Source organism: Setaria italica, chromosome VIII, assembly GCF_000263155.2.
Source record: "Setaria italica strain Yugu1 chromosome VIII, Setaria_italica_v2.0, whole genome shotgun sequence".
Lineage (NCBI taxonomy): Eukaryota > Viridiplantae > Streptophyta > Magnoliopsida > Poales > Poaceae > Setaria > Setaria italica.
The window spans coordinates 24,591,846-24,660,211 of record NC_028457.1 but is presented as its reverse complement, the minus strand read 5'-3'; the positions used below and the strand labels follow the sequence as shown (position 1 = coordinate 24,660,211).

General features: G+C 46.6%; 3 protein-coding genes across 7 annotated transcripts; 1 reads left to right on the top strand and 2 right to left on the bottom strand.

Annotated features, from left to right (window-relative positions):
• The first annotated feature begins 7,994 nt into the window (after nucleotides 1-7,994).
• Nucleotides 7,995-9,498, top strand: LOC101764828 (cilia- and flagella-associated protein 91). Its single transcript, XM_004979270.2, has one exon. The coding sequence runs from the start codon at nucleotides 8,173-8,175 to the stop codon at nucleotides 9,346-9,348; it is 1,176 nt and encodes a 391-aa protein (XP_004979327.1). The 5' UTR covers nucleotides 7,995-8,172; the 3' UTR covers nucleotides 9,349-9,498.
• Nucleotides 9,499-20,139: 10,641 nt separating this feature from the next.
• Nucleotides 20,140-20,826, bottom strand: LOC101786687 (LRR receptor-like serine/threonine-protein kinase EFR). The gene has a single exon (XM_012848200.1). The coding sequence runs from the start codon at nucleotides 20,824-20,826 to the stop codon at nucleotides 20,140-20,142; it is 687 nt and encodes a 228-aa protein (XP_012703654.1).
• Nucleotides 20,827-21,247: 421 nt separating this feature from the next.
• On the bottom strand, nucleotides 21,248-33,891 carry LOC101764428 (putative disease resistance protein RGA1). Of its 5 annotated transcripts, none has more exons than XR_002678829.1 (3): nucleotides 30,584-33,891; nucleotides 22,452-22,916; nucleotides 21,248-21,834 (listed from the first exon to the last, which is right to left on the bottom strand). XR_002678829.1 is itself a non-coding variant. In XM_022829133.1 (2 exons), exon 1 carries the CDS (start codon nucleotides 33,827-33,829, stop codon nucleotides 30,584-30,586), a length of 3,246 nt encoding a protein of 1,081 aa, XP_022684868.1. In that variant the 5' UTR covers nucleotides 33,830-33,891; the 3' UTR covers nucleotides 22,368-22,916. The 5 variants fall into 5 exon arrangements, 3 of the variants coding, with proteins under 3 accessions (XP_022684868.1, XP_022684869.1, XP_004979326.1); XR_002678828.1 differs by lacking the exon at nucleotides 21,248-21,834 and adding an exon at nucleotides 22,060-22,249; XM_022829133.1 differs by lacking the exon at nucleotides 21,248-21,834 and having other exon boundaries at nucleotides 22,368-22,916.
• Between the last annotated feature and the right edge of the window lie 34,475 nt (nucleotides 33,892-68,366).

Below are 68,366 nucleotides of genomic sequence, written 5' to 3'. Positions count from 1 at the left end.
CTAACCTCATACTTATTATGGGATGAGGAAGCCTAGTACCGGATTGAACCTAGACGTGAGCGGTCGCCCCATTGTCCTTGGAACGGAGTTTCCCCTGCTGTCGCAGGTGGTGGCAAGCGTGGTCACAGAACGGAGAGGCCGGGTCTGTGGAACCTTGCACCAAAGGAAATGGGCCCGACACGGGTTAGGGGACTAATGGGGAAGGCCGACACAGGAAGCGACCCTTGGTGGTGCGCGGATGTTGTGAGGTTAGGTTCACCATGCATGGTTAAAAAACTCGAATCGATTCGTCTGCCTCTCACAGTTTGAGACTGCTTGATCGCTATGCTACACTGAGTAATAAAGGAATCTGATGATGACATGGTCTTGATGATGATATATACCCTTTGGTTGGTTCTATGTTTGCTTAGAGTAAGTTGCTAACTTAGACCGGATAATGAACTTAGAACCTGAGCTAAAACTTTGAAAGTAGGGATCTACATAGTGCTTTTGGCAAACAAACCCATCAGCCAAAGAGCCTTGCATGTCTAGAAGTGGTGGAGTAAGTAGTACTCCCGGTCGGTTAAGTCTTGTTGAGCTTACTAGCTCAGCCTTGTTGTGGCTTTCTTTTTTAGGTGAAGTTGCTGCTCCCGAGCCTTCTTCTGTTGGCACTTGGCCGCCCCAACTCCCTCCGGGTTGGACGGTTGAGTGGGATCCCTCCTCGGACGGCGAGGAGAGGGATCACTGACGTCTTGGCAGGCCTCACCAAGGACGCCCGACCCCTACGTTTAGCTTTCGCCTGTTTTACCTTTTGTCGTTTCCTTTGAACCTTGTAAAACTCTGATGTTTGTTTTAATGTTGAACAAAAATAGTAAGATTGTTTAACTCAGTGGACTTGTTGTATTCTCTAGAACCGCTCACCTTCGTGTGAGTTTGCTAATTCGGTCCTGTTCAAGTGGTTAAATCAGATGAAATCCGACGGCACTTCGTGTTAACTTGGCTAAGGCATGAGTGTCGCATATTAGGGACTTAATCCTATTTAATCAAGCTAATCCGAAGTGGATCCGCCACAGGTATGCAATTAGCCATTTTTAGAATAAGTACGTTATGTGGGAAATATTGAATTTTTTAATAATATAGTTATCTGTAAATTAAATATAAGCTAAATATTTTGTGGTACATGGAGATGGCTTCTGATGCTGGATGTAGTGGCGATGGTGGGGGAGATCGTCGTTCCTCTCGCGGCAAGGGAAAAACCATAGTTGGCCCTCACGATAAGCTGAAGAAAATGAGTGCGTGGGAGAATGCAATGCTTCGTTATTTGCAAAGATGTCTTGAAGATGCTGTTGCGGCGGGTCAGGAACCTCCTTTTGGTGGTCGTTATGCTCCACTGCCAATCCCGGGTGTTTTAGGTCCACTTATAAGTACTACCATTGCAAGAGGTACAAATAAACCACATGATGAGGTTGCGTCAGCGAAACCTTCGTCTTCGCTTCCCAAGGATGCTTGAAGTCCTTCTAGATATTACTTAGTGGATGGTTTGTCATAGTGTATCATGTTGTTGTTGCTCTCAAGTTTAAATTTGTGTATTTCTATGTAAACTTTCAGCAATATTTGAGTTTGTCATAGTGTATCATGTTGTTTGCTTCTGAAATTGTAATTTGTGTATTTCTATCTAAAATTTTAGCAATGTGATGGATAGTTTTATTTTAATTTTTGCTTCATGAAATCCAGCGAAACCCAGCGAGATCTGATGCCTACAAGTTCCAACCGGCGAGAATAAATTTCCAAATAGAAGCAAAAAGAAATAGTATAGAATTTATGACTAGTTAAAACTTATTGTAAACAAACTTGCTAATTTAATATATTTTTGCATGTTTGAAATATGTAAATTTCTTATTTTTCGCTTCTTGAAATCCAGTGAAAACATAAATGGAATAAATTTCCAAATAGAAGCAAAAAGAAATAGTATAGAATTTATGACTAGTTAAAACTTATTGTAAACAAACTTGCTAATTTAATATATTTTTGCATGTTTGAAATATGTAAATTTCTTACTTTTTGCTTCCTGAAATCCAGTGAAAACATAAATCGAATAAATTTCCAAATAGAAGAAAAAGAAATAGTATAGAATTTATGACTAGTTAAAACTTATTGCAAACAAACTTGCTAATTTAATATATTTTTGCATGTCTGAAATATGTAAATATCTTATTTTTTGCATCCTGAAATCCAGTGAAAACATAAATCGAATAAATTTCCAAAAACTAGATGAAAAATAGGAGAAGGCTCCCATTTATCCCAGTTGATCATAAATCGAGATAAAAGGGGGGACCTTCTATCGCGGGTGATCATAAACCGAGATAAAAGGCCCCCTTTTATCTCGGTTTGTATTAGGAACCGGGGTTAAATATCCTTTAATCCCGGTTGTAGTTACAACACTTAGCAAAAGGGGGGTCCTATATAAAAGTTATAGCGTCTTCTACACTCCCCCCATCCAACACTTAGCAAAATTCTCATGTCATCGTCCTCGTCCCGCGCGTCACCTGCCTCCGCCGTTGCCGCTCCCCGTCACCGCCGGCGGCCCATCCTATTCGCCGGCCTCCTCTATCTCCATCGTCGCCGCCATTATCTTCGCTCGCAATCATCGCCAGCCTCCTTCTCCGTCCCCGTCGCCGCCGCCGGCGCGTCCATCCCCGTCGCCATGACCTCTGCGCGTGCCCCTCATCGCGCACCGGCGCCACCTCCTCCCGTCGTCGTAGCAATCCTCGTCGCCGTGACCGCCATCCCCGTCACCAGCCGGCCGGCCACCTCCCCTATCGTCGCCGTGCGTCCTCATCGCCGACGCGCCCACCTCCAAGTCCGGCCGTCCCCCCGGCCCAAATTAATTTTAGAAATTTGGTTACTTCTAATTGTTTGTGGAATATAGTTGTATACTGCTAATTAATGCTTAGAAATTAATTGAACTTTGGTACACATGTTTACAAATTTTTGTTGAAATGCTTAAAAATTAGTTGAAATTTAGTACAATTTGTATATTACATTGTTTATATTACATTTTTTATATTTTATTTTGCATAGTACATTTTATATATTACATTTTGTATGTTACATTTTATATAGTACATTTTGTATGTTACATTTTGCATAGTACATTTTGTATATTACATTTTGTATATTAAATTTTGAATATTACATTTTTTATATTTCAAAAAAATTTGTTGAAATGAATTTTTTTCATGGTTGTTCTATATATGATTTCATGTACAAAGTAGTTGAGATCGATGGCAAACGACGAGGTCAGAAGGTATCTAATGGAGCGAATTATTGCTAATGATAGTAGTTCCAACCTTCCCATAGCGTACACCGATGAAGAGGGTAGTCAAGTACACATGTTTCTCAACCTGTCTGCCGAAGGTATTGAAGAGCCCGAGCCCTAGCAAAACGTTACCGTGGCAGAAGCTTCCAATGAGGTATAGATCATATTTTAACCCTCTGTATATATAATATATGATGTTATTCATTATTACTATGTACTAATTAATTAATGAATCTTGAACCGTTAGCCCTCTGGATCGACGAACCATCGTCCGAAGCCTCAAGGTCCTTCCAAGGTGAAGACTGGAACAAAAAAGGCTATCATCACGGAAGTTACAGAAGAGGGCAGGCCGGTTGCTCCTCAAAAAGTGGCAACACAGTACGTGAGTCAGATCGGGGCAATCGTAAGGGAGAACGTGCCCATCAGCATAAGGGAATGGAAGTTCAAAACGACTAATCCATACGCGCTCCAGGAACCAGAAAAGAATATGCTGTGGGAAGAAGTTAAGAAAACATTTCATATTTCCCGACGGATATATTGAAAATGATGTGAAAACATGGACACTGAAGAAGATGGTCACACAATTCCAAACATTCAAGAAGATGTTGGATACCACCTACATTAAGAAGGGCCGAACTCCATATTTTACTGTGTATCCATAGTGTAAGGACCACGGGGAGGCATTTGTACAATACAAGAGCACCGAAGATAGTAAGAACAAGGTCACCCAGAACACAGGCAATGCTGGGGGGAAGGAGTACCATCATAAGCTAGGGCGAGGTGGTTACGCCAAAGCAATTCCCAAATGGAATTAGATGGAAAAAGACCTGATTGAGCGGGGTATCATACCAGGAACAATTGATTGGCCCGAACGATCGAAAAATTGGTATTACGCTCATGGAGGTGAGATAAACCCAGATGATGGGACGCTGGTCTTCGATGACCTGTTACGTGAAGCGGCCACAAAGCTTGACAAGATTATTAAAGATGTTAAGGATGGGACGTTGACGATGTGCCGAGAGAATGATGAGCTCACAATGGCCCTCGGGAATCCCGAACACCCAGTACGTACCCGAGGGTTCGGGCTTGTTCTGTGGAAGTTCGCATTCCAAGGCGACTTGGGCAAGTACACAAGGCAGAACCGAAGAAAGGAGCAAGAGGATGACATGTGGCATCGCACGATAGAATCCAAACTGCAATCTGTAGAAGTAAGAATGCAAGAGGGAGGCAGTAGACGAATAGCCGACGCAGTTGGCAGCCCTTCTTAACACCTCGGGAGCAGCTGTGCATTCACATACGCCAGGATTACCTATGTGAGAGCAACTATTCCCTGTGGATGCCATCACGCAACGCACCACATGTGAGCTGCATGTACCTATCAGCAACCTCAGCATTAAGGTACGTATATATACATAATATTTATGCAGCAGAGCCTCGGGAGTGCTTTGGCAATTTGAAGTTTAAGAACTTCATTTCTTCTAAAATATCCAGGTGGCGTACGGGAGTGCATTGTCAATCCTGCCAAATTATACATGCCATGGCATGGAGCTTCCACCTGGCTATGCCAGTGTTGGCGTAGAGAGAATCCCTGATAGCCAATTTAAAGGTCTAGAGCTCGACTTCCCAGCAGGCGATAGGTCAACAAGACTAGGAGAAGTGGTTCACGGGGTCATTTATGGCGCAAACGATACATCATCATCTCCGGCGTGGAGGCACCTCCTCAGAGCTCAAGACCACTCTCCGCAAATCCACAGCAGCGACCATCTCCTCAAACATCCAGACCATCATCTTCACCACAACCTGCTCCACAATCAAGGTCTCCATCTCCACCACATCCTTGTGGTTGTAGCGACGATGACGACAACAACACCCCTCCATGATCACCTTCGCTGGGACTAAGAGCACCATTTAAGAAGTCGCGACTACCGCCTCCCAAGACAAGAAAGCGTAAGAAGAAAACAAAGGAGCCTGAGGTGACTCCTGAAGAACACTGGGAGGCAATGACTCATGAGGAACACTAGACCGAAATCCAAGTGCAAGCTAGTGAGTGGTTGAGGGAATAAAGGGAATTAAGAAAAGTAAGGGAGATGGAGCCACCGCTAGTAAATCGAAGAGAATTATATAAATTCATCAAGAGCAAGAACAAGCCAAGAAGAGTCAACCACTAGTATTGAACTATGAACGAGCATTATTAAAGGTTGATGAGAAGTAAAGGTTGATGAGAAGAACAAGCCTATGGTTAGCCCTGATTCGCTAAAGAAGCTATCAACAAAGATGTATGAATTCCATCAATGGTACATGAAGTTGTTTGCCGACAAGAGGGGCATGTTGGGTCTTAAGATAAAACTAATAGATTTTCACAGCGAAGGCGAGGTAGTCCTGTGGCTACGATTCAAGGATATATACGAAGTGTACCATCATGGTGCCCTAGACGTCTCTCTGATGAGCGCCTGGACTCTATAAGTTTCCGTTTATATGTACATGTAAATGTTGGCTCATATCATTTTTTTTGCATGCGTCGCCGTACTAATTAACTTCGTCTTCCATTTTATATAGGATGCTAATTCAGACGTGCCAACCTGAAGCGTACCTCCATATTGGCTTCATGGATCTATCCATAGTGAACCAAGCCCAGATACGAGATTATCCAGACAAAACGTTGCTGGCAGTATACAATTCTTTAGATAGACAAAAATTAAAGGATTACATACTACTTCCATACAACTTCAAGTAAGTGTGTGCATACCGTCTATATTCATTTTCTTTTTCCTTACCTGATTAATGTTAGTTACCTCTAATATATATGAACATTTATGTACGCAGCTCTCACTGGATCCTCATTATTATTAACATTGATCGAAGTCACGTCACTGTCTTCGATTCGTTGAGGAGAGATCCGAAGGAGTACCAAGACGTTCAACAGACGCTAGACATGTAATAATTCTGGACCTCTATCTCTATACAAAATTTTGTTTCCTAAATTTTCACCTAACACTATATCATTCATTATTTTAATCCACATAGCATGGAGAGAATTCATTAGGGTAGACAAATCAGGTCAATTCAAAGAAAAGTTACATGGAGAACAGACTTCTCGGTACGTATGAAGTATACACATTTTGTACATTCTATAGCATGAATATTTAATAACTTAAATGTTTTTCCCCACAACAGTGCTTAAGACAGGAACCTGGGAATGATAATCTATGTGGCTACTATATCTGTGAGCACATGCACAATTTATTAGGACCCAAGACCAACAAGGCCACGAAGCACGAATTTAAAGTATGTAAAATAAAACTATTAATAGTTATTTATTTTCTACAATTGTTCGTGTAAAATTCACATATATGTATCCAAATTACAGATGTGGAATATTCAATTGGGACTCTTGAAGAAGGAAAGAGTAGCGACAATATGTGAAAGTCTCATTGGATTCCTGGTGAACGAGGTGGTAAATCCAAAAGGAGACGCTCCCAGCACCTCGATAGGAAGATCATCATATATATACTAGTTTGATTGATTTCACTATAAAAAAGTTCTCAACTACTAAAGGTTAACTAAAAGGGTATGTGAGATATGCATGAAATTATAGGCGCCATGCAGGTGCCTGCATGATGCTGTACGCACGCACTTTAGTCCCGGTTTGTAAAACAAACCGTGACTAAAGAGGAGACCTTTAGTTTCGGTTTGTAACACCAACCGGGACTAAATGGGTCTGTCCACCGCCTGGCGTGGCAGCCCCGTTAGTCCCGATTGGTTTTACAAACTGGGACTAAAGGAGGGTTTTATATCCTGGTTGAGGGACCCGTGATAAAAGACCACCCCCTTTATCTTGACGGATTAATCCTGGATGCATTTTTGGGAGATATGCAGTCTACGAACCGGTACTAATACCGAGTTCTCTAGTAGTGATCGATCAGGAATTCGATTCGATTATATTACCTAGTCGATCGATCAAGCGATTAATCATCGATTAGTCACGACTAATCAAGCATGTCTAGTCAAGTGACTAGTCCTGGAGCGTATAATTTGAGCTCCAGCTCAGTACCAAGTCTACCTTGTGTGAAGATTGGTTATTTTCATAGCCTGATTTGCAGCTGCCACCATTCGCTAAACATGAGTGAGAGAGAGAAAATTTCTTGTTTATCTAGCTTTTTGTTGTGGTTGATTGTTTGTATTTCCCAAGTTTCACCTACAGATATAGATTCTCTGTCTTAAAGTGGCGAGAAAATTTCTTGTTTATCTAGCTTTTTGTTGTGGTTGATTGTTTGTATTTCCCAAGTTTCACCTACAGATATAGATTCTCTGTCTTAAAGTGGCAACTAACTAAGCTATAGACTGTATAGACTGCCATGTCCCATTGTTTGACTTGCAGATGCAACTATTCTGCCTAAAAGTGGCAACCCATCGGGCTATAAACTGCCTGGACCGAGTGGTCGACTAGCTTAGAACTAATTACGATTAATCAATGTCTATCTAGTCACGATTAATCATCTAATCGGTTGCCCACGACTAGGCTCGATTTAACGATTTGAAAACAATACCCGTGACAACCAAAACAAATTCGGGACCCACACTCAGAGCTGACCGCTCCCCTCCGGCCTCCGCTCCTTCCCCACCCTTCCAGAACCTTCTCGACCCCCACAACGACCCCTCGGCCTTCGTCCCAGTTCTCCAAGCAATTCGAAACTCCCGAACATACCAAACACAACCAGACACCTTCGCGAACTTTCTCTTTCGTCCTCCATACATGCGCACCGCCACAACACCCCCTTCTCATCGCAGAGCAATTCGAAAAGCAACTCCGAGCGAGAAAACAAATCTCAGTTCCAACTTCCAAGAAAAGCTCAAGGTCCGCCGCAGCAGCAGCAATGGCGTCTCGCCGATTCTTCGCGTACGACCCCTACGACTACTACTACGCCTCACCGTACCACTACACCTACCCGTACTACCAAAACCAGCAGCCGGCCCCACCCTGCGGCGCCGGTGGCTTCTTCCCGGACGCCGCGCCGGAGGCGGTGAGCGTGGCTCCGCGGCCCAGGGTCCAGTCGTCGAGGCCGGTCTCCATCCCCGTCCGCTTCGTCGGGTCGGACCTGGAGCCTGAGAGCGGGACGGTTAGGATGCCGCCGCCGGCGGCGACGGCGGTGCCGAGGAAGCGGGCGCCGTCGGCAGAGGAGGCCGCGTTGAGGGTGCAGGCGGCGACGCGCGGGTTCCTGGCGAGGAGGTCGGTGCGGGCGGTGCGCGACGTGGAGAGGGAGGCGGAGGAGGTTAGGGGCAAGATCGCGCGCGAGGTGGAGGCGCTGCGCGTCGACGCGATGGCGCGGGTTGCCGTCGGGGAGGCGCTCATGAGGATGCTGCTCCGGCTCGACGCGGTGCGCGGCGCGCGGGAGTACCGGAGGAAGGTCACCAAGCGGGTGCTCGCGCTGCAGGACGCCGTGGACGCCCTCGAGGCGACGCCGGCGCTGGTGGCCGCTTCGGATCAGGAGATCGAGTCCGCGGTGACGGCTGACGAGAGCGCGGTTGCTTCGGAGGTTACTGATGTGGTGGAGCGTAGCGGCGAGATCGAAGAGGAGGCGGTTGAGGCCGCTGCCGAGATGGAGGTGGACGCGGACGGAGCCGACGGCGAGCAGGGAGAGGCGGAGGAAAGGAAACAGGCGCTCGATGCGGAGAACCTTGCCGGCGACAAGCCGGAAGGTTCGGACGCGGAGGGCGAGTGGGAGATGGTGACGGAGGAACCTGAGCCCGCGGCGGAGCCGACGACGTGCCACGAGGCGCCGCAGCACCAGGAATCGGCGGGAACAGAGATCAGAACGGCGGCGGAGGCCGGCGGCGCCGGCCTGGACACTGCGAAGGTGATGGAGATGGTGGCAGCGCTGTGCGAGCGGAACGCGCAGCAGTGCGCGGTGATCGGGGCGCTGGCGGAGCGCGTGGACGCGCTGGAGCGCGCCGTGCGACGAGTGGAGGACGCCGAGCGCCGGCGGCGGCGGGCCAAGAAGCTCAGGAAGGAGGGGAAGTGGAGCAACAACGGCAAATGCTACAGCGACTGAGGGAGATCCGAGCACTAATAATAGCTCTGCTTCTGAACTTTTTTCTTCTTCTGTAGTTTGGTAGAAATCCGAGCTCTTCTTGTAAATTTGTTTCAATTGGTTTGTACGATTCAGTTTTCTCAATGTGATTTGCAATGCCCTATCTTGGATCTATAGTTCGTGGCATCGATCTTAAAAACTTTCTATGTTTTCGTGTCAAGAGGTAATATCTGAGGAACATTATGGAGTGCCATCCGGCGTCTTCATGTCCTGAAGAAGTAATTGCATATTCAAAATCAGAACGATGTCGTGCAGGGATTGCTGGTACTCGTGGGTTCTTGCATCATCAAACTTCATTAGGTTCATACCGAGCAGTTCAAAACACATCAATCAACTGCTAAGTAAACTTTAGCATTATTTTCTTCTGAATTTGCCTAAACTTTTGTGTGCCAGTTTCTGTAAAAATTTTCTTTAGTAGTTTTCACGAAGGGAGATGCTATTAAATAACCAGTTATTTTTTAGTCATTATTTCAGTTAGATTTTTAACCAATAGCGTTGTGACATGTCAGTGTTTGCCTTTGCGTAGAAAACAACACCAATTAAAAACTGGCTGAGAAGTAAGAACCAACTGAGAAATCAGTTAGAAACAACTCAGGAAAAGAAGGAACAAAAAGTGACTGAAAAAAATATACAGCGAACAGTTGAAATGAGACTCAGGCGCACCGCAGGACGCCAACCGCGCGCCACCGGCCGCGCGGGGAAACGCGAGAAGTAGCGGTTGAGCAGCGCACGGTAAAGGAGAGAGAGAGTTAGGAAGGTAGAGAAAGGGTGAGGGAGGGGAATAAAATATAGAATAGTGGGTATAGACTATGGAACAGAGATAACATGGGTGCGGAAGAAATGAGCAGAAATAACTCAAAAAAGAAGAAAGAATAAGTTTTGAAAAAATGAGACTGGTAATTGGAAAACTGACTTGAAAAAGAGCGGGTAATTGGAATCTGTTACTTTGCTGAAATTCTATAGATTGCATCAATGGCGTCACCATCTGTTGGTAGCTAGTGTTAGAGATAAAGATAATGTAATCATATATTGAGTATATGCGTCAGGACTTTATAGGTTGATGTATATCTCTTGTAATCAGTTTGAAACTGTTCTAACTACAATATCTAGAAGAGTCCTGGTCAAGTAACTCGGGATATAAATATGTAATCCCTGCGCCTTGAGTATTGCGCCAATTAACACGAAACCACCGTCAGCCTGAGTTTGAGCGTCGGTGTTCTGATCCACAAATCCGCTCCTCTGATTTTGCATGGTAATTAGAGCCAAACCTTCCTAGTTCTTCGTCCATCATGTCTAGCTCGTCAGCTTCGTTTCCCTCCAATCCATTGGTGGCGCATGCCGTCACCAAAAAGCTAACCAGGGCAAACCATGCCATCTGGAAAGCTCAAGTTCGCTCTGCTATGCGCGGCGCACGGTTGGAAGGTCATCTTACAGGAGCGATGAAGCAGCCTGCGGCAGAGATCATCGACAAGGAAGGAAACTGGGTAGCCAACCCGGCGTTTGAAGAGTGGGAGGCTCGAGATCAACAGATCCTCAGCTTCCTCTTCGCCTCTCTTTCCAGGGAGATTATGACATCCGTCGCCCAGTCCAAGACGACGGTAGATGCATGGAGGTCCATAGAGGCGATGTTTGCCTCACAAACTTGTGCTCATGCAGTCAATCTGCGCATTGCACTCTCCAACACAAAGAAGGGAAATTCATCCGTTCCTGACTACTTCGCCAAGATGAAGGGCTATAGCGACGAGATGGCAGCAGCAGGCTGCCCCATCAGCGATGACAAGCTCGTCCAATACATCCTCACTGGCTTGAGCCCTGAGTTCGAGTCGTTGGTCTCTGCCCTTGTTACGAGGGTGGAGCCTGTCACGGTGGATGAGCTGTACTCACAGCTTCTCACTTTTGAGACTAGATTGGATCTGGTCCATGGAAGAGATCAAAGCTCGGTCAACATGATTGGGCGGGGAGGAGGCCACGGCACCAGCCGTTGTCGTGGCGCTATGCGTGGCCGTGGTTGTGGGCCCCCTACTGGTGGTCGCGGTCGCAGCAATGGCGGCAACAATACTGCACGCCAAGGAGGTGGCGGCTATGGCTACAACAAGAGTGACAGTCGTCCTGCTTGTCAAGTGTGCTTCAAGAAAGGCCACACTGCTACTGAATGTTGGCACCGATTTGATGAAGATTACGTTCCAGAAGAGAGACATGCAGCGACAGCAACCAGTTCATATGGAGTCGACACAAATTGGTACACTAATACTGGTGCCACTGATCACATCACCAGCGAGTTGGAGAAGCTATCAACTCGTGAGAAGTACAATGGCGGAGATCATATCCACACTGCAAGTGGCGCAGGTGTGGCAATTAGTCATGTTGTTCATTCTACTATTGTTACCCCTAGCTGTAATCTTCATCTAAATAACATACTGCATGTTCCCAAAGCTAAGAAAAATCTTGTTTCTATTCCTCGCTTCACATCCGATAATTCTACCTTCATGAAATTTCACCCCAACTTCTGTTTGGTTAAGGATTAGGAAACCAAGAAAACTCTTCTTAGGGGTTGCTGTCAACGTGGGTTGTACCCTCTTCCGTCGCCACCCTCTGTCAAGCACGCCTTCAGCATCAGCAAGCCGTCCCTGTCCGGGTGGCATGAATGCTTGGGGCATCCTTCTTCTACCATAGTTCGTCAGGTCGTTAGCAATAATGGTCTCCCATGTACCCTTGAGTCTAATCATGAGTATGTGTGCAATGCGTGTCAGCAAGCCAAGGTGCATCTATCCTAAATCCATAATTTAATCTAGTGCTCCTTTAGATCTTGTGTTTTTAGATATTTGGGGTCCTGCTCTTGAGTCCGTTGGCAGAAAACAATACTATGTTAGTTTCATTGATGATTACAATAAATTTACTTGGATCTATCTCATTAAGTATAAATTAGAAGTTTTTCAGAAATTTCATGATTTTCAAAACCTAGTAGAGAGATTGTTTGATCGGAAAATTAAAGCTGTGCAAACAGATTGGGGCGGCGAATATCAAAAATTAAATTCCTTTTTCACCAAAATTGGTGTTTCTCATCTCGTTTCCTACCCTCATGCGCACCACCAGAATGGTGCTGTCGAGGAAAAGTATCGACACATTGTCAAAGTTAGCCTAGCCCTCCTTTCTCGCGCCGCGATGCCGCTAAAATTTTGGGACGAAGCATTCCTACCAACCACATATCTCATTAATCAACTCCCTAGTAAAGTCATTAATCATGCCACACCTCTAGAGCGCTTATTTCATCAAAAGCCTGACTATTCTGCCTTACGCACTTTTGACTGTGCCTGTTGGCCTAATCTCCGTCCCTATAATTCCCATAAACTTCAGTTCAGATCTAAACAATGTGTTTTCCTTGGTTATAGCACGCTTCATAAAGGTTTCAAGTGTTTGGATGTATCGTCTGGACACGTTTACATCTCTAGGGATGTTACATTCGATGAAAATGCCTTTCCCTTTTCTGCCTTACATCCCAATGCAGGAGCTCGCTTGAGCTCTGAAATTTTACTTCTTTCACCTGATCCTACGGCTAGTACTGGGGGCAGTAGTTCAGAAGATCAACTAACTAATTTACCATCTAGCACTCCTAGAATTTTTGGTTGCAATTTACTAGGTGAACAGGGCTTTATTGCATCTGATATAGGCACTAGAGCCGGACTCGACACGCCTGCACCAGACGGAACAGCCATTTCACACGCGACGCATGGGACGCGCCCGCAGACACAAGACGGAGACGCGCCATCTGCAGCGCCAGGCGGGCCCGGCAACTCGCGCAAAAACGCGCTGGAGCTGGCGTCAGCCTTACGCGAAGCGCAGGACGGAGGCGACGCGCTCGAGCCAGGCGGGCCTAGCGTGTCAGCGCGGGACAGAGGAGGGCCAGGCGCATCTGCTCCGGAATTTTCTTTGCCGCATGCTGAAAATATAAGACCGGTTACCAGATTGCAACGAGGCATCCGCAAAAATAAAACGTACACAGATGGTACGATCAGGTACGGCTTGTTGACCTCTACTGGTGAACCTCAAGATCTTGATGAAGCTTTGCATGATAAACACTGGAAAGATGCTATGAATTCTGAGTATGAAGCTTTGATGAGAAATAAGACATGGCATTTGGTTCCACCTCAAAAAGGGAGGAATATTATAGGGTGCAAATGGGTGTATAAAATTAAAAGGAAATCGGATGGCAGCTTGATCAGTACAAGGCTCGGCTTGTAGCAAAAGGGTTCAAACAAAGGTACGGTATTGACTATGAAGATATTTTCAGTCCAGTTATCAAAGCTGCAACTATACGTATTGTGCTATCTCTTGCTATTTCGTGTGGCTGGTCATTTCGGCAACTTGATATGCAAAATGCTTTCTTGCATGGGCTATTACAAGAAGTTTATATGCAGCAACCTCCTGGTTTTGAAGATCCAGAAAGGCCAGAATGTGTGCAAGCTTGACAAGGCGTTGTATGGACTTAAACAAGCACCACGAGCCTGGTACTCTCGACTGAGTGAAAAATTGATTAAACTTGGGTTTCAGGCGTCAAAGGCTGATACATCATTGTTCTATTTTAGAAAGGGAGGCATCACTATGTTTGTGCTAGTCTATGTGGATGATATAATTGTTGCAAGCTCAATAGAGAAGGGCACGTCAGCCTTGCTCAGTGATCTGAAGGAAGCGTTTGCTCTCAAAGATCTTGGTAATTTGCACTACTTTCTTGGTATTAGGTAAACAAGGTGTGTGATGGAATTGTGCTCACTCAAGATAAGTATGCTTCGGATTTATTAAAGAAAGTTGGGATGGCAGATTGCAAACTAGTCAGTACTCCTCTATCTACTAGTGAAAAATTATCTATGTATGAAGGAACGTTGTTAGGTGCTAGTGATGCTATAAGATATAGAAGTATTGTTGGAGCCTTGCAATATTTAACTCTCACAAGATCGGACATTGCTTTCTCTATCAATAAGGTATGTCAATTCCTTTATGCGCCTACTACAGTTCATTGGGAAGCTGTCAAAAGAATTCTGAGATATATCAAGCAGTGTACGAAACTTGGTCTGAAAATACACAAGTCATCGTCCATGTTGGTGAGTGCCTTTTTGAGATGCAGACTGGGCCGGCAGTATAGATGATCGAAAGTCTACAGGAGGTTTTGCAGTATTTTTGAGCTCTAATCTGGTCTCATGGAGTGCGCGCAAGCAGTCTACTGTGTCTCGATCTAGCACAGAAGCTGAGTATAAGGCCATTGCTAATGCTACAGCTGAGGTTATTTGGGTACAAACTTTGTTAGAGGAAATTGGAGTTAATAGTCCTCAAGCTGCAAAGTTGTGGTGTGATAATATGGGAGCAAAATCCCTGTTGAGTAATCCGGTGTTTCATGCTGGAACGAAACATATTGAAGTTGATTATCATTTTGTGAGGGATCGAGGAAAGCAGAAATTGCTAGATATTGATTTTGTGTCTTCCAAGGATCAAGTAGCAGATGGCTTCACCAAAGCTCTTTCTGTGCGGCTGTTGGAAAACTTTAAAGTCAATCTCAACTTATCTAAGTTGTGATTGAGGGAGGTTGTTAGAGATAAAGATAATGTAATCATATCTTGAGTATATGCGTCAGGACTCTATAGGTTGATGTATATCTCTTGTAACCAGTTTGAATATGTTGTAACTACAATATCTAGAAGAGTCCTGGCCAAGTAACTCGGGATATAAATATGTAATCCCTGTGCCTTGAGTATTGCGCCAATTAACACGAAACCACCGTCAGCCTGAGTTTGGGCGTCGGTGTTCTGATCACAAATCCGCTCCTCTGATTTTACAGCTGGCACTAAAAGAGAACAATATTTTAACAGCAATCAAGAAAATATGATTTAGGTATGTACGGAGTATCTACATATACCATATTTATCTCAGAATCAAACGATAAATGAATTGTAGATATAAAATGAAAATGGTACCTCTCATTGTAGAACAGACAACAACTTCATTAGTGATAACAGAGTGAAAATCTTCACATCATCAAAGTTGGTAAAAATCATAAGAAACGGTGGCTTGCTATAGTTCGCAGCTCATGCGGTACTCGAACAGGACATTGACTGAAGGAGACGAAGTTGGGATGGATGTCTAGCAGTGGCAGTGGCAGGCATATTGGGCCATCAAGTCATCAAATCATCATCAAACTTGGACCGGCCCATGCGTACTGCTTGGCTTCTTGCATCGACGTACGCATCGTCTTCGTCCTCACAGCGAAGCTGCAGAACGGAGAACACCGACGCTAGGCGCCGTTTGCCTCCAAGAAATGTTTCAGTTCCTCACCAGAATCACTAGACACTACTAGAGAACTGACTTTAGATCCCACCTCCTTTAGTCTCGGTTTAATTTCAGCCGGGAGAAAAGGGGTGCGCTAGAATTTACTCCCGGTTGGTATTTGTAATCGTGACTAAAGGGGACCTTTTAGTCCCGGTTCAAAAATCAGTCACCCATGGAGATCCTTTAGTCCCGGTTGAAAAATTCAGGCACACGTAGGGGACCCTTTAATCCCGGTTGGTAAGATCAACTGGGACTAAAAGGTCACCGGGACTAAAGCAACCGGGATAAAAGGGGGTCCTTTAGTCCCGGTTGGAAACTCCAACCCGGATAAAAGGGTCCCTCACGGGTGGCTGAAAAAAGAATAAAACCCTCGGACCCTTTTTATCCCGGTTGGTGTTTCCAACCGGGATAAAAAGGGTCCCCCATGTGTGGCTAGGAAAGGATTAAATCCCTCGAACCTTTTTATCCCGGTTGGTGTTACCAATCCGGATTAAAGGGTCCTCCATGAGTTAATACAAAAGGATAGCATCCCCTATAAAGATAGATATGGTGTGTAGATGGGATGGCAAGAAAGTTACGCGTGAGGCTTGAGGTCATGGGTTCAAATCTCACAGACCGCGCACGCGCATATTTCGCGTGAAAAATTGCGTGACTTGTGACTTGCAGCGTGTGTGGGGCCTCCCAGGGACCCTCGATGTTTTTTATTTTTGCAATTTTTTTGCAAAACCATTTGAGGCTCTTATATACCGGTTGAGGGACCCGTGATAAAAGAACCCCCCTTTTATCTCGACGGATCAATCCCGGGTGCATTTTCGGGAGATATGCACCTTACGAACCGGTACTAATACCGAGTTCTCTAGTAGTGAGAATCCCTAACAAATGGTGTTTTTTAAGCATTTCGAATCAGAAATGAGAGAATCATTTCACCTTTTTACACTACAAGGGAGAAACAGGCAAAAGAGTGTTTTACCCGTTTCTGATTCACTTCCTTCTCATGTCAATTATCATCCTTTATCAGAATCAGAATCTATCAGTGAGACAAATGCAGTGATTCACCGAAAAAACGTTTCAAGGTAGAAATTGAATCCGAAACGTTTCTAGATGAATCCGAAACCGTACCAAACAAGGCTCTAGAGAAAAACAAGGGGGTGAGGGGTCGTGGGTCCTAGGGTTATGTTGGGCAGCTGCCCTACCTCGCACTCTTGCTGGGTCCACCACTTGTTGGTGCTCTAAGGTAAGCAAACATGTGGTTCTTGCATCGTCAAGATTCGTGTCCTGTTTGGATCCAACGGTTAAATTTTAGTCGGCTAAAAATTAACCTCTAATGATCCAAATAGTGTGATTAAAGGTGAGTTAAAAATTAAACAACCCTTCAACTAAACTTTAGTTCATTAGCCCTCCAAACTAGCTAATGGGGACTAATTTTAGACATGAATGGTAATGATAAAAATACCCTTCCACTAAAATCTTACCATTTTTTCTCCTACATTTATAAAGCCAGTCTCAGTTGGAGTTTCATTCTTCATAAATGACATACCACATAAGCAAATATGGTGACATGGCATCGAAGTTACGAAGAGAAAGAAACGAGTTTCATCCCTATAAAACTATGTTTATATGGTTACCAACACAATGAAACTCTTCTACATATCCATTGAGAGCTATAATTTCATTTCATCCTATCTCTTGTCCAATCAAACACTTCCACGTCATCCATGAATTAAATGCTATCAATAGCCTTAGCAACAGTGAATGCATTGTAAAAGTTATTTCATTCATGATTTCATCATGCTATACATGATGCGGCAGTCTTGGAAAAAGTGAAATAAAATTAGCATTGAGAATAGCCTAAGGATAGAATTAACTTTTACTAATAAATGAGATAAAAGTTAACCTGGCTCCAAAGAAAGACAAGGTCGGGCCGACTAAAGTTTAGAACATTAACTTTAGTCCATTCGGGCTCTAAGCTCATACAAAAGCTTTGTACACAATTCGAACACATCAACTTCTACCTTACCTTTCTTCTTTTGGATTTCGTAATAGAGTATCCCTTTAGTTATGTTCTAAGTCAAACCATCTTATGTTTGACCAAATTTATATAAAAATATATAAATGCTTCTTATGTCTAGCAAGTTTCAATGAATTCGTTATAAAATATATTTTCATAGCATACCTATTTAGTGTTATAACTATTGATATTCTTAATTGTAAACTTAGTAAAATTTAAAATATTTTAACTTTGACAAACCTAAAAGACGTTCTTTGCGACGGAGGGAGTATATACCAGACGAACAAAAAAATTGTTCAGGCCGAACCCCTGTTTATTGTCGCTTGGGCTGGGCCAAATTTGCCACAACCTTCGCATTCGGCCGTTTAATGTTTTGAGCTCCTTGCAGCGACGAGTCCGAACGTGGGCGTCCCGTTTCCGATCCCAACGAGACGAGTCCCGAACGTGAGGCGCAACCTCGATCGCCTGCGCCGACACGGGAGGAGAGATGGCCAGTTCTGCCGGCGACCTCGTGAAGAACGGTACCGTGGTGCCATCGGAGGAGAAGGGAACAACGGAGATGCTTGATCCCGAAATGGCGGCGGAGCAAGAGGAGGAGGAGGTTGACGCCGAGGGCGACGAGCCGCAGGCGGCGGCACCGCCGGCCGAGGGGAAGAAAATGTGGAGGGTGCCGCCGCACCAGGTGGACTTCATCCTGTCGTGGGACGTCGCTGCGGATGTCGTCCCCAACCTAGACAGGATCGACCGGCTGCCCTTCTCCGAGGAGGAGAAGGAGGCATCCCGGGCCGCCGAGCTGGAGGGCGTGGCCGCGAGGAATAAGCTCCGGCGGATCATGCGGGACACGCAGCAGTGGGTTAGGGAGCTGCTCGAGAAGCACGGCGAAGTCGTCGTCGATGAGAAGCACACGCTGGATGCTTATCTTGCTCGATCCAAAAGCAAAAGCTCGGGTTAATTACTAATTAATGTAAGGTCCTGATCGTGTTGGGAGGCCAAATCAAGTAACAACATAACACCAACAACAATGTATAGTTCTTCTTTCTACATGCACCTCTGTTTCTTCTGTTCAGGATTGGATGACGTCATGACGGGTTTCTAGAGGGTCACGACTTTATGACTGTCCGCGCTTCCTTTACGCTATACGCGACTTGAAAATTACAGAGGTGGGAAGATTCTAAAAACATTTGGTGCAGCAATTATGACTCAGTTTGTGATTTTAGTTATTTAGTGGCAGTATAGTCACTGGTACTAGTGTGTTTGTTAACTGTATGGCATTCTGACAAATTCATGTAGTTTGCTGAAGTTCAACAGGCCACTTCCAGAGCTTCGTCTACATAGGACTTCCTGATTACCTGCAGCTTCATGGCCACTTCTCTCTGAGAGGATGAGCATGAGAGAGATTCTCTCATGCTCATCCTCTCATTCGGGGATTGGCATGTGCAGCAGGACAGCCCAACCCTTATCGTGGAGCGCACCCAGTCCTAGCTGTCAGCCTGTCACCGTGCTCTCCTTCATGACTTCAAAGTCGTCGACTTCTTCCAGCAGTTGGTCATCGATAATCTCTGTCATATGGTCAGTTAAACTTACCTCCACAAAGAAATAAATAACGCTCAACACTGATGTGAAATCATTAGTCATGAATCTCCGAACTCCACGGCATCATTTTTAGAACTTGCAAAAGGTTCTATTGGAAATTTGGATCGCTTTCTGTTGCCATTGTAGATGGGTGTCAGTCAAAGCCACGGTGAATCTAAGGGACTAGACCAAAAAGTTACCTCCTGCGTCTGGTGGCGCATATTTTTTCAGTGAAAATAAAATAACAAAAGATCCCAAACTTGAACATGCATTCAGGAACACACCTTTTTTTGGGAATTCATAAGGTTTACTTGGCACCAGACGCTCCGAGTTCCCTTCAAGCACGGTTTCAGATGCATTCAGGAACACACCTTTTTTTGGTACCTCACCTACAAGATGATTGTATGAAATATCTATTTGGTTGAGCAACTTCAAACCACCAAGAGATGTGGGGATGGTTCCTAACAAATTATTGTGAGAAAGATTCAATCTTTTCAAGCTCGCCAAGTTCCGTAAGGATACTGGAACATTTCCAACAAGGGAGTCATGTGCCAGTTCTATGATTTCTAAGCCCCGGCAGTTACCCAGAGTAGTTGGTATTTCTCCAGATAGCTTGTTTGACGACAATTCCAGCTCCATGAGTTGTTTAGCATTGCCAACCTCAGGCGGCAACATGCCATCAAGCTTGTTAAAAGATAGTTGCAACTTATCAGTGAGGGCAGACTGAAAATCTCAGCTGGAACATTCCCCTGGAGGCTGTTGTTAGTGATGTTCAATCTTTGGAGGTTCTTCATCTTTCCAATGCTGGGAGGAAGGATCCCTTCTATCTTATTATCTTGAATATAGAGATGTAACAACTAAGAAAGATAACTGATGGAAAGCGGGATTGGTCCGGTGAAGCTGTTTGCTTCAAGGTACAATACCTGCAAATTCCCTAGCTTTCCAACCCACTCGGGAATCGCGCCCACATACTGATTATATTCAAGTGATAAAGCAATTAAGTTCTGGAGGTTTGCAATGCCGGAGGGGAACTGGCCAGATAACTTGTTTGTGCCAAGGTACAATATTTGGAGTTGAGAGGAGAGGTTAGCAATAGAGCTTGGCACACCCCCTCCTAAGTTATTCATAGAAAGTGCAATTGTTTGAAGTTTGCTGTAGTTGGCCCATGAGTCCATGAACTCCCAGCTCTCCATGTCAGATGCTTCAAGGCTGTTGGATTCAAGATTCAGGAAGGTGAGATCATGTAAACTGCCAAGAGAGCTTGGCACTCTACCACTGAAAAAGTTGCTGGAGAGCCCAATATCGACGAGGCTTGAAGCATTAGCTAGAGAAGCTGGGATAGGCCCCTCAAAATTGTTAGAGTCTAACCCAAGGTGCTGCAGTTTGGGGAGATGGCTGCCAAAATCAGAAGGTAACACTGCCTTGTCAAAATGATTCAGCTCCAGTCCAAGGTAAATCACAGAAGAAAGGTTGAGCAACGTTGGTGGCACCCTTCCTGACAGAAAGTTGGCTCCAAGACCCAAGTACGACACGTCAATGACCATTCCAAGTTCTTCAGGGATGCTTCCCTGAGGTCCCGTTTGGATCATTGGAATTGAATTCCATCCTAATAATCATAATTTAGACACAAATTAATTAAGCTAATATAATTGTATGTGGAATATAGTTGTATATTATAGTTGGTGATATGGGAGAGATACTTGTATGCTGCACTTCTACTATAGAGAAGCGAGTCTAGGAGCGTGCTATAAGAATTGAATTCCATCTAATAACCATAATCTCTAGAATCAATTTCCATCTCCCACCCCATGAATTTAAGATAGGCTTATATCTAAACTTTGGAAAGTTGTGGAATGCCACATTCCAACATAAATTAGCCTACTCCATTAAATAGATTCCAATTCCTTGGACCCAAACGGGGCCTGAACGTAATTCTCTGAAAGAGAAAGTACATTCAGAGCTGTCATGTTACCAATAGAACGTGGAATGGACCCAGTAAGTTTATTCGCTGAAAGATTCAGAATCACAAACTTCAACAGAGAGCCAATAGTGTGAGGAATCCTCCCTTTTAGATGATTGGAGCGCAAGGATAAGATCTGGAGGTTAGAACAATCGGAGAGCTCATCAGGAATCCATCCTTGGAGTGAGTTATTGCTCAACGAAATCACCTCCAGCCGGCTTAGATGACCAAGTGAAGCAGGGATCTCACCACTGAAGCTGTTATTTGACAGGCGCAGAGCTCAGAGATGTGTAAGGTTTTCGAGGGACGGAGTAGCCCGTCAAGCGTTGATCAGTGAGGTCAAGCTGAGTGACACGCTGCGGATGCTTCCGGCTGCATGAGATGCCTTTCCACAAGCAGAAGTTACTGCTCACATTCCAGGAGGACAAAGATCCATGGGGATCGCTACAAGAGAGCTTGAAATCAAGTAGCGCAATGCGATCAGTTTGGTTCCCTTGCAACCACGAGCAGGTTGCATGAGGTAGCAGTAGCAGCAGCAGCAGAACAGGGAACACTGATGCATAGTTAGGGAACATTTGTGCTCAGTAGTTATCTGAAAAGAAGTGGCAATAAGAATTATATTCAGCAGTTTTTTGTGCAGTGAAAATGCCAGAATCTTAGTGTTGTTATGTGTAGAAACATGTGCAGAGCATCACCGCTCCACTGATGAAAGTTGCCCAACTAATGAAAGAGACTGCCAAAATTTGAGCAAATAAAATGCCCAGTGAGCAAAGCAAGTGCAAGGGGAAACATGAAACATGTCTGATCAGGAATATATATTTACAAAAAAATTATGGAACTTGTTGGATTCAAAGTGAACATTACAGAGAATATAATCGTATTAACATGGATGATCTGGGAGCAGGTATGCAAGTATGTTATGGTGCAAACATACTTTAATTGGTATTTTTACTTACTTTACAGATTAAATTGATATGAATAAATTGTCAGCTCAGGAAAATTTGCCTCTGCATTGAAAAAAAGAAGGGAAAACCATGGATCATGCTTGTTTCAGATCTGACGGATAACATGCATGGTGTAGGAAAGAAACAGAACGCATAATTCAGAAGTCGATATAAAGAAACAGGACAAACATAATTCAGAAGTCAATATAAAATAAGAATTTAATTTATACAAAGTAAGGCATCTGATATGAAGGAAGCTAAGTACCTCCCAGTTCAGCAATCACCAGACGCATATACTGCATTGGGTGTGCAAACTGGAAGCAGAGGACAGAAATGTCACCGCCGCAACCCCAATCCAACTTTCTATAGGCGCTCCGAAGCTCACTGCTTGCCGGTCCACGCAAATGTCCTCCACGTCTCCTCGTCCGCGATCTTCCACATCATGACATCCTCATCCTCTCCTCCTACTGCCGGCAGAAGTCAAGGTCTACGGCAAGTCTGAAATGTTGGGAAAAGAAACAAACGAGCAGCATCCTTCCTAGGAGTCACGGGAGCGAAAGCAGCCCACAACATGACGAAAACCCGGACCAAAGAAAGCTCTGGAAAACGCCAATTGAGTTCACTCCTTACCTGCAATTATTCTGACCATTGCAACCCGCGGATGATGACTTTGACTGTATACGCTTTTCTGGAACTCGCTTATCTAGCAAGCGGACTTACAAGATAGATTCTACAAAGACACAATAACCCATTCCAGGTTCAAAAAACTATACCGAATTCTTAAAACACTGCCCGCAGCACATGAAAGAACACTCCAAGGAAGCCATCCTCCCAACTCAAATGTCTAGAATCATCGCACGGTCACGAATTCACCAAACACAACAATTACATATCTAGAATAAAAAGGAGCAATCTATGCAAATGGATATGGTATCAAATGAAGATGGAATTGGCATATCCACGGTGCATGATCTACTTGCTAGCGATCCTGACAAGTGCGGCAGAAGACGGTACCCTGGGAGAGCTCACAGCTCGCACGCACGCTCGCCGTTGTGTGCCCAGTGAGCCTGGCCACGACCACCGGTGGAAGGAGCTGGTGGACTGACACTAGGAGGGCAGGGAGGACGCGAGGCAGCCAGGGAGGACGCGGGGAGGGAGGACGGAGCTAGCGGCGGCGGCGGGTGGGATCTGGCCAAGGAGTCGGTGGAGGGCGGGATTCGGTGCAGGGAGCCGGTGGAGGGCGGCGGCCGGAGCTGGTGGCGGGCGCAGGATCGATGGCGCGGGGGTGGACGACAGGTGTCGGTGGGGTGGGGGTATCCGGGGAAAAATCGTTCGCTTGCGGGAGAAGCACCCCCGAGGCCGCGTACACGAAAATCGGTCCGCTAGTTCTATCATGGATTGTGGGCTAAGTGGTTTGGGTGGTAACCGGGAAATAAGCTAGATGTTTGGATGGGCTTATGGCTTATTTCTACCGATAAGCGGGAAATAAGCGGATACAAACAGATCCTTTGTGTATGAAGATGCGGCCACTAGCTGCTAAGTAGTTGAAAACAAGAGGGGCGTGCTGCAGCAGTGCAATGAGATGTGTAGACACAGGTGACGCTGGTGCACAACTGTTTCTTGGCACTCCATGTTTGACTCCCAGTCAAAATATATCATTCTTTAGGTTGCATGAAAGGAACTGAACCTATTGAAAGCAAAGTAAAAAAAAAAGTGGACGCACACATGTGTACAACTAACATAAGGATGATTAGGCTGTAAAAGACATCAATCAAGACATAGAAAACGACCAAAAACACGGCAGAACGAATGACCAGAAGTGCAGCTGCGGGCATTAGAGGGCAAAGTAACAATATCTATTGAGATGCAACCAGCCTCAATATTTATTTGTTGCCCGCCTGGCAAATGCGTGCGCCAATTATTTCTTCCTTGACTAGCTGCACATCGAATGTCATCTAAGCCAAAGCTGCTTTGAAAAAGTTGTGCAACCAGTACGAAGAGTAGGGGACCGGGACCTCAAATCTTCATGGACCCCTATCTGTTTATCTGGAATGCTATTTTTTTTAACGAATGACCCACCTACATGTTTCATTGATATAGCAGAAAAATACAAGACTACAACCCTGGAAGGCTATAGGCAGGAAAAGAAAAAGAAAAGAAAAAACAACGAAAAAACTCACCCGGTTGGATTAGGACATCAACGCGGGTCACCACTCAACTCAAAAGCGGCCTCCCCACTCCCACTCTCCCTAGCGGTACCCACCAACAAAAACCCTCAAGTAGTCGCCGAAACTTCCTTGAGTGGCCCTACGTCGATAGGGAACCTGGCAGAAGCAGACTGCACCCCATCGAGGAGGCCGCCGCCATGCGGGACCCTCACCGAAGTTCCGCTACAGACACCACACTCCACCTGATAGAGTGATATGACCGGATCCGGACCTCTCGCAGGCTGCCTCGCAGCCGCCACCACGGTACACAATGCGCGGGGGCCTCGCCACATCCGTCGGACTCCATCTCGCTCTCGCGCAGGGGCCCCACCACGCCCGCCCCGGAACTCCACGTCACGGATCCGTTTCTTTTGTCGCTGTCGGTGTGGTAAGCAATGTTGCCCCGCTTCCTCAGATCTCCATCGAACAGCCGGGCCGCCACCGTAGGTCGACCTCTCCTCGCTGCTTTACTCACGCGCATAGCCTTCACCGCCACTTCAGCAAGCCCAGCGTGTCACTTGCACCATCTTCCGATGATGTATCGCACTGGGTGGCCCAGCTGAGCTGAGAAACCCACCACGGTCCGCTACAAGCCAAGTCGTCCCATGATGCTGTTGCTGCAAGCGCCGTCCTCGGATGCAGTCCCACGCCGCACTGACCATTGCCAAGCAACGCCAGCCACCGTGATCCGCTGGAAGCAACCAACCGACAACCGCACAACAACCTCTGGCCGCCACTATGACTATGATTGCCACCATGTGAGCTCGACAGCCCCCTTGGAGCTTGCCACACAACGGGATTGCCATCACCAACTGTTGCCGCCTATGACCAGTGGATCCGCGATGCCATGCCGAGTTGGGTCTCTAGAGACAATGCCTCCAAGGAGGGCACGATGCCAGTGGTGCCACCGTCGCTCATCCAAGGTCTAGATAGGGTTTTCACCTGGAGGAACCCCGTGAAGGAGGGTTGTAGCTCTATCATGATGCCCCAACAAGGAAAACGACACCCTAGAATGCCGCCATCATCTGCACAAGCACGAAGGCCAGCGAGGGCTTTCGCCCAAAGCATCCCAATCCGTCGCTGCACGCTCTCAGCTTGGCACTCACAGACCACAACCACGACCGCTAAGCTAGGGCGGCGCCGCGCCTCTCCCCGTCTCATCCTGCGGCGCCTCCTCCACAACTCCTTGTTTGGTGGCTCCATCGCCTACACCTTCCTACCAACACTGGGTGTCCGCTGGCTGTGCTCCTCCTGACCACCGTGCTCTCTCCCGACCGCACTCCTCCCTGCCCGCACACTCCCCCCGGTGGCGCACCTCCTAGCGTCCCACGCCCTGCCACCGGGCATCGCTTGCAGCACCTACTCGATCACCCATCACCTCTGCGACGTCTATGCCAGAATGGTGGCCCAGTACATCACGCATCACCACCATGGTGCCACGAACGTACAAGCACCCTCCGGCCCCACCACCACGGCGGCGCCGCGCCGCCTGTCACATTGCCGGAGAGGGGGCTGGCCACCGCCGCGCACCGGCTCATTGCCTAGGGCTGCCGCCATATCTTCGACCGCGCCTGCCTCTGACCGCTGGATTGCGCACGGCCACCGTACCTGCCTGCTCGCTCCTACCGCCGCTGCAGTTGTGAGCGTGTGCCCTCCTCCGCGCTCCTGGGCTGCTGGTGCCGCCACCCGCCACTGTGCTTCGATGCCATGGCGCTCGGCCCTCCTAGCAGATCTCCAATGTGCGCTCCTACTCCACCGCTGAGGTCTACACCTGCGCGCGTCCAGGGGCTTGCCAGCGGCCGCCGCGGCTGTGCCTGTGCTCGCTGTCGGGACGCTCCGTCCCGCCTGTCACAGCCCCGCAGGCTGCGGCCTCGGGTGCACCAGTCGCCTTGCGCCCCTGCCTCGTGTTGGAGGTATGCCCTAGAGGCAATCATAGAGATGATGATATTCCATTTGTATCCATAGGGTCACACACTTAAGGGGATGGAAGCCTAATTCGGATGTGATCCGAGTTGGATTAGGTTTAGAAGTACTAATGGGCCTCGGACCCAGAGGCCCATTAGGAACCTCTATAAATAGAGGGGTGGGGCACCCTAGGGTTTACACCTTTTTGGCGAAACACATCTGCCGCGCCTCCCACGCCCTCGCCTGTTACAACTCACGGACCTAGCAGTCTGGCTTGCGACGCTTCCTCCCTGCACGTGTGGATACCTTGGAGGTGTTGCGCTTGCAGCACTTGGACGAGCCGCCGACGAGCCACGACGAGCCACCGACGAACCACGACGAGCCAACGACGAGCCGCGGCACGAGGGCGATCTTGCTGCACGTGGACGAGTTGCTGAGGAGCTGCTGGACGTCGACGTGATCGACTACATGTTCGACTACGCTGATCGACTTCGTTGCATTGACGCGAATCTACATCTTCCGCATCAGTGCGTCGAGTGGTAATCCCGTCATCCTTATACGGTAGTTTTCCTGGTTTACGTGGTAGAAAATTTTTATTTTGCGCTAGTGTAGCTTACCTCGTATCCCTACACCTCGGGCATCACCGGCCATGCCAGAACCTCCGTGGGCGAGCTAGCCGCCGCGTGCACAGCCCCTTGCAGCTCCGGCTTGGCCTCAAATTGCCGCCACCGTCTCCTCTCCTTCCGCCGCTGCCTCCTCACGCCGCAAGCCACTCCTCGCGGATCCACCATTGGGGGCGCCGGATCCGGTCCCCTGGACACTGGATCTGCCAGCCGGGGTCGTCGCTGCCGCCACCATGGCCGGTGCCATCGTTGACCCGGGCGTCCATGGCCGGCTAGAGATGGCCCCACTGCCACCTTCCTCGCAAGCACACGGGCTTCCGGTGCCCTACTCCGGCGGTGGCAAGGTGGGGAGAAGGCTGGGAGGGTGGCGGCGGCGGCGGACGTCGGGGCGCTGTCTGAGTCGCCCCAGAGGAGGCGACGCGAGGGCCGTCCACTCTGCTTCCTAAGCACTTGGAATGCTATTTTGTTTCTCAGTGGATGGACCTTGACCCAAGAACAATATTTCGTGCAATGATGTATGGGCAAAAGGAAACAATATCGCTATTTATAAGTTATAGTAATTAAAATCAAGAAAAGGTAAGCAGTTGTCTCATGGACCACAATAATCTAAATTCCCATCGTGAATACACTACTGGAAATCTCAACATTAGTCCCGGGAAACCAATTAATAGTCTAATACGTCATAAAATTATTAGTTCGTTATCAATAATAAGTCACCCTTCACTAACAATGTAAAAGTTTACGAGTTTATCACATATTATAGTCGGGTTTAATCAGAGGAAAACATCTCATGGGGAGGGTTCAATTACAGCTGAAAACAGTTCCTTAACGAGCAAAAGAGCAACAAGGCATCGGCCAAGAGCATAACTGAAGAACCGCCTAGCCCTCTTTTCTCTACCATGTCTTGGACGGTTGTGACAGAAAGTCGATGTTCTTGTTGTGACACAGTCAAAAGATTGACGAGCCTGATGAACCGGATGTTGGTGCTCATGGGGGCTTCTATCTGGCTTCCAAAGCCAGATGTAGTTAACTGAGCTAGGCCCATCAACAACAAACCAATCGGCATTCTTCTTCCTTGAAGTGCCGACGTCTTCTTCCACCTCCAACGCCTCCCACCTCCACCTGCTCGTCCACCACCGCGGCAAGTGGCGGCTAGTCCACCGCCTGCCCACCATCCACCATTCCGACCAGCCCACATTCGGTCTTCCTCACCCCCTCCCTACGCCGTGGTTTCCTTCTTCTCCGCACCCTCCTCCGCTGCCTTGGCTAGTGGAAGTGCGCCGTCCACCCACCATCCACCACTGCCCTTCCTACTCTGATTGTCCTCATCACCCCCGCCGCTGGCTCTTCCCATCGAATGTCTAGCCCTGGCGGCGTGGAGGCCATTGGAACCCTCCGGAAATAACGAACCCTAACCTAACCTCCGCCACCCACCGCCGGCCTTTACCATGACGCACGGCTGGTGGCAACCTCACCACCAAGCCACTCCCACCCAGCTTCCATCCCGACCTCAGACATTGGGACAGAACGCAACAGCGCGCGAGAGAGTAGTGGAGATAGAGAGAATGAGATCGTGTGGTCCACTAGGGCTACACGAGATCTCAAACAACGAAAGCTATATAGCTTTCTCCGGATGCTAATTGGCAGGACTAGCAGTCTCAGCTGGTTCCTCTCAATTTAGAGGGAGGAATGTCCCATGTCAAATGTCAGCCCAAGGGGGGCGACAAGACCCAACTCCACGTATGCTAATTGGCAGGACTTGCAGTCTCAGCCGGTTCCTCTTAATTAGGAGGGAGGAATGTCCCATGTCAAATGTGGGCCCAAAGGGGGTGACGAGGCCCAACTCCACGAACACGTACTATGGCTGGAGGGCCGCCGGCTTTCAACGGAACAACCCTTTCCTGGCCATTGGGCTTCATTTCTTCCTCTTCTCGTCATGCGATGTGCTGGACTGTGAATAGTGACCTGAAATCAAACACTGACATGAAACAGAGGATTGGGTAACCTGGAACAACTTCACTATTGCTTGTTTCTGCTCCCCTACTTCATCAAAAGGAAACTTAACCGAAGAAAACATCTCTAAAATAGGGCAAAAAATGTAGCGTTCCGAAAACAGCTGAAAAAAGTTTCTAAATAGGCAGCGAACTATTTTAGAGCCTTTTGGTGGAACGTGTTCACCCGAGTTCAATTCCTCAACTAGGCATGGGTGCTCCATTTTCCTAGATTTATTAAGGATTTAATGGGTGCTATTTTTTCATTGTCAACAGTGATGCTCCAGTCTCTTGGAGGTGCTCATAGAGATAGAGTTACATGCATGTGTTCAAGGGTAGGTGTACATGCGTATATAGTCAGTACTGTGTTTTGCAAAAAAATAAATCCCAAGTGGGCAAAATGATTATTTGCAGTCTTCTAGCATCAGCAGCAACATACCCGCAAAGAGCAGAACTGAATTATTAACTATCCCCTTTCTTATGAACATTGAGGCGAGGTGTCTAAGTTTTCTATATCCACTCTCGACCATTGAAGAATTTATCCGCGTGTGCAACCTAAATAACTTCGAAGATGATTTCTTTGCCATTGGTAACAATAGGGTCTCCTGGCAGAACTGCTATTTTCACCCTTCAACTATTACAAAAGTCTAATTTCCAACCCACAACTAAAAACCGAACAATTAGGGTCATCTGACTAAAAAACCGGGCAAATTTAGAATTTTAGTGGTTTTGAGGGTGTTTTTCATTTTCTAGAAATTTTAAAAGTTTTGGTTTAATAAAAAAATCAAAACTAATTCATTTCAAATCCAAAAAAATATGAATTTGGTACATAAAGTTTTCTAAAAATGTAGGCTATTTGTCTATACTCTTTTTGGAGTTGTTACATGTTATTTGTTACTATTCCTAGTGTTTTATTGCTCGTAATAAAATACAAGGAACATGACCAAATAAGATTTAAATAATGCCAAAAAGGACACTGGTAGATAGGTTACATTTTCAGTATTTTTTTGCACAAATTTGATATTTTTTATTTGAAATGAATTAGTTATGTATTTTTTAATTAAACCTAACCTTTTTAAATTTCTAGAAAATGCAAAACCACACAAAGGGTCAAATTTGCCCGGTTTTGATGGTTGGATGTCCCTTTCTATCCGATTTTCTAGTTGCATGTTGAAGTTCAGACTTCCGCGATATTTGGAGGGTGAAAATAGGATTTTTTCCAAAATTTAAGATGTCAAATTGTATTGACAAATACAAAAATAGCATGTTCATAGAAAATAAGAGGTTTTTAGAGATTTGGAACTCAAACAAGGCCCCAGTGTCACTGCATATATACATTAAGAGATTTTTCACAGTCCTCGTAAGGTACTAAAATTATAATTAGTAGTAACTCTTGGTACCTCTCCAATCATGGCAAAAACAGAGCTCAAAAATAAATTTCATGCCATTTTGTTGGAGGTTCTTTGATTAGGATGAGTAGATAACTAGATATTGATTTTACTGAAAAATAAATAGAAAATGAAAGTGAAACTGCCAGTTTTTTCCAAGGCAATTAATAGAATAACAACTGCCACAAAAATTCTTCAAATAAACATTTTAACGAAGTTATTACCATTTTATTTGGAAAATAACACTTAAATGCCATTACGAATGCATCAAGAGATGATGTACCTATTGGCTGCGCTGGAAACCAGGAAACGGTTCTTCTGGTAGGTTGGGGCAGTCCTCGACATGTATGATTCTGGGACGTTGTTGCAAGCCTCCAGGCATGTGCTGCAGCAGAGGACAGCCTGATAACTGCACAATTCGAAGAGAAGGTAGGTTCTCCAACCAATCTGGCAACGTCTTCAGTTTGCTGCAGTTGTCAATCCTCAAGATTCTGATGGATGAAAGATGCTGCAAACCCTGTGGGAGGCATGTCAGCTCGTCGCACCCGCATATCTCCAGCTTGGTGAGCTTACCAAGATCCCGCAGGCCCTCGCATTGTGAATAAGCTAGCAGCTCTTCACCGAAGGAAATCGATATATGCTCCAGGGTCTTGGCTACACCTCGCAAGGCTCCTTTCAGGCCGTACAGCATCTTGTTATTCATCCAAAGTTCCAACTTCTCAAGTGATGGGAGCTCCATGTGCAATGCTCTCAGTTTTGGGCATTGGATGATTACCAATTCTCTGAGGCGGGGAAACATGCCCGGGCGGTGCTCCTGTTCCCAGATTTCAAGGTTATGCATGTATGAGAAAACTAACTTCTCCAATGAGGGAAATCTGCCTTTATGGCCATAGAAATTATCCTTGACGCTGCAGATTGTTTCAGCCCCACTTATCTCAGCAATCTTCAGAGATGGTAGTAGCCCCAGTGGAGGCAATACTTTTTCACATGACCTCAGATTAATCAGCCTGATCTCCACAAGAGACACCAGATATGGTTTAGTCACGACCATCCAAGAAGGAAGGTACTTTCCTTCATATCCAACAATCTCCAATGCTTTCAAGCGTCGGTGAGGCTGAAGAGATTCAAGTACGGCATAAGCTGGTATTGTATCGTTCGAATAATCATCCATGTTCCACTGCAATGTCAACGACTCAAGATTTGTTTTGTAATTCAATCTTGCAAATCTTGCATCTAAAGGATCAATAACCTTTTCAAGACTTTGCAGACTGAGGCCATGGAGGTTTGTCAATGATTCCAACTCTGACATTGGATTTCCATCGGCGTAGGAAACAATGTAGCCCAATAACATTTGAAGCCTTTTCAGTTGGCCTATCCCTCGTGGCAGCTGAGTGAGCGATGAGCACTCAATAACGTTTAGGTGCTCAAGCTTCTTCATTTTGCTCAAGTCCTGAGGCAATTCGACCAGGTTGCAACAGCCTTCAAGTTCCAACTTTTGTAGGACGGAAAGCTTGGTCACGTTAGGATGCAGCTTCCGGAGCTTGTCACAATACGAGAGTATGAGTGTTTGAAGAGACACCAACCTGGCGATTGAGCTGGGGAGATTGTCAATATCTGTCAGCGAAAGGTTGAGATATCTCATGTTGTACTTGTACGTCTCCACAAACTTTGTAGGAAGCGTCCTGATCTTAGTAGCTCTGAAATTCAACGCCTGTACGCGAAGACATGAATTCAAAAACTCTTGGGGAATCTCTGAGATCTCACATCGAGGCTGGTCGGGTGTGCACATTGCTCCTTCTTGAATTAGTATCAGTGCTCCCAATTCTTCGCACTTGAACAAACTTGTAGGAAACGATGCTGTCAGTGGGTTAACAATTAGCGATGCACGTCGAAGAGAAGTAAGACTCTGGGATGCAGCTTTAGTGGCAAGCTGAGTTGCCTGGTCAGCTCTGACAACTGAACTAGTTTTCATATCCATGAACTGTGCAAAGATGTGCAGCACCTTGTGCATCCTGTACATACACTTGTCCCCGTACTCATGCTCTTGCAACGGGTAGAAGCACTCATCAAGGAGCTGCTGCAGAAACCCTTTCTGTTGCGCTTTGGCTACCGCGGGCGGTATGTAGCTCTGCGCCGCCAAGAGATCAGACAACTCCTCGACATCGTAGTCGTAGCCTGAAGGGAACATGGAGCAATACAAGAGGCAGCTCCGCATGTCGGACGGGAGATGTTGGTAGCCGGCGGCAGCGCTCTCCAAGACTGCATTCCCATCAGGCAGATCACCAGAGTGCCCCAGAAATTGCTGCCAGAACCTATCGTGTGGCAGTTCGTCGATGCACCACAGCACCTCTCGCCAGAAGTAAATGCCCGGATGTCGGACGCTGGAATCCGTAGTATCCCCCAGAAATCCTTGCCAGAACTTGTCGCCCTGCGGCTGGCAAAAACGTGCACCTGCATACTGCAATAGCAATGGCACGCCGCTGCATCTATCGGCAATCTTGGTACCTGCTTCTCTGAAGAGCTCACCGGGCCAATCGCCACAGTACGCGGCGGCCCATTCATCCACGAACGAGGAGGAGAATTCCGGCTCCAGAGACTGCAGATAGAAGGGCTTGTTTGTGCAGGAGGCTTCTGTGATGGTGCCGGCAAGCTTGGCTGCGACGTCACGAGTCCGGGTGGTGACGACCACCGCGCCATTCCAAGGCAGGGACCTCATCAGGGCACCTATCTCCAACCATTTTCCTTCCTTGTCGCTCCACATATCATCCAGGACGATCAGGTAGTCCCGTCCCCTCAGCGAGCGGCTGATGCGGCTCGCCATGACCTCCGGAGTATAGTTGTACTGGACATGGGCGGCTACCTCTGGAGAGATGAGCAGAATCAGCGTCGTCTCGAGGAAGAATTTCCGCGTGACTGGCACCGCGAGCCGCACGCCGAACTTGCGCTTCACCCTGTCGTCGCGCAGCAGGGCCCTGGCGAGGGCGGTCTTGCCAACGCCGGGACCCCCGACAATGGGCATCACCAGCAGCCCGTCGGAGCGGGTTCGATCGGCGAGCAAGACGCTCACCATCTTCTCCAACAGGTCCGATCTTCCCACCATGGATGCTGTCGCTGGGACTGGGAGGGCGTCTCTGTTCGGAGGAGCCGGGAGGCCAGGGCCGTAGGAGGGCCTGTCCACGTAGGATGCCAGTGATCTGAACCTGTCCAAGAACAGGCCCAGATCACGGAGGGCGGACGAGCGGGAGAAGCGGCGACAAAACAGGACAGCAGTCACCTGATGCCATCCCTCTGCTCTTATCCGCGTGTGCAGCAATGTGTCCAGCAGCTCACGCAGGGGAGCGGCCTGAGACTGGATGAAGAGCATGAGCCTCTGGTTCCCCCCCCTGGAGACGGTGCCGTTGCTGTGGATGACGGAGACGGCTGAACGCAGCTCTGCGAGCAGGGTGCCCGCCCCAAGCAGCCGGAGCTGCTCATCCATGCGCTCCGAGCGCAGCAACTCCACCACTCTTTCCAGATCTGCTCCTGCCATGCCACTCTCTGGATCTCTCCGATCTTCAATTCAATCGACTGCTCTTGTCCACAACTCCACAAGTGGACTGCGAGAGCGAGAGTGACCCTCTGTTCCACCAGCCCGTGCTAAAGTTAGGTAGACCAGTCGCAGGGCCCACTGCGCCAAGAAAAAATAAAGCCGGTAGACCAAGTCATGAGTATTGAGTAGTCTCTACTCTCTGGCACGAGACCGGTTTGGTAACAAATCATTCCATCCTGATTTTAAACCTAATTAGTTTATTTGGTTCGAACACCGGAATAATCTAATACTCTCTGTTAGATATTCAGGCGGATACATTTTAATTCCGAAATTAACTATGTAAAAGATAAAGTTGAATAGTGATCTTGGATAACAAGGCATGTGTATGTTTTCATGTTCAAACCATTATTAACCGTGAACAGAAATAAAAACAAGAACCGTTCAAAAACTAACCAGAGATAGGGCCAGTGCCAGAGACACTGGATGTATCCTTTCCAGGCATTGAGTATAAGCTATTCGATGTAATCGTACTTAGTCGATGTATGAAGATTGCGTTCGGGGAATCTTCCCTAACCGCCATTGAAATGTCGGTAACTGGTGACATGTGGCGGCTGGAGGCGAGCGGGGCTACCCTGGGTTCGGCCGACCCAAGCTAACCGCCATAGACAACACTGCCCTGTGGGTCCATGCTTGGGTACGGGGTGTTCCACGACGAATCTAGTCAGTTTCCTCCCGTTTGTGGGCTCATGGATCCGTGTGCTTGCTGCTGATTGGTTGAGAGTGTGTTTCCTTGCTCTTGAGGTGTGTTTTCTCCTTTAATAGACCTGCGTACAAATATTCACCAACATTGTGGAATTCATTAGTAATAACTCCTACCACTACTGCTGATGATTATCGTTTATGTGTTTATGCAGGAGTTAACGGTATAGATTTAGCACTTAAGAGCCGCCAACAAATACTTCATAGCCATGCAGAACCAATATGGATGTGTATCAGTATTGGCCTGACACGAATACATAGATACATCATTTTTTTTTTGCAAAAGTTAAGGGCACAAAGGCATATCAGAGTATCGAATACGGATACGTGGATACATAATACAGGTCATGTTTTAAGTATCGGGGTAACAAAGCTTCATAGTATCCACCTATTAAGCTAGCAAGGATCCTCTTTAACTACTAATGTAGAATTAAGTACTTTAAACTTTCTATAACATTAAATATGAGCCTTGATGTATATCTAATTGAGATAATATGGGCGTACACTCTTTTTGTCCAAAAATATAGTTAGTTTTAAATTTCTTGTAAGTCTTAAGTTAAATCAAATTTATACGAAAATATATTTTTATGATTTACTTATTTTATGTGTCTTCTTCTTTGTCAAATTTTATGTACTTTGAATTATAAAAACCTAAATGTAGCTATTTTAGATGATTGTATTATATCAGTAATACATCCCTCTTATACATACTATATAGTTAGTCTTATCTAAAAACACATTATTTAATTATAAAGGTGTTGATTTTTCAAATGAAACAGACTAGTTATCAATTTCTATTTTGGAACAGTCTGAAATTTCTATGATGGCCCCCACGTCCGCTACTTTATTATATATGCACTATGCAGACAGAGAGACCACGGGAGACCTGCCAGACAGAGACGACAAGAGCTGAAGATTAGAACATAGACATCAAGATTCTCTGCTGTAGTGACGTTTTCTTCTATTTCTTTCCGCTGTTTTGTCATCGCAGTGTTTTCTACAATATATTTTTGGGCCATGTTAACTACTGCTCTCAAAAGGCGTGTCCGTAGTCGAGCACTTCTTCCTGCACCGCCCCTTCGCAGATCAATGCTGGAATGCCATTCAACTACACATTGATTCAATTTTGTCACTATTTGAAACTCTTGAATATCGTAGGCAGCAGATAATAAAACCGTATATAATCATCCTAATGTCTTAGAGCATCCAGTCAAAAACCACAACCTTACATGGTGAAAGCAGTTCAATTCAACTTCAAGCATAAATTGTCATGGTTATTCCTAGGGTAAAAAAAAAGAAAATTGCATTCCCATTATATTAGAATGGCTAGATAATTTTTTTGTGGTCCCTATCCCTACTCTTTTTTCCCCTTTCTAACAAACATTTTCTCCCTTTTTGTCGGTGTGTGCCTGTCCGTGTGCGTGTGCTGCGAGGCTGGAAAATGAGGGGTTGGGGTTGCGGTTGAGGTTGGGGGTGGTGGATGTTGTCGGATTTCGTACAGATGGAAGAAGTCCTCCTTATCTGGTTGGTTACGTGTTCTTACCAAAACTCTAGGCTTATGTATATAGGTGGAGCACCTCTAGCGGGTGTTTGGATACCTTTGCTAAACTTTAGCAGCTAAAAGGTGCTAAACTTTAGTTGCTAAAGTTTAGTCAAGGCTGTTTGGATACCTTTGCTAAACAACATTTAATGAGGTGGATAAAGACCTATTTGCCCTTAATGAATGCTAAACAGACAAGCAATAATGAGGAGCAAAGGGTGTCCACCCCACCTTTTAGCAAGGTTTAGCAACCAAAAACTTGCTAAAGGGCTAAAGCTTAGCAACCATAGTTTAGCAAACTTTAGCAAGAGTGTTTGGCAAATTTTTTGCTAAAAGTTGCTAAACTTTAGCTGCTAAAATTTAACAAGGGTATCCAAACACCCCCTATTGTAATACATCGATATGAGAAATAAAGAGAAGCTTTGTTGTTGTGCTTGTCATGAAAAACGTGAGAGGGAGAAGATCCAACCGTTAATGACGTGTTTCAAGACACATTATCAGCACGATCGCTCTTCGTCGACCACACGCACAGGAGGAGTCACCGTCAAGCTCGATGCTGATGATCTTGCCATCGACTCTTTCAACGATGTCGACTACATCAACGTTGTTAGCAGCCGGATCTGCATGCACCGACTTTCCACCGATCCGGCAGGTTCCCGGCCTAGCCGAACTTCCTACGCGACAGGCTTCGAATCCGTTCGTTGAATCAAGCTACACGGTATGAATATTTTCAGTTAGTAGATTAGATCCGTGAATCCAATCATCGAATTGGAAGATTTAATCTGCTATAAACCCAATCTACACCGTATAGTACATGACTACTCTAGCTCTTTTGGTTATCTCGCAAGATTAAGCGTTTTTACGATCTGTACGTCAGTATCTTAGGGCATGAAATTATTAAAAAAACGGGGACTTTGTGTGTACAACATTACTGGCACAAAGACAAGCAGTCACAGCCAGAAACTCGCCATTGGCTTGTACGCTGGCAGATTATGAAAAGACCACACATATATGCATCCTGCAGATACACACGTACCGATCTGCAAATCGGACATCGCCCTAAAGGAAGCCGATGTATCGGCAACCTTGTACACCGCATCTGAATCTGCACTGCGCTCGCCGTCTGAATCTGAGTACCGCTCGTAGACGACACCGTGCAGAGGAGAGACCTTCCATCCAACGTTATTAGTCCCGGTTATCTTTGAATCCAGGACTAAAGGGTCTATAGTCCCGGGTCAAAAAGTCACCACTAACGGCCACCGACGGGGGAGCTTTAGTCTCAATTGGTAATATTAATTGGGACTAAAGACTTTCCTTTAGTCCTGGTTGTAACGGCTAGTGGGGCATAAAAATCTGGTGGGGCATACCAACTGAGACTGAAGTGAGGGCTTGTAGTCCCGGTTGGTGTTTTCAACTAGGACTAAAACATCCCTTTCCACGCAGCCCCCCGCTCTCTCTCCACTTTATTATCTTCTCCTTCTCTCCCTTTCACCCTTATCTTCTTCCTTATGTTCTCTCCCCCTCTTCTCCCTTTCTTCCAGGCGGGCGCGGGGCTGGCGTGGCACGCCACGGGGCCGGCGCAAGCGGCCGGCACTTTTTTTTTAATTTTTTTGAACCTTTCTAGGGTCTTTAGTCCTGGGTGACCCGAAACTAAAGAGGGGGACCTTTAGTCCTGAATATTTAGTCCCAGTTGGTTTTTCGGGAGGTATGTGGCTTACCAACCGGGACTAAAGGTAAATTTTTCATCGGTGCACACTCGCAGGCCTATACCATGCGCATACCGAAAATGCGCACCAGAACTGAATGTCGCAGCTCACAACCGAGCATTAGTCATGGCCCGTATCGCCTGTGAGTAGATACTAGTGGAACTAGTGTGCACACCGCTGAGGATGTCGGCAGGTGGGCGTAGGAGGCAGGGAAGTGAGGGCGGCGGCACTGTGTGACATCCCAGCCCATGGGCTGGTTGGACCGGATTGAATTCAGGTTACTGTAGTGCCAAAAACACTGTAGCGACGCAAGGATAGTCCCAAACCGAAAATGGAGACGGAGCCGAACCAGCTTAAATAGGTGATTGTAGGAAGCTGTTAACTCGTGTTGCAACCTTTTGTATGAAGCAAGGACGAAAGTGCAAGCGAGTTAATTAGCAGGTGTGGTCCATTCAACATGTAGAGTGGGCCTAGGAAAGTCGTTCCTGAATCCTTGTCCCGTGAGAGTAAGCTAGTTTGATAGCTCGACGAGGATGTCGAGTTCTTTAGGGTGGGTGTATGTGACGTGGGTGTATGTGACATCCTAGCCCATGGGTCGGACTGAATTCGGGTTACTATAGCGCCAAAACACTATAGCGACGCAAGGATAGTCCCAAATCGGAAACGGAGAGGGAGCCAAACCAGCTTAAATAGGTGATTGTAGGAAGCTGTTAACTCCGATTGTAACTTGCTTCGAGGGAGCCAAACCAGCTTAAATAGGTGATTGTAGGAAGCTGTTAACTCCGATTGTAACTTCCTTGCGAAGCAAGGCAAGCGAGTTAATTAGCAGGTGCGGTCCATTCAACATGTAAAATAGGCCTTAGCTGTTTTCCTAGGCCAGGTTGTTACACACTGTCGGGTTGATTGGGGAAGAAGAACAATGCATGAACTAAGGACCAAGAAGTAGGAACGAGGATTGTGCCATGGAGATTTGATAGCTTAGAGCATGGCCTGTTCATGTCGCCCATTTTAGGCACCTGCCAAATAGCTTATAACACCATCCCTGTATATATAACTAGCAAGGTCTACTCGCAAATAGCGCAGGTAGCTAGCTTTTTATACCTTTTTGAGTATTTTTATTTTAAAATAAATGGATGCAAATAGTCGCCATTGTAAATTAAGATATCATCATATTTTGTGGCATATATTTTTAAAACATGAATTCATGAGAAAAGGGAATACCGTACACATAAAAAATATTTTGGGGTATTTACTAAACCAATATAAATGTTTATACTTTTTAGTAGGAATATATTTATTATTTTTTATTAGCAATGTACATTTTGTTTGTGAGTTTTTTCTACAATGATAAATTATCCTTATATTTTAGTAGAACATCTAGGTGGATGGTTCAATATATACTACCAAAAGTAATAATTATAATTTAAGTTTGAGTTCGATTATAAACACCTTGTTAGTTCTTAGCATATCCAAATCTCCTTTTTCATTCTTTGTTCTCCGATACTGTTTGCTATATTCCCATAACGACAGTCGACATGCATGAACCTATATTATCCTGTGGTTGTTGCACCTTCCCCAGCATGAACAACTCTCGCCGCCGCCAAACCCCCCCCCCCCCCCCCCCCCCCCCCCTGTTTTGCCAAGGAGCGTGGCCTGCTACATTGCGGTCATCCAATATGCAGCCTTGATTGTTCGTGTCGTCCCCTCGTTCAACACTGCATGCATGGCATGCCAACACATCAAGTTTTGAGTTGCTGTATTCTATATCACATCATGACTACGATGACTCGTTCTTCCCTCTTTTAAAAGTTTCAACTCTCGGCCATCGACTAAATTGAATGCTACATAGCAAGAGATCACCCTCTTATTGTTTCACGTCATCGCTGGTGGTGATTGCCATGCCTCAATGGCATATGGACATTGTATGCTATGTAGGGTATGCTTTATCTGGTGATTGGGTTGGGATCATGTCGTGGCTACGACATGGTTGCACTGCAAAGTTATCATTGACGTGCCCCCAATTTATCATACACTGGTTATTGCTTCCCTTTCTAAGTGGAGTAACTCTTATTGCTTTCTAAAATCGCTTCTTAGCTCCCGTTTGAGAGAGCCCAAGTCCTCCATTTTCCTACCGAGAGCTAGTGAAGCTAGTTTTTCTCACTTCACCTTCTTGTTCATTTTGGAAACAGCTCGAGCCATTTTACTATAGTACATTGTTAGAGAAACGACCTTCCATCCAGTTACAAAATTCTTGATTATTTTTGGACCCGGGATTAAAGAGGCTTTAGTCCTGGTTGGTAACACCAAACGGGACTAAAGGTGATCCTCAATAAAAAGCTTGTCCGTGGAAACACCTTTAGTCCAAGTGATCCTTTAGTCCCGGTTGGTGTTACAAACCCGAACTAAAGCCTTCGAGGGCTTCAGTCCCGGTTGGTACTACCAACCGGAACTAAAGTGTCCCCCACGAGCTACTATAAAAGGATTGCATCCCCTACTCAGTCAGATGTGCTGTGTAGGTGAGACAGTAAGGAAGCTACGCGAGAGGCTTGAGGTCGTGGGTTCGAATCTCACGCACCATGCACGAGCATATTTCGCGTGAAAAATTGCGTGACTTGTGACTTGCCACGTACGCATGTGGGGGCCTCCCAGGAATTTCTAATATTTTTTTAGCACAAAACAAGTCTCGGGTCAAAGATCTGGAACTAAAGGCTAGTGTCGGTGTTTAAACCTGGTAAGCTACCCAGGGAGTACCCGCAGTAGAGTTTTGGTTGGTGGGTGTCGTCGAAATCAGGAGCTCGATGGTGTACGTAGGCACGCGATTTAGACAGGTTCGGGCCGCTAGATCGGGTAATACCCTACGTCCTGTGTGCTGTTTTCTTGTATTGGATTGAACTTGTTTGGAGGGGTCCCTGCCCATCCTTATATATCGGAGGAGCAGGGTTGTAGGTCAGTCTATCTTACAGGAGTACTAGTCAAATTCGAAGAGAGTTCTACTCTAACTGCTCTGAGTAGTTTTCTGAGTCCTCGACTAGTTCCTATCCTTCACATAGACTACGCCATCCTACTTCGTAGTCTCTATGTGCGACACGTCTCGGTGTAGTATACGGATCTGTCCAAACCCTCTAGTGGGCCCATAGATGTATGTACAACAAGCCCCCGAGTACGTTTTAGTCAAATGCAGCTGTCCCGAGTACCTTCACAGGCTTCATCCGACTAGTTGTTGGTGCTCTTCTGAGTACTCTGTCGAAGTTGAACCTTCAAGTTACTCGAGTACTATCATGCGGCTAGAATGTGCTCATGCCTCACTTGACGCTGTCTTGAATATCTGTCCTTGAATTTATAATGGAAATCGCACTTCATATGGAGTAGCCTTCGAGCCTTAGGTTGAATTGAAGAATCAGGCTGAGGGTCAATCTGCATTTGCATTGTCTTCGCCTTAACCTCCGGACAAAAATTTTTAGTCGACGGGCGCGTGGCACACAGTCCCCGAGTTGTTACGTGACTAGTTTTAGGAGGTATAAGGGTCAACCACTGGTCATCATGACCGTCGCCAATAGTACCCTTATCTCTTGCGGTAACTTCGGTAACTGATGGCTAGATGCGAAATTGATGGCTAGAAGCAAAAATATCAGGGCCATTACCTCCATTTATTCCACCATTACCATCTGCTATTTGCTCTTTGCGAAAAAACCCTACTTCCCAGCGCCGCCGCCGCAATCCGATCTTAGATTGCCAGCGCCGCCTCCCTTTTATGAGCCCCCAAGCATATGCGCGTGAAGAAGCTTGCGACAATCAGGATGGGGAGGAAAGTTGCTGCTGCTAAGGGTGCTGAGGGTTCCAAGAAGGGATCCAAAAAGGGGAAGGAGCCACAGCTACCTCCGCCCAAGTACGGGAAGACGAACCAAACCACGCCGCCAGTTGAGGCCTTGGCCTGGAAGAGGGGCGACCATGAAGGAGGAGGAGATCTAGGTGCTAGTGCATGTGAAGCTGCTGCAAGACCGAGCAATCGTGGGTTGTAGGAGTGCCTTCAACAACCCATGGCCGTTCGAGGTACATCCCAATGAGACAGTAACCTTCGCCCATTTTGTTGGGCCGGGTTTAGCCATCCCCTCATCTTATTTTCTACGAGGCCTTCTGAATTACTAAAAGCTACAATTGGTCCACCTGAACCCCAATGGCATCCTCCACATCGCAATCTTCATCCATTTGTGCGAGGCTTTCTTGGGGATTCAGCCCCACTTCCAGTTGTCCTGCAAGATTTTCCGGGTGAAGCCGCAACCAAGGACGGAGCACATTGAGGTAGTCGAAGGTGCCGGAATTTAGATCCGGGAGAAGAGTAGCAGTCTGTACTTGGACTACCAGACAATCGAGTCACACTTCGGGTGGAAAGTGAGGTGGTTCTATATTGAAGACCACGAGCCGAAGCTGCCAAAGGTAACTGGCCACTGCCCGGAGTGGAACAATAGTTGGATTGATGAGCCAACATTCGGGAGCAGTCTCCAGGTACCCAAACTTTTGGCCATGATTGCCCATCTGAAGGAGAAAAGAATGACAGGCATTGGAGTGGCCTTCCGTTTTTTGAAGAGGCGAGTACAACCCCTGCAGCTCCGCCACACATGGGGTTATGAGTACTCGGGCCTTGATGACTCGTCGAGGATGTCACCTGAGGAGATTTCCACCGACGAAGTAATGGCAAGGCTGAAGCGCATGTTCAAGAATGCCAGTGAGATCCCCCGAGTGGTCTCGGTATTCAACACCTCCAACCTGCCAAGAGCAGTAAGTACCCGTGGCCATAGCCCCTGAGTACCTATTCGAAGTTGATTTCCTTTTCCGACTTGTCTCCCTTTGTGAAGGAGGACGTACTCGTGTTATTTTCACCCCCTCCTCCACCTAGTGACGATGATGTTTAAAGCGCGCTGCGGGTGTTTGGCTGAGGCATGACCGTACTTGGGGCCACCTAGGAGGAGGAGGAAGAAGAGACCGAGTCCCTCAGCAGCTCTGACACTGATGCTGCTGAGGATTTTGTTGTGCAGCGCCGTGCCTCTGAGTAGGCTAGAGCATCCTCTGGCTCATGAAAGCATCCTGCGGATGATGAGCTTGAGGCCAATTTGGCCCCGCCGCTGAGGAATAGTCTAACAATTGCCAAGACGCGCGCTTCGCGTAGTTTGCGCATCGTCGAGCATGCGCCTCCGCCGGTAATAACCTTCAAGGAGGGGCAAGACCCTAAGGTGCGGGTCTAATTATGCATGTTTGTTGACGCCACAACTACTAATCAATCTTTGTTGTATCTGCTGGTGCTGTCCCGTTTGAAGTTCCTGCTTCCGGGGAGGTCATTAGAGATGATCAATCACCCTCCTCTACCGAAGTCAACCCTGCGGGTACTAAGGTACCCGTACAGGAAGAAGATAGGACTGCCTTGGCTGGTGGTAGTCGGGATGCGCCTCCACGTGCCTCGCTAGGGGAGTCTGGCCCCACCGTCCAGCCTCTGTGCTTGGTGGGGAACCCATCGCTAAAGCTGAGACGATCCACGAGGTAAGCATTTTGTTGTTGTTTCAGTACCATTTTTGGGTTGAGTACTTGGTTGTCTTCCTTCACTGACACTTTGTGCTGTGCAGGACCTCTTCGAGCTTGAGCCTTGGCGCATCGGGTTCGAGGTCGACAACCGATGGCGCTAGCCACTTGGGTGAAAATCTAGCCGCCGCGCCTACTGTGGCCCCGGCAGGAGAAAATCCAGCTCCGGTGTCAGAAACAGGGGCCGCATCACTTGTTGCTGCGTTGATGCACGACATGATCGACTCCATGGCTGATGACGCGGTGCCAACCCCGAGGCTGGATGTACCTAGGACTCTTCCTGAAGCGAGTCCTGTTTAGAGTCCTCCCGTGACCGAGGTCATGGACGCCATCCCGCTCAGCGCTGCTGCTCTCGAGGCCTCCTTAGTTGAAGCTGCCCGGGCTCTTGAAGCTATGGCTGCTGCAGTTGGGGCATCCTCCGAGGCTGACACGTCTTCTGGTCTTGAAATGGTCTTGATGCCCAGTGCGAGGGTCGAGCCGAGCTTGGGGGACCGAGTACAATCTGAGGAGGTTCAGCCAATTGACGACCCTCTTCTAAGCTCACAGATGGTGGCCTTAATCCTCGAGATGAACCAGCGCGTCGCATCGTATATTGAGGTAAATTTGAATTGAGCGATGCACCGCGTTTCTAGATGCTTGCGACTTGTATTCTGTGCAACATCCGAGTGCTAATTTCTGGGGAACAGGACCTTATCAAGCACTCCTACCAGACCGCCTAGCTGCTGCGGGATCATGGTGAGGCCGTACGTCAGGTTGAGGTGTTGGAGAAGGAGCTGGCTGAAGAGCGGCGTCAGTCTTCTCACCTCGCATGAAGGTTGACAGCACAACGGCAGCCTTTCGGGCGCAAAGGGAGGACTTGGAGAAAGAGAAAGAACGCCTTGTCACCCGGAACAAGTCACTGAACCAAAAGCTTGAAGGTGAGTACTCATACTTTTTGCAGTCTTTGTCTGTCTGTAACATGTAGTCTAATGGGTTGCCTCTTTCTACTGCAAAGTACAAGACTCAAGAACCCCAATTGAAGGCCTCGATCACTGATTGGAAGAATGCCTTCTATAGGGTGACTGATCAACATGACAAGTTGGTGCAGCAGGTGGAGAAGATGGAGCACGGTTTGGAAAAAGAGTCCAAGATGCATCGGGATGGCGAGGCTAGTCTTGTCAACACCATGACTACCATCTAGGCACAACAAGCCGAGCTCGGGTCCGGCAAACTGGACCTGCAGGAATTGTTCGCGGTGGCCCAGCCCTTGGCGGACATGGTGGAGCCCCCAGTTGACAGCGCGGATCCTTACCCGCTGGTGGAGAGACTCCGTGATGCACCGGGGAAGATTACCGGCTACGTCCAAGGGATGGCGAAGTCTGTCTCCAAGCAGCTGCTAGCCTTCATGAAGTTTTTCTACCCTAACGCCAACTTGTCTCCTGTCGCAGAGGGGATAGTGGGGGATTGCACAGACGAGGTCTTCTAGCAGCATCTGTAGGAGGTGGATCCGATCGCTGAAGAAGTGGCCAAGCACTTGGACCTGCAGAAGTCTCCTCTTTAGAAAAGACGTTAGTTTTGTAATGGGATGATTGTATATATAACTTTAAGTCTTAAAGCAATTTGTTGCTCTCGACTTGTCATTTGCAATGTTTAGTGCTTCTTTGATTTTGCTCGTTTGACCAAGGTGAGTGTCTCCGCACAAGGCTGCTACCGTGAGCCTCCTCGGAAGCAAGTTGTTAAGTAGTAGGGTACTCGGGCTATCCGGTAGTAGTCATCGAGTAGTTTGTCCAAGGTTCCATTTGAGTAGGGCTTGTTTCCTCAACTCTTCTGAGTAGAGTACTTGCATTATTGCTGCTTTGACAGGAGGATCACATGGGAGCACTGTTCGTCCTTGTCCAGTTGATAAGGATGAGCAGCATGTGAGCACTGTCTTCAGAATCCTGACCATAAGGACAAACTTTGCTGTGTAGTCATGGGTGCGTGCTGTAGCACCTTGGACCGTAGTCAGCTGCCTCGGCTATAAATAGAGCTGCTTTTGCACTCGGGATGTTCATGGCTCAAGTTATAGTGCTAGTTGGCTTCAGGCTTTTGCTGTATGCAAGGGGTAGCTTCCAACATATTTCCTGATGCCAGAAGAATTCTCGTGAAGGACACCTAGGCTCTCCTTTCCTCTATAGTCTCTTCGGCCGAGTTTGGAGGCCCTGATGCTCGAAGAATCCTCGTGAGCAGGATGCATTGTGTGCCCCAGGTTTTGTCTAGGACACCGCTAAGGAAGGACTGGTGTATAGCTTCCTTGAGCACAGCTTTCTTGTTTTCGCTCTTTTTTCTTCTTCTGCCTCGACGCTTCTTGCTCCGAGGTAAGGGTAGCCCCGAGGATGTTCACACATGCTTTGGTGATATTGTAAAAGCTTGAGACTTTTGTTGTAACCTTTCAATAAAAAGCTTGCATCCGTGTTCACCTTTGTCTCCTTGTTGTTTTTGTCGCCACGACTTCTCTGAGTAGTGGCGTTAATGTGCCTTGGGAACCTTGAGTTGCAAAACTCGTTAATTCCTGATGCATTAAGACAAAATTTCCATAAATAGGTAGTCGATCGAGTAATTTATGTACTCCTAGATGACTTGGTGGCTCTTGCGCCGCTAGTCCACTTAGTGAACTGCAAGGTGAGTTGAATAACTCGTGTAGACTTGTAATTACAAGTCATATTGGTGTGTTGTAGCCCGAAGAGCTCAATGGCTCGTAGGATGCTGCTGACCTGCTTTTGCGAGCCGCAATTGAGGCGAGAATGAGTAGTCAAATTCCGCTGAAAATTATTGCATTATTATGCTAAAAGCTCACAAAGATGGCTAGTGGCCCTTTTACAATGTCGCGTAGTCTTCTGACTATGGGTAGAATCGACAGAGATTCTTGATGTTCCATGAGTTGTTGACGTCTTCGCCAGAGAGGTGTTGTAGCCTGTACGATGTACGACCCTTCCCATGGTGAATTAAACTTGTGCAGCCCCTTGGTGTCTTGGATACGCTTGAGGACCATGTCATCTATGTTGGAAGAACATTCTTTGACGTTGCGATCATGATAGCGGTGAACTCCTTCAAGATACCTTGTAGACTAGACGAGTGCTGCACAGCGGCCTTCTTCTAGGCTATCCAAATCCAAACACCTTGTTTCCTCTGCTACCCCTTTGTCATATTGCTCGACTGTTGGGGATTTCCACATAACATCAGCAGGGAGGATAGCTTCTGATCCGTAGACCAGGAGGTAGGGTGATTGCCCCGTAGGCTTGCACGGTTGAGTACGTAACCCCCAGAGAACGTTGGGTAGTTCCTTGAGCCACTTGCCTCCGTCGGTGTTGCCAATGTCGTGCAGCATTTTCTTCAAAGCTTCGAATAGCATCTCGTTGGTGCGCTCAGCTTGGCCGTTGGCCCTCGGATGAGCAATAGAGATGTAACAAACGTCGATGCCGCTATTTTCACAGTACTCCCAGAACTCATGATTGTTAAAATTAGAACCCAGGTCTATGATGATCCGGTTGGGGAATCCATAGCGGTGGACGATCTCGTCGAGGTAGTCGAGTATTGTATCTGCCTTGGAGCAAGTTACTGGCTTAAGCTCGATCCACTTGGTGAACTTGTCGATGGCTACGAATACTCGGTTGAATCCTCCGAGTGCTGTAGGAAGCGGACCAATCATGTCGAGCCCCCAGCATGTGAAGGGCCAAGTTGGCAGTATGGTGATGAGCTTGTAGGCGGGGACGTGTTGCTGCTTGGCAAAGAATTGACATCCCTGGCACCGGTGAACTAGTTCTTCAGTGTCTTCTAAGGCGGTGGGCTAGTCGAACGCTGCTCTAAAAGCTTTTCCCACGATTGTGTGTGAAGATGTGTGGTTGCCACAGATCCCTTGTGTATCTCCTCCAATATGTCCTTGCAATCTTCTCGTGTGGCGCACTTCATTAATACTCCTGAAGATGCACCTCTTCTGTACAGCTTGTCCCCGACTAGTACGTAATTCTTACTTCATCATAGGATCTACTCTGCCTATGTCTTGTCTGAGGGTAGTTTTTGTTCCCTTATGTAGTCGATGAACGGGGTTCTCCAATCCACGTCAATCATCATCACCTCCTGATCTGGTGCCTCGGATCACGATTGCTGGTTGTAGAGGGTGCCGACTCCACTATGGATGGCTTGCATAGTTTGTGGACAAAGACTCCTGCAGGGACTTGGGCGCGAGTTGAGCCAAGTTTGGACAAGACATCTGCAGCGACATTGTTGTCACTGACTACATGGTGGAACTCCAGGCCCGAGAATTTGTTTTCAAGCTTGCGTACTTCCATATAGTATGCGTCCATGTTCTCCTTGTTGCAATCCCACTTGTCGTTGACTTGATTAATCACTACCAGTGAGTCGCCATAGACCAACAATCTTTTGATTCCCAATGATACTACCAGGCGGAGCCTGTGCAGTAGCGCTTTATATTCAGCTTCGTTGTTGGATACCTCACAGAAGATCTGCAAGACATATTTGAGTTGTTCACCTTTGGGAGATATCAAGAGTACCCCTGCGCCGGCACCCTCGAGCTTGAGAGAGCTATTGAAGTACATAACCCAATGCTCTGGGTGCTCTGCCGGCGTTGGTAATTTATTTTCCCACCACTCTGCCATGAAATCGACTAGAGCGTGGGACTTGATCGTGGTTCTTAATGCTCCGAGTTCCATTGCCCACTTTGAAATCCTACCTGTGGCATCCCGATTGTGGAGAATCTCACCTAGGGGGAAGTCAGTGATGACGGAGATCTTGTGTTCCTGGAAGTAGTGCCACAGCTTCCGCGAGGTGAGTAGTATGGCGTACAACAATTTTTGGACTGGTGGGTACCTGGTCTTGGAGTTTGAGAGTACTTTGCTGACGAAATAGATGGGCCTCTGTACTTTGTATACATGGTCGAATTCTAATCTTTAGACTACTATTGCCATACTTACGACGTTAGTAGTTCAGCGATGTACAGCAGCAAATCTTCATTGGGACTAGGCGCCATGAGAACCGGTGGCTTTGATAAGAAATCCTTCAACTGCAGCAGAGCTTTGTCTGCCTCCTCGGTCCACTAGAACTTGTCTTGCCCCTTAAGTATTTTGAAGAAGGGAAGACCCCATTCTCCAAGTCTTGATATGAAATCTGTTGAGGGTCGCCATGCATCCAGTTAGCTTTTGAACATCCTTGATGCCAGATGGAGCTTCCATATTGATGATGGTGGATATCTTCTCTGGATTTTCTTCGATGCACCTATGGCTCATGATGAACCCGAGTAGTTTCCCAGACGGTACGCCAAAAACGCACTTCGTTGTGTTGATCTTCCACCGCAATTTCCACAAACTAGCGAAGGTTTCTTCCAAGTTAGCGAAGAGGTCATTTGGATTTCTGGTTTGACTACCACGTCATCCACATACGCCTCCACATTGCGGTGTAGATGTTTCTCAAAGTACATCTGAATTGCGCATTGATAGGTGGCACCTGCGTTCTTCAACCCGAAGGACATTGTTGTGTAGCAGAAAGCTCCATAAGGGGTGATAAACGCGGTCTTGGCCTGATTTTCTTCCTTGAGAGCTATCTGGTGATACCCTAAGTAGCAATCTAGGAAGCAGAGTAGTGCGCATCCAGCAGTGGAGTCGACAACTTGATCAATCCTCGGGAGCCAAAAAGGGTGCTTTGGACAGTGCTTGTTGAGATCTGTGTAGTCAACACAAATCCTCCACTCATTGTTATTCTTTTTTCTAACACGAACGGGATTAGTGAGACACTCAGCATGGTAGACATCTTTTATGATGCCCGCCGTGAGTAGCTTTACTAACTCTTTCTTGATGGCTTCCCTTCTATCCTGGGCGAATCGTCGTAGTCGTTGTCTCTTTGCTGTAGCTTTTGAATCCACATTCAGTGAGTGCTCGATCAGCTCCTTGGGCACACCAGGCATGTCTACAGGTTTCCACGCAAAGATGTCCCGGTTAGCCTGAAGGAAGCTGACGAGCGCATTTTCCTATTTAGGATCCAACCCTGTGCCAATCAGGGCCATCTTGGATGAGTTGCTAGTCTCAAGATCAATGGCTTTGAAGTCCATGTCGCTTGCTGGCTTGAATTTGGTAGCACCCGACTTATTCTCTGGAATTTCGAGTTCTGCTGGGGAGAGCTTCTTTGAAGCAGCGAAAACTTGTTGCATTGAATTGGGCACTTGAGTAGTTGTAGCCAACTCGACAGCTTCTGTGTCACACTCATATGATCTTTTCAAGTCCCCGCGGAGGGATAGAACTCCCTTGGGTCCTGGCATCTTGAGTAATAGGTACACATTATGCGGGATGGCCATGAATTTGGCCAATGCTAGTCTTCTGAGGATCGCGTGATAAGAAATCTCAAAATCTGCCACCTTGAACCAAATGTACTCTATCTGGTAATGCTCCTTGGTCCCGAAGGTAACTGGCAGGACTACTTGTCCAAGAGGTATAGCCGCATTGCCTGGGACGATCCCATAGAAGGGAGAGTTCATCGGGGTAAGCATCTCCGTGATGTTGAGGCCCATCTTCTTAAATGTCTTAGCGAATAGGATGTTGAGGCCGCCGCCACCGTCAATGAGTACCTTGGTGAGCCTGGTGCCATCAACAACCAGGTCCAGGATGAGAGGGAATCGTCCTGGTTCTGAGAAATGAGTCCACTAATCTTTCCTGGAGAAGGTAATTGGTACCTCAGACCACTTGAGGGGCGAGGGTGTAGTAGGCTCAATGGACATAATCTCCCGTAGCACTAGTTTCTGGGACCGCTTTGAGGTGGTACCCGGTATTCCGTCGAAGATGACGTTGATAGTCTTGGACGGGGTCTAGAACTTGCCGTTGCCGTCCTCGTCTTCGTCTTCCTTGGCTTTTCCTTTGTCATTGGTACCCGATGGCTCTGGCAAGTCCTTCATTACTCTACATAGGCTGTAGCAGTCTATCACAGCATGTTTGTGGTGAGGATGCCACGGGCACTATTTTTTCAAAAGCTCGCTGAAAGCGGGCCTATCTTGACTTCTGCCACCTCCTTTCTTGCACGATTGAGACATTGCCGCGACAGTATTGTCTTGCTTGCGCTTGTAGTTGTGACCTCCTGAGTAGTTATTTCGGTGGTCGCCATTTTGGTTCTTGTCATTGTTTTGGCCATTGCTCTGATTGTTGTTGTGCTGGCCTCGGTTGCGATTTGACTCGAACCTTTCAAGCTCCTTGTCTTCTTCATTTTCCCATGCTTGCACTATAGTCTTGAGTGACTTGACATCATGGGGGCGCCGCCTGCTAAAGTCCTAGAACATACGGCAATCATAGAGACCATTCTAGAAACAGTCGATCACATCTTGCTCCGAGATGTCTATGATGGTGGCCTTCTTGTCAAAGAAGCGACGCAGGTAGCTTCGAGTCTCGTCCCGCCACTGCTTGACTTGTGCTAAGTAAATTTTGTTGCCTGGATGCTGCATTGGTCCCGCATAGTTGTTGGTGAAGGCCCTCTTGAGATCTTGCCACGAGTCAATCGAATTTGACTTCAAAGACTCGAGCCATGTGAGCGGTGCTGATTCCATGCATATGGGGAAATAGATGACTTTTGTGTCATCGTTTCCTCCTGCAGCTTGAACTGATAATGAGTAGCATCGCAGCCATTGAACTAGGTCCTACTTGCCATCATATTTAGAGATGCCTAGAGGTTTGAATTTCTCAGGTAATACAGTCTTCCTGACCTGGCTTGTAAAGGCTGGGAAGCTATTGTTGTCGTCGCCCCGGTAATCGGCTTCGAGTTCACGCTCACGGCACCGTTAATCGATGATGTCACGAGCATCGCGGTTGTTGTTTATCACTTCTCGAAGATCTCCTACGGGGCGCGCAGGCTTAGGATCAGCTCTGTGGTGGCGATGGCCTCCCACAGATGGTGTCCGACTACTCTTGGGTACATCTCTATTTTGTCTGGTGCCTTTGAGTTGTCTGGCTGAAGGGCCTGCATGGTCTCTTCTGCTGCCGTGTTGACTTTGCTGGGATGGAGTATGTGAGACCAATGGTATCGGGTTTTGCCTGTCGAGTTGTTCGTAGGCGTGTTCTACTAGAGCTGCCAAGGCTCTGGTGTACTTGTCTTGCGGCGTGGCGTGAGTGATGAGATCAATGGAAGCAATGGTGGCGAGGGACGTTCGGTGATGCCGCGTTTGGACTGCCTCAAAAGCGCTGTCTAAATTCAAGATTGGAAACCTCTCTGCCACCCGTTGGTGGCGAGCTGCTCTCGCCGCATTCCTTGCTCGTCGCCGGGTTCTCTGAGATTCGGTCTCCTCCCAACAATGTTGGTGGAAAGTTCATCCTGCGAGACATCATCTGGAGTGACGCTTGTGTCGAGGATTCCTATCTGGTTGTTTCTCAGCATCCTCTGCATCTGCCACTGTAATAAGGGCAAAGAGTTCTCTATCTGGAGAATAGCTTCCAAAACCTTCAGTGATGACTTCTGTAGAGCCGTCATCTTCACGGATGGGAGACAAGAGTGTTCCCTCCTGGTATGGGAGAGTGTCGGGGTAGGCGATGAAGTGGAATTCGGTGTCTTAGGCAAGGTCAGGTGGCCTCATGCTAGGCTAGTAGACGAATCTGTCCTGAGGGGTTGAAGTGATCACCAGGCCTTGTTGTGGGCCTGTTAATGGCGTCTCCCCGTCGGAGTCCGATCGAAGTCACGACCCTCAATGGTGCCCGATTTGGTTTGCAATCTGGACAAGGTTCCTTGGTAGATGGAAACCGCGTTGTGGAGTCTGAATAGGAATTGGCTCAGAATTTGACTTGATTCACAGGATGGTTGGAGTGCCGGCTCGTGAGGACAAAGCCGAGTGGATGTAGAACCCGAGTTGTACTCGGACTCGCTTCTCGTTAGATCAAAAAATTTGTTGAATTTCTCAACGAGATCCTTCGTAGCTTAGCAACGAAGGTTGATGTCATGGAGCTTCTCGTCCGGGGCCTCCGCAATGTGACGGTGGATTTTTTAGCGCTGTCTGTGACACAGACCCAGGAGCCGAACATGAACGTTGCGCCTACTTCGAACGCGACTGAGGGCTTGATGATGACCTTGGCCATCAACCTCGCAAGGGAAATTTTAGCGACTTCCCCTACCTGGCGCGCCAACTGTCGGTGTTCAAACCTAGCAACCTACCCAGGGAGTACCCGGGGTAGAGTTTTGGTTGGTGGGTGTCACCGAAATCAGGAGCTCGATGGTGTACGTAGGCACACGATTTAGACAGGTTCAGGCCGCTAGATCACGTAATACCCTACGTCCTGTGTGTTGTTTATGTATATTTGATTGAACTTGTTTGGACGGGGTCCCTACCCGTCCTTATATATCGGAGGAGCAGGGTTACAGGTCGGTTTACCTTATAGGAGTACTAGTTGAATTCAACTAGAGATTCCTACTCTAACTACTCTGAGTAGTTCTCCGAGTCCTCGACTAGTTCCAGTCCTTCACGTAGACTATGCCGTCCTGCACCGTAGTCTCCATGTCTGACACGTCTCGATGTACAGCCTTGTATATGGATCTGTCCAAACCTTCTCGTGGGCCCATAGATGTATGTACAACAGTCGGGACCTTTAGTCCCGAATGATTAGTCCCGGTTGGTTTTTTGAGAGATTTGAGGCTTACCAACCGGGAGTAATGCTCATATTTCCACCAGTGGTACGCATAGACACTAAAGCTAGAGTCGGGAAAAAGACCTCCCAAACTTACCCATAGTCCTGCCGCTTGTGCACTTACTCTTGGTATGATGCTATTAGGATATGCTAGCTACTTCATGAACAACTCATTGTTTCTCCACGGTTATTATCATCACCCTCTTGGAATTTGATCCACGTCGACTTTTTCTTCTCTTTTATTTTGCTCATAGTTGTTCATGTATGAGTTAAATTGTGATTCTCCATGGCCACCCTAGCTATTTCATCATGGTCGTTGTCGTACATACATCTATGGGCCCACCAAAAAGTTTGGACAGTCCTAAATATGGGGCTAGATACCAAGACATATCTGACATGGAGACTATGGTGCAGGATAGCATAGTCTATGTGGCAAATACATGAACTAGTCGAGGATTAGGAAAAGTACTCTTAGCAATAGGAGTAGAACTCGTCTAGTCGAATCCATCTAGTATTCTTGTAATCAACCAACCTGTAACCCTGCTCCCAGCAATATAAGGTGAGGCAGGGACCCCCTCCAAAGCAATTCAATCAATCCAACACACTGGACGTATGGTATTATGCAATCTAGCGGCTCAAAACTGTTTAAATCGTGTGTCTGCATTTACCTTTGAGTTCCTAATATCGATGAGCCACACTAACCAAAACACTACCTCGAGCACCCCCCTCGGTAGGTTGCCAGGTCTAAACACTGACAGCTCGCACGTCAGGTAGGGGCTCTCGTTGAGAATCCACTAGCGAACATGATGGCACAAGTCATCATCGAGCCAATCATCGTGTTTGAAGCAGGCGCGATGTTCATCTTCGGCTCTTGGGTTTGCATGACAGACGGCACTAGAAATTTCTGCCGCCACATCGCGTCAACCCAGAGTAGAATCGGCAAACCATGAAGCTCCAGTGTCAAGCTCTAGAGGATTTCGTCGAGAATTTTGATGAATTTTCAATTTTTGACTTAGTAAGAGGCTGGGCGGATAAGTCCGAGTACAACTCGACTTCTTCCACCAGACGGATTGACCCACACGAGATGGCACATAAATCATTGTGCGAATCGGACTACCACCCGAGTCGATTCCCGTTCGGACTTCGCAACGCAACCACTATTTTTCAGGTGGTCCTATCCATATCACAATCCAATGCAGATACGATTGAGGACTTTGACAACTACTCGAACCCGGACGAGGAGACCCCTTTATTAGGTCCACAGCAGGGCCTGGTGATCACATCAACTCCCCAAAGCAGATTCATCTACTGGCCCAATATGAAGTCACCTGCTCTCGCTAAACACGACGATTCACACCTCATCATCTACCTCGACACTCTACCATACCAGAAGGGAACTCTTCTGTCACCCATCTATGATGAGGGAGGCACTACGGAGGTCATAACTTCAAGCTTGGGAAGCTACTCTCTAGAGCAAGAACTCTTCACGCTCATTACCAGACAAGCGAGCGAGGAAGAAGAGCAATAGGACAGAAACCCACGATACGAGCATCATCCTGATGACGTCTTGCAGGATGAGCTCACTGCCAACGTTGTAGGAGAAGAGACTAAAGCTCAAAGAACTTGACAACAAGCAAGAAATGCTACAAGAGTAGAGCGCCGCCACTGCCTTGTAGTAGTCTTACGGATCTAGACCCTAGATAATACTTTGGAAGCAGTTCAAATGCGTCATCATCGTACTCCCCTGGTTACCGTCGTGTCTATTGATCTCATCACCTGCGCAATGCCTCAGAATAAGTATACAAGACAATTTTCTCAACTAGTGGAACTCACTTATGAAAAACTCAATCAGCAGAATCCAATACAATCAGTCCAACATTCCCCATCCCAGTGTAGTCAACATGGCAGCAGCCATAGAGGTCCTATGTCCAGATCAAGCCAACTTGGACGCGCAAGACCAAACCAAGCTAGACCAGAGGGTTGTGGGGCGGGACCCTTAGCAGGCCATGGCCACCGTGGAGCTAATCCAAAGCCTAAACACCCAGTAGAAGACCTCCGCAACAAGATTAACGCCAATCGCGACATCTGTACCATCATCGATGGACAGCACTACGAGCGCGAGCAAGAAATCGAATACCCAGGAGATGATTCTGATGGGTTCCCCACCTTTTCAAGACATGTGAGGAGGACAATTCTACCTGAAAAATTGAAACCTCTGGGTATCACCAAGTATGATGGCAAGTAAGACCTAGTCCAATGGCTACGATGCTACTCACTGTCAGTACAAGCAGCTGGGGAAATGATGACACCAAAGTCATCTACTTCCCCATCTGCATGGAGGCGGCGCCACTAACATGGCTCGAACCATTGGATAAGAATTCCATTGACTCATGGAAGGACCTCAAGGTAGTGTTCACCAACAACTACGCAGGGGCAATGCCGTGTCCTAGCAACAGGATCGACTTGTCTCAAGTTAAAGAACAAGAAGGTGAGATCCTGCGGAGCTACTTATATCACTTTTTTGACAAGAAAGCCACAATCATGGACATCACGGAGCTTGACATTATAGACTGCTTCCAAAATGGCCTCCACGACCTCCAGATATTCCAGGACTTCGGCAGAAGATGCCTTGCTGATGTCAAAACTCTCAAGATCAAGATACAGGCGTGGGCAGATGAAGAAGATAGGGAGATCGAGAGGTTCGAGTCTAATCGCAATAAGGGCTAGAACAACAATAATCAGAACAATGGCTAACGTAACGACAAGAATTGGAATGATCTCCCTAACAATGACAACTGAAATAACTACTTGGGAGGTCACAACCGCAAGCCACAGCTAGACAATACTGTTGCGGCAATGTCACAGCCATCCAAGAAAGGTGGCAGCAAGAATCAAGACAGCCCCTTGTTCAACGAGCTCCTGAAGAAATAGTGCCCATTGCACCCATACCACAAGCACTCTGTGATAGATTATTTCAGTCTATGCAGAGTCATGAAGGACCTGCTAGAACCGTCTAGCACCAAAGACAAGGGCAAGGCTAAAGAAGACGAAGACAACATTGACAATGGCAAGTTCCAGAACCCATCCAACACCATCAACGTCATCTTCAGTGGAACACTGGGTACTGCTACTAAGAGATCCCAGAAGCTCGCCCTTCGAGAGATAATGTCCATTGAACCCGTGACACCAACGTTCCTCAAATGGTCCGAGGTGCCAATAACCTTCTTCGGGAGGGACCAATGGACTAGTTTCTCAGACCCAAGACAGTATCCCCTCGTCCTGGACCTAGTTGTCGCTGAAACTAGACTCACTAAAGTACTCATCGATGGTGATAGTGTTCTCAACGTACTGTTCGCCAAGACATTTAAGAAGATGGGCCTCGACATCACTGATATGCTCATCCCAATGAACTCTCCTTTCTAAGGGATCGTCCCAGGCAATGTGCTTGTACCCCTCGGACAAGTGGTCTTGCTAGTTACCTTTCGGACCAAAGAACACTATCAGACAGAATACATCTGGTTCAAGGTAGCGGACTTTGAAATATCGTACTATGCCATCCTCGTAAGACTAGCATTGGCCAAATTCATGGCCATCCTGCACTACATGTACTTAGTACTCAAGATGTCTGGACCCAAGGAAGTACTTTCCCTGCGCGGAGACTTGAAGAGGTTGTATGACTGCGACACAGAAGCCGTTGACCAAGCAGCAACTACCCAAGTACCAAACTGGATGATGCAAGTCTTTACCACATCCAAGAAGTTGTCCCTGTCAGAACTTGAAATCCTAGAAAAGAAGTTGGGGGCAACCAAGGTCAAGCCGGCAAGTGAACTAGACATCAAAACCATTGACCTTGAGACCGGTGATAGCTCCAAGACAGCCCTGATTGGCACGGGGCTGGATCCTAAATAGGAAAGCGCGCTCATTAGCTTCCTCTGAGCCAACCGAGACATCTTTGCATGGAAACTAGTGGACATGCCGGGGGTGACCAGGGAGTTGATCGAGCACTCACTCAATGTGAATCCAAAAGCTACACCAAAAAGGCAACGCCTACGATGATTCGCCCAAGATAGAAGGGAAGCCATCAAGAAAGATCTAGGCAAACTACTCACGGCAGGCTTCATAAAGGAATCTATCATCTAGATTGGCTCGCTAATCCTATTCTGGTATGAAAGAAAAATAACAATGAGTGGAGGATGTGTGTCGACTACACAGACCTCAACAAAACACTATCCAAAGGACCCCTTCGGGCTCCCTAGAATTGATCAAGTCATCAACTCCACAGCTGGATGTGCCCTACTCTAGTTCCTCGATTGCTACTCGGGGTAGCACCAGATAGCTCTCAAGGACAAAGATCAGATCAAGACCACGTTCATCACCCCATACGGAGCTTTCTGCTACACAACAATATCTTTCGGGTTGAAGAACCTAGGCGCTACTTACCAATGGGCAATCCAGGAGTGCTTCAAGAAGCAGCTACAACACAACGTAGAGGCATACATGGATGACGTGGTAGTAAAGACTATAAATCCCAACGACCTGATTGCGAATTTAGAAGAAATATTTGCAAGTTTGCGAGCGTTCTGGTGGAAGCTCAACCCGATAAAGTCTTTGGCATACCCTCTGAGAAACTACTCAAGTTCATCATCATTCACCGAGGAATTGAAGCTAACCCCACGAAGATCTCTACCATCACCGACATGCACATCCCATCATGCATCAAGGACATCCAGAAGCTGACTGAATGCATGGCGGCCCTTATCTGATTCTTCTCAAGGCTTGGAGAATGGGGCCTACCCTTCTTCAAACTACTCAAGCGACAAGATAAATTTCAGTGGATCGAAGAGGCAGATCAAGCCCTGCAACAATTAAAGGACTTTCTATCAAAGAAACCGGTCCTCACGGCGTCAAGCACCAGTGAAGACTTGCTACTTTACATCGTTGCGACTACTAGCATCGTCAGCACGGTGATCGTAGTTGAAAGATCAGAATCAGGCCATGTATACAAAGTATAGAGGCTCGTTTACTTCATCAGTGAGGTGTAACTCGGGATGCAACAGGAAGAATATCTAAATGGGTGGTAGAACTCGGAGCTTTGTCTCTAGAATTCAAGTCGAGGACTACAATCAAGTCCCAAGCCCAAGTCAACTTTATGGCAGAATGATGGGAGAATCAACTACCAACACCGGCAGAGCGTCCAGAGCATTGGGTCATGTATTTTGATGGATCACTAAAGCTTGAGGGTGTAAGTGTAGGAGTACTCTTAATATCTCCCAAACGCGAACAACTCAAATATGTCTTGTAAATCGTCTAGGAAGGATCCAACAACGAAGCTGAATACGAAGCGCTTCTGCACGGGCTCTGCCCGGCAGTTTCGCTAGGAATAAAGCGATTATTGGTCTACGGTGACTCACGAGTGGTGATCAATCAAGTCAATAATGACTGGGACCGCCACAAGAAAAACATGGATGCTTACTGTTTAGAAGTATGCAAGCTAGAGAACAAATTCTCTAGTTTGGAGTTCCACCATGTAGTTCGTGACAACAACATTGCCGCGGACGTCCTATCCAAGATTGGATTTACTCATGCTCAAGTTCCAGTAGGGGTTTTCATCCATCAGCTACACAAGCCGTCCATAACAGAGCCGGCAACATCAACAACCACTGATCGAGGTCCTACTGCACCAGATCAAGAGGTAATGCTGATTGACATAATCTGGAGAGAACCCTTCATCGACTACATCAAAGAACACAAGTTACCTCTAGACAAGACAGAAGCAGAGCAAGTCTCATAACGCAGCAAAAATTATGTTATAGTCGGAGACAAGCTTTATAGAAGAGGGACATCATCAGGAGTACTCATGAAGTGCATCTCATGGCAAGACGGCAAGGACATACTGGAGGAAATTCACAAAGGCATTTGCGGCAACCATGCATCCTCACGAATGATCGTGGGCAAAGCTTTCAGAGCAGGGTTCTATTAGCCTACAGCTCTCACTGATGCCGAGGATCTAGTCTGTCGATGCCAAGGATGCCAATTCTCCGCCAAACAATAGCACGTCCCTACCTAGAAGTTGATCACCATATCACCCTCCTAGCTCTTCACATGCTGGGGGCTCAACATGATTAGCCCTCTGCCCACGACACCTAGAGGATTCAACCAAGTAGAAGTGGCAATTGATAAGTTTACCAAGTGGATCATGGTGAACCCAGTAACCTGCGACATGTTAGATAGAGTACTCGACGTCCTCAACAAAATTGTCCACCGCTATGGTTTTCCCAATCGCATCATCACAGACCTAGGCTCGAACTTCAACAATCACGAGTTCTGGGAATACTGCGAGAACTGTGGGATCAACATTCGGTATGTCTCTTTCGCTCATCCGTGGGCCAATGGCCAGGTTGAGTGCGCCAATGGTATGGTACTGGAAGCTCTCAAGAAGAGGTTGCACGATATCGTAAACACAAAAGGAGGAAAGTGTCCCAAAGAACTACTCAATGTCCTTTGGGGGCTCTGTATCCAGCCATGCAAGCCTACAACTCAATTGCCCTACTTCCTGGTCTACAGATCCGAAGCTGTCCTACCTGTCGACATCATGTGGAACTCTCCAACAGTCAAGCAGTACGAGGAGGCCGCAGTAGAACAAACTAGGCGTCTAGACTTAGACAGCCTCGAAGAAGCTTGTTGTGCAGCACTCGTACAGTCTATAAGGTACCTTGAGTGAATCTGCCGCTATCAAGATTGTAACATCAAAGAACGTTCGTTCAATATAGGTGATATGGTCCTCAAGCGTATCCAAGACACCAAGGGACTGCACAAGCTAAACTCACCATGGGAAGGACCGTTCATCATCTCCAAGGTCACTGGAATTGGGTCGTACAGGCTCCAACATCTCTCTAGTGAAAATTCTTCTTGTCATACTTTTTCTTCTTGTCCTCCACGGTAGGCTTGACAGTTAACTTGATGTCACAAGTTACTTCTATCGCATGCACTTGGGGGCGAGTGGTGGGCGATGGCGGCGCTAGCGCTCGGAGATCAGGCAGCGGCGACGCTAGGGCTATAGTGTGGAAGTTGAAATAGCAGATAGCAAAGGTAAAATGGAAGGGATGATTTCCTCCATTATTTATAACTGCGGCGTAGTAACAACAACGTGAATAAGGAATATTTAGGTTTAACGGAAGATTTCACGGCACCTGATTGGCTGTTACCTCTATTTTCGGAAGAGATAAGATTTCCATTTCAGAGATGGTCACGTTGACAAGAGGTTTACCCCTATACCCACCAAACTAGTCGGATAACAACTCGGGGGCTGTGTGCCACATGGCCATCGACAAAAAAGTTTTTTCTCTAGGTTTTTAATGGGAAAGTAATGCAAATTACAGATTGCCTAATTCTTCGATTCAACCTAAGGCTCGGGGGCTACTCCATATGGATTACGACTTTCATCACACTTCCATGTAAAGATTCAAAATTGAAGGATAGAAGACTAAGTTAAATGAGGCTTGAACACATTCTAGCCGCATGGCAGTGCTCGCGTACCTTTGAAGACTCAAACCGATGAAACACTCGAAGAGTACCAAAACTAGTCGGTGAAGCCAGCAAAAGTACACGGAACTGCTGCATTTGACTAAAAAGTACTCGGGGGCTTATCATACATACATCTATGGGCCCATCAGAATGTTTGGACAGTCCTAAATATGGGGCTAGACACCGAGACGTATCTGACATGGAGACTATGGTACGGCATAGTCTACATGGCAAAGGTATGAACTAGTCGAGGATTAGGAAAAGTACTCTTAGCAATAGGAGTAGAACTCGTCTAGTTGAATCCGACTAATATTCTTGTAATCAACCGACCTGAAACTCTGCCCATGGCAATATAAGGTGAGGCAGAGACCCCCTCCAAAGCAATTCAATCCAACCAACACATAGGACGTAGGGTATTATGCAATTTAGCAACTCGAACCTGTCTAAATCATGTGTCCGCGCTTACCTTCGAGTTCCTGATCTCGACGAGCCCCACTAACCAAAACACTCCCTCGGGCACCCTTCTCGGTAGGTTGCCGAGTCTAAACACCGACAACAGTCGTTATGGTATCTAAATTGTGGACCACTGTCTCATAATCTTTTAGTTCATATTTGCATCCCCCATGCTGCTGTTGTTCTCTTATTCATCATAGCAAACCTATGTCGTTTTAAAATCAGGATTCTTCTAAGGGACATAAATATTTCAAGACGCCATCACCATTGGTACCTCAAATCTCAACTCAGATGACCACTACACGCCCATCGCTCTAACTCTGCCGCATTTGTTAACTCCACTTTGCGTCACCACCATTGACCATAATGATGCCGTGTACATGAAGGTTGAGAGCTACTTTAGCCTCCGTTGGCTGATAACGTGTTGCTTAGCTCCAATGTTAGCAAAACATCCTAGAAATTACACGGCTGTGTGGTCCTGATTATCCCTTGGATTCCATCATTTTTTTTCTTTGCTTGTTTCTCCTTATACATATTGGGGCCCTTGGAGGAGGGAAGGGGAGGGCAACTGAACGAATGCCAACTCAACCAATTTCTATTCATGTTTGCATGTAAGCGGAGGGTGTCTAAATTTATTTCTTTGGTCTGTACTTTGATTTAAGAGAAGATCATATTAAAATAGATACTAATTAAATAAGGGAGTAGATTACACGCATTTCATTAGTAGTTATACTCCCTCTTTTTACATGTCACATTAGGTTTGCCCTAAGTCAAACATGTCTAACTTTGACCAAGTGTGTAGAATAATACAACAACAACTATAATACTAAACATATTCCATGGTGGATTCAACTAAACAAATTTGGTATTGTAGATGTTGTTATATTATTCTATAAACTTGGTCAAAGATGGATAGGTCTGACTTAGGACAAATCTAATGTGACATGTAAAAAATAGAAGGAATATTAGAATAGGTGGGGACTTTTTTATTTATTCCTATTGGTGGAGTACCGACTATGAATAATTACATTTATTGTTGTACGTAAAGAAACATGCTATTTGGAAAAAAAAAAGTGAGCTCTTGTTCGTATCTATCCTAGTTAAATGCATATAATATACCCGATTGGTCCAAACCGTTATATACTTATTAGTCGTATTCGACGTGAACTCTCTTGGTTAGTCTATGCCATTAGATCACCATAGAATTCAACGGTGTATATTCTTTTCTTTTCTTTTTGAAAAACAGGGTAATATCTATGTTGGCCCCAACAACATTATCTCTTAGAGTTGATGAGCATCAATACCTATTGATGGTTGACCTTGGCACTTACGATTACCATGGCGGTGCATGCGAGGTAAGCGATGGTGTGAAAGTAACATATAAGGCGAGAGGATGCTTGTCAACGAAAGGATATGCCACAATTGCTTTCCTTTTGGTGGAGCATTTATTTTTCTATTCTCCTATCATAATTCCAAATGAACAAAGAATTTTCTATTTATTTAGTTAAATTCCATCTTTTGTGGTATATTTATTATTACATTTTTTGTACATATTAGTTTAAATGGATTTTATTATTTTTCTTTTAATACCAAAATATTTTATATTATTTTATTTCATAATTTAGGTATTGACTAACTATATTATAAATGGGTTGTTTAATTAAGAATTTTGATTCCCAATATCAAAGGAAATCGAAAAGGCATTTTATTACTTTTAACTATAAATTCAGTTATTTATTAGTTGCATTCTGCATGGACCTTGTAATTAGCTATTTTACTTACCAATCCGTATAGAAATCAGCTTCTAATTTCCTTTTTTTAATCTTGGAAACTAATCTGATGAGCCAGTCAGATGGTCCAAACATGATGTGCTAAATACTTGTGATTCAATTGACGAACCTAATCAAGTTGTTTGAGCGAGCCCAGCGAGAGAAGATGGAGAAAAGTTTGTGCAAGACCAAGTTAACCATAACGATTGCAGTAATGTCCTATTTATGTATTGAGCGTGAGTATATATGCATCAGAGTCGGTCATTAGCGTCGACATGCCTTCTTTTACGTTGATTTTGTCTCTAGGATCCATCATCTGCTTCTCTCCTTCCAATCTTTTCACTTACACCATGGATTTGCAGTCATCTGCAAAGCAGTGCCTTGCATCTTCTAACTCTCACAATTACATGAAGCTGCGATGTGTTCGTGGTGCATGTTGTCGCTGCTGACATCTACACTTATGGTGTCCAATTTACGCACTATGCCACCTCTGCCATCGTCCAACGTATGCCTCCACTCTCTTATCCATCGGGAAAGTTGTGTCGGCTAGGCATCCCTGGGCCCACCAGAAGACTTACAGACCCACTCAAGAGAAAGTACCCGAAACCTACTCGGATATGAGACTACTCCGCAGGGCGCGTAGACTTCATGTGCTCCCCGAAGACTAGTCGGGTAAGAAGGAAGCTGCTTTAACCAAGTTAGAATAGGACTCTGTAAAGCATACTCGACTAGGACTCATACACAATCCGCCTTGTAACCCTGCTCCCCCAACTATATAAGGGCGGGCAGGGACCCCCTCCAAAAACAACGAAGAACAAGCTCAATACAATTTACATACAGGATGTAGGGTGTTACGCGATCTAGCTGCCCGAACCTGTCTAAATCGTGTCCCTTGCGTCACCATCGACTCCTTGATTCTTGATGACACCCACCGCACAAAAGACCACCTAGGGTACCTCCTAGGCAGGTTGCCGGTCTAAAACACCGACAGCTGGCGCGCCATGTAGGAGAAGTCGCCGAGTTTCTCCACGCGAGATTGATTGCACAAGTCGTCATCAAGCCCGTTTTTTCCTTTCAGGCGGGCACAACCTTCGTCTTCGGCTCCTGGCTTTGCATTGCTAATGGCGCTGGATCCTTTCAATGCCGCATCATCGGCAACCAGGACATCTCTACGAGGACCTAAAAGTAGGAAAGAAGCAATGTATTTCTTTCTGACAAAAGGAGAGTCTCGACGAGAATATTCTTCAAGAAACAGAGAATCCCACCAAGAAATGACATCGAGTTCGACTACGGCTCAGACTCGACCTTGACTCGGACTAGCCCACACAGGCTAATTCCCAAGTTATCCTGCAAGTCGATTTCAACACGAAGTCAATTCCCGCACGGACTCTGCAACACGGTCGTGGTCCACCAAGGTTTTCTCACTCGAATCCAGATCGAACTCGAGTTAGTCAAGGACTGCGACTACGACTCGGACTATGTCTAGGAGATCGCTTTATCAGGCCCAGCTCAAAGCTTAGTAATTACTTCAACCCCACAGGGAAGATTCATTTATTGGCATGGAATGAAGCCATCTTTCCTAGCCCAAGATCACGAGTCACGCCTTGTCGCTCACTTAGACAACCTCCCGTATCAGGAGGGCATACCGCTTACTTCAACACACGAGGAAGGAAGCACTACAGAGATTGCAACATCGAGCTCTGGAAGCTACTACCCAGATAAAGAAATCTTTGCCATCACATCACAAAACAACGACGCGGACGCCAACCTCCAGAGAACTCGTCGACATGTTATACAACTCGATGATATTTCACAAGATGAGTCATCAGCCAACGCCCCACAAGATGAAACTTCTGAACAAAGAAAAAAAAAGAGCACGCAATGCTTCCCGAGCATATCGTCATCGACTACTAGCTACAAACATTCCTATCGTAAACCTTGAAAGAGCATTCGACATAGTTCAAGCTCGGGAGCACAACACTCCACTCGCAGCAACTGCCTCAATCAATCTCATATCAACTCTCATACCTCATGACGGAGACAACGAGTTAACAGCACAACTCACGGAATGAGGCAACGGGTTAATAGCACAACTTGCAGAACAAGCTTACAAATTACTCGACAAAGAATCTCCAATCTCATCTGTTCCTCGTAACTCGGTTCACCAAGACGGCAGCAGAGACGTCGTGGTCCATGGTGGCCATCGCGAGGCTCTAAGAAAAAGTAATGAAGTAGGCAACACAGCCAAAGGAAAAATAGAGATGAACGCGAGACCCTAAGGTGAAATAAGGATGTAGGAGAAGCTAGCTGCACTAACTCTGCAAAGAGCCCTTGCCACCGCAAAACTGATCGCGAAGCTTCAATTTTCAGTGACCTAAGAGAGGTAATCAATAGTAACTGTCGCCGTGAACGCCAACGCGAAGTTGATGACTATAACCATTTTCCCACTTTCACCACACGAGTAATGAGAACTAAACTACCCGAGAAATTCAAGCCAACCGGGATCACCAAATACGATGGCAAGCAAGATCCAGTCCAATGGCTACGGTGCTATTCACTAGCAGGTCAAGCAGTCGGGGGCAACGATGATACAAAAGTCATCCACTTCCCCATATGCATGGAACCCACACCGTTAATATGGCTTGAGTCACTCAAGCCCAGATCCATCGACTCCTGGGAAGACTTGACAAAGGCTTTTACCAACAATTACGCGGGCTCCATGTCTTGCGCAGGCAACAAAGTTGATCTAAGCCAAGTCAAATAAAAAGAAAGTGAAACACTACGCGACTATCTACGACGTTTCTTTGAAAAGAAAGCTACAATAGTCGACATTTCAGAAACAGACGTCATCGAGTGCTTTCAAAATGGCATTTATGATCATCGAACATACCAGGACTTTGGTAGGCGTCGCCAAGCCACCGTCAAAGATCTCAAAATCATGGTACAACAATGGGCAGACAAAGAAAATAAAAAACATTAGAGATTCAGCTCTCATTGCAACCGCGGTCGCGACAACAACAACACCACTCATGAGCAAGACAGAAACTGAAACAATGATACTAGAAACAACTACTCGGGTAATCAGAATCGCAAGCGCAAACCAGACAACACTGTCGCAACTATGACCAACTCAGGGAAAAAAGGGTCACACAAATGCAATGATGGGCCCTCCTTCACCGAGTTACTCAAGAAACAATGCCCATGGCACCCAAACAGCAAACACTCGGCGATAGATTGCTATAGCATGCGCCGAGTAATGCAAGAATTACCTGCACCACCCCCTCCTGAAGACTTTGGTCAAAAGAAGGACAAGGGTAAGGGCAAAGTCAGCAAAGATGACGAAGGTGAAGGTGAGTTCCAGACTGCCTCTAAAATGGTCAACGTCATTTTTGGTGAAATCCCAGGTACCGCATCCAAGTGGTCCAATAAGCTTGTACTCATAGAGATTATGGCTATCAATAGCCAGCAGCTCCCATACCACTCAAATGGTCTGAGGTACCCATAACTTTCAGTAGAACCATGTCGTTTCCCTCTAGTACTTGACCCTGTCGTTGCAGGCTCAAGACTGACCAAAGTACTCATCGATGGTGAAAGCGGACCCAACGTCATTTTTGCAAAAACACTAAGGAAAATGTACCTCGACATCACTGACATGCTCACTCCAATGGACTCTCCCTTCTACGGGATTGTCCCAGGAAATGTGGCCATACTGCTAGGACAAGTCATCCTACCAGTCACCTTCGGCACCAAGGAACATTACCGAACCGAATACATCAGATTCGAGGTTGCTGATTTCAAAACTTCTTACCACGCCATACTCGGAAGACCAGCCGTGGCCATGTTTATGGCTATACCATACTACGTTTACCTAGTACTCAAGATGTCAGGACCCAAGGGCGAGTTGACATTACAGGGAGACCTAAGGCGGTCGTACGAGTGCGACACAGAAGCTGTAGAAATCGCAGCGACTTCTCAAGCACCCAGCGCCATGCAACAAGTCTTCTCGGCTTCAAAGAAACTCAGCCCCACAGAACTCGAAATCCTGGAAAACAAGTTAGGATCGACGAAAGTAAAACCAGCAAGCAAGAAAGATTTCAAAACCGTCGATCTCCAAACTGGTGACTCATCCAAGACAACCCTGATTGGAACAGGGCTAGACCCTAAATAGGAAAACACGCTCGTCAGCTTTCTTCGGGCTAACCACGACATCTTTGCTTGGAAGCCAGCTGACATGCCCGGTGTGCCCAAGGAGCTGATTGAGCATTCACTAAACATCAAACCCAAAGCCAGCCTAAAAAGACAACAATTACGAAGGTTCGCCCAAGATAGGAGAGATGCAATCAAAAAAGAGCTAGCCAAACTACTCGCAGGAGGGTTTATCAAAGAAGTTTTCCATCCTGGTTGGCTAGCCAACCCTGTCCTCGTACGCAAGAAAAACAATGAGTAGAGGATATACGTTGACTACATAGACCTCAACAAGCATTGCCCAAAGGACCTCTTTGGATTACCTAGGATAGACCAAGTAGTTGACTCTACAGCCGGGTGTGCTTTGCTCTGTTTTCTCAACTGCTACTTAGACTATCATCAAATAGCCCTCAAAGAAGAAGATCAAGCCAAAACAACTGTCATCACCCTGTTTGGTGCATTTTGCTACAAAACAATGTCTTTTGGACTAAAAATGTAGGGGCAACGTATCAACGCGCCATCTAGATGTGTTTCGAGAAGCAACTACACTGCAACGTAGAAGCTTATGTAGATGACGTTGTCGTCAAAACAAAAAATCCGGATGATCTAGTCGCAGACTTAGAAGAAACCTTTGCAAGTCTACGAGCATTCCGGTGGAAATTTAACCCTACTAAATGCATTTTCGGTGTGCCTTCAGGAAAATTACTCGGATTCATCATTAGCCATCGTGGCATTGAGGCCAACCTAGAAAAAATATCTGCCATCACAAATATGCAAGCCCCAGCGAGCATCAAGGATGTGCAAAAGCTTACAAGCTACATGGCAGCCCTTAATCGGTTCATCTCAAGACTTGGAGAACGCGGATCACCCTTCTTCAAGCTACTCAAACAACAGAACAAGTTTTAGTGGACAGAGGAAGCAGACAGAGCCTTGACACAGCTAAGGACTTCTTGTCGAAACCACCAATCCTGACGGTTCCATCTCTAGATGAAGACTTGCTCCTATACATAGCTGCCACTACTCATGTCATCAGCACAACAATAGTAGTCGAAAGGTCTGAACCAGGCCACGTCTACAAAGTCTAGAGACCCGTCTACTTCGTTAGTGATGTACTCTCGGACTCCAAAACCCGGTACCCACCGGTACAGAAGCTACTCTACGCAATCCTGCTTACTTCACGAAAGCTGCGACATTACTTTCAAGAACACAGCATATCCATCATCACCGACTTCCCGCTCGGTGAAATCCTTCACAACAGGGATGCAACGGGTAGAATCTCCAAATGGGCGGTAGAACTCGGGGCTCTATCTCTAGACTTCAAACCTAGAACAGCTATCAAATCCCAAGCTCTGGTCGACTTCATGGCAGAGTGGAGGGAAAACCAAGTACCAACACCAGTCGAAAGGCCAA

Coding starts and splice junctions, on each gene's coding strand:
- LOC101764828 (XM_004979270.2), top strand. CDS start 8,173: ATGGCGTCTCGCCGATTCTTCGCGTACGACCCCTACGACTACTACTAC.
- LOC101786687 (XM_012848200.1), bottom strand. CDS start 20,826: ATGGTCATTGACGTGTCGTACTTGGGTCTTGGAGCCAACTTTCTGTCA.
- LOC101764428 (XM_022829133.1), bottom strand. CDS start 33,829: ATGGCAGGAGCAGATCTGGAAAGAGTGGTGGAGTTGCTGCGCTCGGAG.